Below are 72,089 nucleotides of genomic sequence, written 5' to 3'. Positions count from 1 at the left end.
GCCTGTGGACCTTTGTCAAAAATCAGTTGATCATGTTTGTGTAAGTTTGCTTTTGGACTCTTAGTTCAATTGATCCATTTCTCCCTTTTTAGAAATACTGTAATATCCTGATTATTTTAACTTTACAATAAGCCTTGAAATCAGATAATGTGAGTTCTCTAATTTTGTTCTTTTTCAATATTGTTGTGGCTATTCAAAATCCTCTACCCCTTCATTTAATTTTAGAAGTAGCTTGTCAGTATGTATAGAAAATCATTCTGGGATGTTGATTGAATCCATTGAATCCATAAATCAATCTGGTGAGAAACAACATTTTACCAATATCGAATCTTTCTATCTATGAGCATTAACTTAGGTCGTTTTTTAAATTTCCTTCATCAGTATTTTGTGGTTTTCAGCAAACAGATCCTAAACTTATTTGTGTACAATTATACGGAAGTAATTTCTGGTTCTATTGAAAATGAATATATGAAGCCTGATGTTTCAATTTTAATTTCTAGTAGTTCACTGCTATATATAGAATCAGTTGATTTTCTATAGTTACCTTATATCCTGTGAATTGTTATACTCATTCCCTGATTTTTGTCATCTTCAGCATGGTTAAATCCAGAAGATAAAAAAATGAAAAAATAAAACCCAGAAACTTCACAGTCCATGTACTGGGTATTATTCAAGTTTTTACTTCAGTCCCCAAGTTTTTACTTCAGGTACTACCTTTTTGTATCTTATCCAAAGTTTTTAGTGTAATCACTAGGAGAGAGAAGCTTCCGTAGCTTATTCCATCTTTGCTAGGTTCAAAAATCCACAAATTTCATTTTTACTGAAGTTTAAAGCTTAATACTCTTTACATTCAAGAAGTGCCTCATCCCCGATTTCGATTGTAAAATGTGTCATCTGTAGTATAAGCCCATTTTCTGTAGTCATGGAGACAAAGACAATGCCAATCATCCTATTAAATCAGAAAAATAGCTTTCGTTGCTGCTGTTGGAGACTAAGGGATGGCTTAATCTAAGCCCCAGTCCCACCAAATGCTTGCAGGGGGCCACCAAATTCTTCAGATTTTTGAGCATTTCATGTGTTGCTTGAAGCTTATTTGGATATTAGAGATGCTTTAATGGGTCAGAATTCAGTCAATGGTGCTGTGAAACTGGACATGCACATGCAAAAGAATGAAATTGGATCCCTGCCTCACACCATACACAAAAATTACCTGAAAATGGATAAAAGAGCTATAGAACCTATAAAACTCTTAGAAGAAAATATAGGAGTAAATCTTTATGACCTTGGGTTAGGCAAAGCCTTCTTAGATACTATGTGAAAAACACAAACAACATGAAAAAAATAGGTAAATTGGACTTCATCAAAATTAAAACTTTTGTGCTTTAAAGGATAACTTCAAGAAAGTGAAGACAACCCACAGAATGGGAGAAAGTATTTGCAAACCATATATCTGATAAAGCATTTGGTCTAGAATATATAGGGATTGTTGTGATTCAACAGTAAAAAGACAAATAATTCAAAAAATGGGCAAAGGATCTGAATAGATATTTCTCCAAAGAAGGTATACAAATGCTAATAAACTCATGAAAGATGTTCAACATGATTAGCCAGCAGGGAAATGTAAATAAAAACCACAGTAACACACCACTTCATACCCACTAGGATGGTTATAATAAAAAAGATAGGTCATATAATGTAATGTAGAGAAATTGGAAATTTCATATACTGTTGGTAGGAATATAAAATAGTATAGTTGCTTTGGAAAACAGTCTGACAGTTCTTCAAAATGTTAAACATATAACTAGCTATTTCTTTCTAGGTATATACCTAAGAAGAATAAAAACATATGTCCACATAAAAACTTGTACATGAATTTTCATATTAGCATTATTCATGTTAGTTAAAAAATAACAACCCAAAATCTATTGACTGATGAATGGGTAAAGGAATTGTGATATAACCATACAATGAAATATTATGGCAATAGTAAATAAATGAATAAAACAAAATTTATTTGGCAATAAAAAGGAATGAAGTACGATATATGCTACAACATAGATGAGCCTTGAAAAAATTATGCTAAATGAAGGAAGCCGATCACAAAACCACATATTGAATTATTCCACTTCTATGAAATGTCCAGAATAGGCAAATATATAGAGATAGAAAGAATATTAGAGGTTGCCTAGGGCTGAGAGTTTGTGGAGAAATAGTGTGTTACTAGTAGGTGTGGTTTTCTGTTTTATTTTGTTTTTTTAAGTGATGACAGTGTTCTAAAATTGATTATGGTGATAGTTGTGCAATTCTATGAATACCCTTAGAACTGAATTGTATACTTTATGGATGACCTGTATGGCATGTGATTTATATCTCAGTAAAGCTGTTGTATTTAAAGAAAAAAGAAAAATTAAAAATGAGGGGAAGCAGACGAAAAAAATTTATATTCATTTTCTAAGGCTCCTGTGACAAATTACCACAAACTAGGGGCTTAAAACAACGAGATCTATTATTTCCCAGGTTTGGAGGCCGGAAGTCCAAACGCAGTTTCACTGGGCTGAAATTAAGGTGTTGGCAGGGCTGCCCTCCCTCCAGAGGCTCTGGCAGAAAATTCATTTCTTGTTTTTTCCAGCTGTTGGTGGCTGCTGGCATTCTTTGGCTTGTGGCTGTATCATTCCAATCTCTGCCTCCATGGTCAGGTTGCTTCCTTCTCTTCTGTGTGTCTGTATGTGTCTGTTCACTCTTATCATGATACGTGTGACTGCATTTAGAGCTCACCAGAATATCCAGGATAGTCTCTCCATCTCAAGATCCTTACTCACCTCTATAAAGACCCCTTTTCCTTATAAGGTGGTATTTACAGGTTCCAGAGATTAGAGCCTAATATCTTTGGGGAGGCATTATTTGATCTACCACAAAATTCAAAAGGCCTTTTTTTTTTTAAAACTTTTACTGATGTCTTTAGGGACCACACCTACCATAAATTGTTTACATATGACAGTAAATTTGAGGGGAAAGAAAATGAAGTTATCACCTCATGGGTCTCCTAGCTGGAAACAACCTTGGAAGTCCATGCTGTATTCAATAACCAAGCCAGGAATTTGGGATATCATTAGTTAATGGACTTTTTACATTTGGGGCCATTTAAGACGTCGTCTTGGCTTTGTGGTCAACTTAGTCTGTGTTTGTGACCAGCTGAGATGCCCTAGTTTGGCTTGGTTCATACCAAGTGCTGATATTTCTCAGAAACCTCATAAAGTCAGGAAACATATTTTTTTGGTTCATTTTACAAGTTCCTGCGTAAACTGTGAATTGCTATAAACACAAGAGATTGTTTTATTGAACACACTCTGCTCTTGTTGTTTTCACTGCAGAACCTAATCACAAGTCCCCTGGTACAGCTTTAGATTTCTAGGGGCAAGAAAAATAATGCCCCATAAATCGAAAGTAGTGTGAGGATGTGTACTTTAAAATATGTCCTTGATGAGTTCAAGGAGAGTGAAATTTGTGGAAACTGTTTATTTTAAACTCCTACTTAACTCTTCAGGGAGGAAAATCTGAGACTCGTGTTGGGGGGCAGGGCAATGAGATGATTTTTGAAGTCGTAATTAGAATATTTACATTAAAATGGCAGCTTTCCCTCAGAGTGTTTCCTTAGAAGGATGGTACACTTATTCAGATGATATGACCACTGTGTAAAAATGTTTGTAACTCCTTCTTTTGGGGGTAAGTATCTTGAAATCCAGCTTCTGAATAATTGAGCGTTTGGCCACAACTAGTATTACCCAACTTGCTTATCCACGTCACTTGCCATCCCTTACTCAGTGATTTGGGGTTATTCAAGACAATGAAATTCACATTCAGAGGATGAATTTCTGCTGCAACTTCGACTCCTCAAAAGAATTTGACCTGATATCTGTAATAAAACAGAGCTCTGACAGTCTTAAGTAATGGCACTTAATGAGACTATTGGTATATCTACCAAAATTGAAGACCTTAAACAGGACAATACACATTTGGATGTGTAGGTTTTAGGGTGAGTGTCTCTTAAAAATAACATAAGTCACATGTCATATACTCGTAGTCATACTTTGTATACTGCAACCAAAAGCACAAAATCGTTTCCGTTGGTACACTTATCTGCAGCCAAGAACAAATACTTTTTGATTATTCATTATTTAATGGGACTGGTATAGGTTCTGGGGAACAAAACAGACACAGTCCCTGATTTCATGGAACTTAAATAGGTAGAGAAAGACCAATATATATATTTATCTTAGGCAAATATTGTGTATATCTATGTCTATATCTATCTATCTATCTATCTATCTATCTATCTATCTATCTATCTATCTATGCACACACACACACACACACACACACACACACACACACAGAGGGTGCCAAAAAACGTATACACATTTTAAGAAAGGAAAAAAAAATGTATTAAAATTGTAATACATTGAATGACGCTAGCATTCATTTGATTAATGCCATGTTTTGAGTGAACATCATACTACATTTTGCTACCGCAATTAATTCAACTCAACTTTGAAAAGTAATACATAGATAACATCTCTTAGAGAGAGAAATTAAGGTCAGAGAGAGTGATGGGATGGAGCTACTATTTGGATATAAGATGCCCAGTAAAGACATATCTGATAAGGTGATGTTTGAGCAGATACTTAAAGAAGTGAGGGAGCTGGGTTTGTGGATATTTTGGGGAGTACCAGGGGTGGGGTGTTGAGGAGAGCACTCCCCAGAAGGGACAGCGATCACAAAGGGACATCCTTGCTTGACATAGTAAACTGTGAGAGCAATCATCGTGTTTCAAGAGATAAAATTTAAAAGTTTAAGAACTACGTGCATATATACAGAGGAGGGAAAAACTGTTTTTTACTGAGGTAAAGTCTCTCTTGAGCAAAGCTCAGGATAAAAACTACTCCTTTTATCTTTGTATCTTCTGTCCTCCATCCTACCCTACAGAATTTGGACTTGCTTTCCTTTTTAATTTTCTGGTCTCAAATTATTTGAATAGAATATCCAATCATATTTTTCTAGATACATGTCCATGCCATTAAGATGTGTCATTCTGGTTCAGTCATTGTGTTATTCAGCTTCTGTTAGTGCATTAGAGTCAAAGCACATTGTGAAGGGGAGGCAGACTTCCATAGAATAGGGAAAGATATTTTATAAGCAGCACCTTTCGGCTGAGATACTTTTGCTGTATTGTCTGTATGTCTGCCGCTATCCTCTAGGCATCAAATAGGGTGTCATCTTCCCAAATAGAAGCTAAACAGAAGTTACTGAGCAAAACTGCTTATTTCCCAACAATAAGAAAATTTTGTTCCATACAGTGGCCTAACTCACCTCATTGCTTTTCTTCAGTCACTAAGATGACCTGCCCTGGCCATAAAGGAGATTGCGTAAGATGACTTCTAGCTCTGAGAACGTGAAGCAGGTGAAGCTAAGAGCACTGGCAACTCTGGACTCAGGCAGAGAGAGCCCAGGAAACACAGGGCTTGCCGTGGAATGGCCCTCCCCACAGGGTCCTTGGCGGGAATCTGACCCAACCCTTGTATTTATCAGGAAAGGAAACTGGAAAGCTATCCCCACAGTGTGGAGGATTAGTGTGGTGTCAACTAAACAGCAGAGGAGGCAGCCACTTTCTGTCAGACTGTCATGCTTTTAGGTGGGGGAACTGTGTCTGTTTGAATGGAATAATGAGTGATTTGATAAAGGAAATACTAATTCTAATGTTCTTTACTGGGACAGGAGGATTTTCTGGTCAACAGAATTCTTTGTCACTACTTGTTGGTCTGGTTTTGCTCGAGATCCTGGAGAAGTTAGTTAGGACCACTAAATATACTCATGACACACTTTACTATAGGGTACCCTTTACCGTATTATATATCAACACTTCGTTGGATTTTAAAAATTATTAAGTAATACATGCTTGTAGTAACCTGTTACTACAAATTGTTGCACAACAACAAAAAAATGACAATGTTTCGCAATTCCTTTTGTAACTGATACTCCTTGATGTCAAAACAATATTAAAACAGTTAAAGAAAATAAAAACAATCTGCCTCTTGTCACAGCCTGGTCAGGGTGGACCAGCATTTGATCCTATGTTGGCTTGACTGAGAAGGTCAATTTTTTTTTTTAATATACTTTTTATTTTGGAATAACTTTAGACTTAAAAAAAGTTACAAAGGTAGTACAGTGAATTCTCATATACTCTTCACCCAGTTTCTCTCATCTTAACATCATAAACAAGCTCTTTTAAAATAAATAAATAAAATTGTCTCTAACTCAGATGTTAGATAAACAGATGGTCCACAAAGGATAATTCTTCTCTAAGAGAAAACATCTGAATAGTTTGTAGCATAAACTTGGGACCACACAGGCTAGTGAAACATAATTGCTTAGAAGAGGATTTAATGATGATGGGCAAAAATGATGAATGGGAGGAAAGAATAAGATAAGAAATTCAAGTAATAATCTAGATGTTTCTATCAAGTTTCTGGGGCTTTTAGTTTTCTCCATTCTTCAAGCATAATTACATATTTGGAGTTTCAGTTCTATAGCTGGTTAGGATTGTATCTGTATCTTTTTGATAAGAGGAAAGAACCCTGATGTTTCCCAGCATATTGCAGCTTGTATTTAGCTTTGGTTTAGGATAAGTCAATAATGTACTTAATTGACATACTCCATAGAGGAGATTTGTTTGTTTGTTTGTTTGTTTGTTTTTGCTTTACCCACATGGTACAGGGGTTCATTTCCCTGTGGGATCTCTTAAAATGTGTTTGGAATTTTAAAGTATATGTATATGCTATACACATACCTTGCATTTCATAACCATGTTGTAATTTCTGAATGTGTGGAGCCAGGATTCTAAATGAAAGAATAAAGAGAACCATGGCCTGGATGGTTTGAAAATATGCTTTATTACAATTTTGAGAGCAGAGGCTGAAAATAACTACAAAAGTGATACATGAATGTAATCACTCTGTCTTTTGTAGCCCTTGTTTTCTCTTCTTTTTTTCTTGACCTCAAGCCAGTTTGCTTTCTGTCGTATACAACTCTTCTTTTCAGTAGACTGCCTTTGCATTGCTTGTAGTCTGGACTTGGCCCCTGAAGAGATACTAAAGCTGGGAGCTGAGGTGGCTGAGGCAGTACAGGACACAATTGTTCAGGCTAGTTGCTTGGGCAAAAGTGTCTGGATGGTGTAAATTGAACTGAATAGATTTGGTGGTGGCTGAAGGCAGAGGTTAAAGTATGTATATTTTAAAGAGGGTCGGAGTGAAGGGGCTGCTGTCTGTCCTGAGTTCAGCTGTAGTTCTGTTGCTCATAATTTCCATCTTCCCAACTAACGTGAGATCCTTTTGTAGTTTGGGGCCTTAAAGAGCTTTGACAAAGGTAAGAAGATCATTAGCAAACTGCCCTGGAGAATTAAGTGGCTCTGAGCACAAGGCTAGTGGCTGAGAATATAATCCAGAGCTGAGCTCTTTATCCTTAGATATTTTAGTGACATGCCTCATCTCAGGCCTTTGCCTCTTTCCTCAGACTGGCAAGAGCTCCGCTTGCAATAAATACGTTTATAATGTCCAAGGAGGACTTTTGACTATAAAACTGTGTGACTTTGTTTTTCTTCATCATAAATATTTATATTTTAAGACACATTCCAAATCTCATAATAAAAGATTTTAAAATAGCCAGGCCCTAAAGGAAATCTATGTGAAGATAATGGAAAACAGGCCATAAGCCTCAAAAAGGAATTTCATGTGCTCTGTCTAGCTCATCTTTTCTTGTAGCCTTGGTTTTGGTGGAAGTTTATTACGGTGTAGGTGTGGTTGGGAGAAGAGAGGGAAGACTCAGTAGCTGTAAAGAGAATCTTCTATCTAATGATATGCTGCTACTACAGGAGGCACTGAGGCTTGGGAATCTCTTTGTTCATTTAATAAAAATATTAGATACTCTGTAAAGGTCAGTTATATTGGTCAGAAGAAAAGTACATTAGAGGCCATGACTGCAACCTTAATTAAGGGCCAAATAAATTAAATAGTCCTCTTTTTGATCCCCAAAGAAGCATAGATCCTGGGGAGAAGTATTTGGATAAATTAGTGAAAATTCATCTTCTCTACAAGGGAAAAATAACTTGAAAAACATGCATGTACACATGTCATGGGTACCCTAGCATTATGTTAAGTTATAGGGAACTTGTTAGGAGGCTGAAATTTTAGAATTGGTAATAAAATTCAGGACTAATTTTTCAGCAGAATTTCTGTATTTGAATGATTTCTATTTTGAATGATTTCTATTTTGAATGATATCAGAAGGTAATTTTCAAAGATGTGCTAATAAAGATATTCTAGGGGTTGTATCATGTTGCACTGTGCTACAAGACCTAATATGAATTCCAAAATATTTGTATCTGAAGAGCTTTGTTTTTTTTTTAATAAGGGATTTTAAAGATTTTATTTTTTTAATTGGGGAAAGGAAACAGGACTTTGGGGAACAATGTGTATTTCCAGGACTTTATTGGGGAACAGTGTGATTTTCCCAGGACCCATCAACTCCAAGTCAAGTTGTTGTCCTTTCAGTCTTAGTCGTGGAGGGCGCAGCTCAGCTCCAAGTCCAGTTGTCATTGTTCAATCTTAGTTGCAGGGGGCACAGCTCACCATCCCTTGCGGGAGTCGAACCAGCAACCTTGTTGTTGACAGCATGTGCTCCAACCAACTGAGACATCCGGCCGCCGGGAGCTTGGTGGCAGCTCAGTGGCAGCTCGTTGTCTTCATTCTAGTTGTGGAGGGCACAGCTCACTAGCCCATGTGGGAGTCGAACTGGCAACCCTGTTGCCCAGAGCTCACACTTTACCAACTGAGCCACCCATCCGCCCCTGAAGAGTTTTAAATTTGTTTAAAAGGAAAGGGCACTGGGCCTGATTACATCAGATAAGTTTGTTCCGTCATTCATGATACAAGATTTACAATAGGCACTTTTCAGTGACTTTACCTATTGTATGTGCCTATTGTGTCTCAGGAGAAGGTGGGAATTTTGACCTTTAGGGGAGAAGTTTTCCTGGAAGAGAGCCATATGAAGTGAAGGTAAGGTAAAGCAGTCATGTAGAGAGATACAGGCTCACCTAGCGGCCTTCACAAATGTTCTGTGGCCCCTTGGGGATGTTTCCACAATGTGCTTTTTGTAGTTTTGGGAGGAGCCAAACACAGATCTCTATTAGGGCCTGGCTATTTTAAAATCTTTTGTTGTAGGCTTTAGAGTGTGTCCTAAAATATAAATATTTACGGTGAAATATAGCATTTTCCTTGCTGTATTTGCTAGGAAAGGTCTTCAATTTTTGTGTGAAATGCAGACCTTTATAGCTCAGAAAAAGGGAATTATGCAGTTTTCTCTAGCAAAAATGTCCTCTGTAATGCCCCCCCACACACACACTTTTAGTTGCTCAGTATCTACATCTACATTTTTTAATGGTTTGCTCTCCCATGTGTCTGTTATTTATGCATCTTGCATCTGATTTATCTCTTTTCCCTGTGTATTCAATGTTTGGGCAAATTTGACTATGACTTTAAACCCACATGGAAACTATTTGAATTTTTAAATATCCAAGGTCTTTGCTGTGGTTTCTAATATGTCTTTCCCAAGTTTCTAATAATAACTTTCTCTGATCTTTCCGGTGGCAGCCAGGAGCTGCGTGGGTGATTGAGCTGCTCTTTGTACATGTAATTTATTGAGTTTTTCTTTATTGGAAGACCTGGCTATGCTTGGACAGTAAAAGAATTAGAATATAATTTATTTGATTTTATATTTTAAACCTCTGAATTAGTCATTGTCAGTGCATAAAATTTTTAGGGTTTAGGGTCGGATGTTGGTATAAATAGCAGTTACTTGTTTTCTCTGATCCACTTGCTCTCAGAATTTTATCCGATTTGTGGAGTATCAGTAACAGCTTGGGATCGCAGTGTGTCTTTTTCTAAGTATGTTGATGCCTTTATCTTAGTGGTAGATATACATTAAAGGGGGCTTTTTTTATGGCCAGCTTCTTTGGGCTTTAGCCTTCATTCCTCTTGGTCCATAGTTCCTCTAACTAAAAAATGGTTTGTGATTTGTTTACTAAATGTTTGTTGTTGTTTTTTTTGAAAAAAACAACCAAGCTTAGAGTTGGAAGGAATCTTACAAATTCTTTATCTACCTTCCACTTGGTGAAGGAATACGTTCAAACTCTGCTTGAACAGTTCTATTGAAAGTGAACAATTCCACCTCATGGGAATCATCCCGTTTGTAAAAGTTCTAGTTATTCACTGAACAGAAATATGCTTCCTGTAGTTTCTGTTCCTTTGTTCTACACAGACCTCTGTAACCAAACGGAATGTCTTTGTACATTTAAAGTGAGTTGCTATAGCCTCCAAAGCCTTCTTTCTTGTAGAGCAAATATCTGTGGTCAATACATACTGCATGGTTTGGGGGCTCTCACTGTTCGTTTAGTCTCTCAATCCACAGGAGGTTTTGAGGATCTGTTCTACCCCTTTCAGTGGCAAAGGCAGGTACGAATTAGACACTAAATACAAGTTTAGTGTGTAATGGGAAAGATATTTAGTGTGATTAGCACTAAATAAAAGTATACGCTACATGTATAGAATACATAGTGGATGCATCAAAGACATTTTGTTTTCTTAAAGGATCACCTAAATTTGGACTCAAAGGAAAAGAGATATTTGGACTGTGCAGTAGCAAAAGCATAGAAATATGAAAGTGTGACGCATTCAGGTGAAATGTGGCAAGAGTGAAAACAGCGTATGGTGTAGTGATGGGATAGAAGACTAGGGAAGGATCTAGAGATTACAGGCAGGGCCCTGACCATAAAGTCTTGTGTGCTTAATGGAGTCTGAACTTTGTACTGAATACTGTGGGTCGTCATTGAAGTATTATAAGCTGGAAAGCAACTTGATCTAATTGCTTTCTTTTTTTAAAAAAAAAACTTTAGTTATTTAAATGTGTTTTTCTAGGACCATCAGCTCCAAGTCAAGTGGTTGTTTCAATCTAGTTGTGGAGGGCGCAGCTCACAGTGGCCCATGTGGGGATAGAACCAGGAATCTTGTTGTTAAGAGCACTGTTCTCTACACGGAACATTCTCAAGGATAGACCATATATTGGGGCATAAAATCAGTCTCAACAAATTTAAGAAGATTGAAATCATACCAAGCGTATTCTCTGATCACAAGGCTTTGAAAACTCATAGACACAGACAATAGTTTAGTGGTTACCAGAGGGTAAGGGGGGTAGGGGGTGGGGGGTGGGAGATGAGGGTAAGGGGGATCGAATATATGGTGATGGAAGGAGAACTGAGTCTGGGTGGTGAACACACAATGGGATTTATAGATGATGTAATACAGAATTGTACACCTGAAAGCTATGTAATTTTACTAACAATTGTCACCCCAATAAATTTAATAAAATTAAAAAAAAAAAAAAAGAAATGTGGCTTTAGAAAAAACAGGTAGAAAAAAAAAAAAGAGCACTGTTCTCCAACCAACTGAGCCATCCGGGAGCTCAGCGGCAGCTCAGCTCAAGGTGCCATGTTCAATCTTAGTTGCAGGGGGCGCTGCCCACCATCCCTTGCAGGACTTGAGGAATTGAACTGACAACCTTGTAGTTGAGAGCCCAACTGGCCCATGTGGGAATCGAACCGGGAGTTAGGAGCATGGAGCTCTAACCACCTGAGCCACTGTGCCGGCCCCACATTTGCTTTTTAATCAGATCACCCTGGTAGCAGGTAAGGGAGAGCGGGTTAAAGTAAACCAAACCTGGAATCGAGGAGCCTATTGAGGTTACTAAGGTAATTCACATAACTTTTGGGAGTCCTAAAAAAGAAAGCAGGGAGCAGGAGAGAGAAGAAAAGAAGAAAGGAAAGACAGGGAACAGGAAGAGAGAGAGACAGAGAGAGAGAGAGAAACAAACAAACAAAAAACCAGGAAGATGTCCTGGTTTTCAAACTTTTAAACCTACACGCCTCTTTTAAAAGAACTATGTTGAACAGGTGTCTTCTCTTCCCCACATTTGTAGTTCATTTTCGTAAAGACTTACTTTTTTAGAGCCATTTTAGGTTTACAGTAGAATTGTAAGGGAGGTACAGAGAGATTTCCCATGTCACTCCTGCCTCTCTCCCTTCGTAGCCTCCGCCATTACCAACGTCACTCAGCAGAATGGCACAGTTTTTGCCAAGGATGAACCTATACTGACACATCATAATCACCCAAAGTTCATGTTTTACATTAGGGTTCACTCTTTATGTTGTTCATTCTATGGGTTTGGACACCTATATAATGGCGTATCTCCATCATTATATCATCAGAGTATTTTCACTGCCCTAAAAATTCTTTGCGCTCTGCCTATTCATCTTTACCTCCCAATCCCTCCCTAGCAATCTGATCTTTTTACTGTCTCCATAGTTTTGCCTTTTCCAGCAGGTCATAAAGTTGGAATCATACAGTATGTAGCTTTTTCAGTTTGGCTTCTTTCACCTAGAAATATGCATTTAAGTCACTCCATGTGTTTTTATGGCTGGATAGCTCATTTCTTTTTAGCAGTGAATAATAATTTATCATCTGGATTACCACAGTTTATGTATCCATCACCTACCGAAGGACGTCTTGGTTGCTTCCAAGTTTTGGCAATTCTGAACAAAGCTGCTATAAACATCCCTATGTAGGTTTTGGGTGGACATACAAGTATGTATTTGTCTTCTCACCTTTTCATTGTTAGTGCATAAATCAGTGGCATCGTTTAAACTAGTACTACACCATGCACAGGAAGTATATGAGTGAACTATGTTGGTGCCATCTTGAAGGTGCCGTCACTAAATGATGCAGTACTGGCACTTAAATATCGAATACTGTCATAAGTTGTGTGAATAAGAATTCTTTCACCATTTCAAGCACCAGAATCATGCATAAGAAATAGTTTTCCATATCTTGTCACTTTGTACTCCTCTGGAATTTCAATTCCATGCAATGAAGTTGGGTTTGGAGGTCAATGTCTGTTTTGAATTCTATGTATTTGCCTCTTTAATGAGGTTCTTTTTGGTAATATTATGTAGCAGAACCTCTTCCTCATGAGTATCCCGAGAGGTGTTCAAAGTATGTACAATGATGTTGCATTTGGTTCTTCTTCTGTTTGTCATTTTAACCTATTTAGGGTTTTCCTTACTTCTCCTTCAACACCAACATTGTGCTGATGTTTTCCTGTCCCATTTTGAATGACTGTAATATTATCCGAATCCTGACTAGTCATACATCGGGTATTGCAGATTCTCCTCTTCACAGCGCTGGTAACTTTTACTCCTATCTCTGTTAAAGGAATGGAAATGGTAACAAAACCATTATAATGTAGCATTGACTCTGTGTGTGTGTGTGTGTGTGAGCATACTATTGCTGCCATCTTCCACTGAGAGTTTTCAAGATACAGAAGGGATTTTTCTTCTTTTGTAACTATTTCACCAATGGTTGCTGGTTTACTGGTAAGGGAAACCTTACTAATGTTTTCTGGACTTGCCACCCAGTTTGGCTGGCCCGGATCAGTCAGTAGGTAGACACCAGCCAACAGCAGGGTTGTCCACACCGACCGGCAGGTAAGTGTGGGAGTCACACCCACTAGAACCTCTCCAAATAGTAGCAGATGCTTGTGTGATCTATGGTGATTGTGCCTGTAAAGAACATCAATTCAGGGGAAACATTGCCCATTAATCCTGGGTGACGGAATAGTTGTAGGGGGGTTAATTACCGTGTTTTCCTGAAAATAAGACCTAGCTGGACAATCAGCTCTAATGCATCTTTTAGAGCAAAAATTAATATAAGATACAGTCTTATTTTACTATAAGACCGGGTCTTATACAATAATATAATATAAGGTAATATAATATAATATAACATAACACTGGGTCTTATATTAATTTTTGCTCCAAAAGACACATTAGAGCTAATTGTCTGGCTAGGTCTTATTTTCAGGGAAGCAGGTTAGATGCCCAGTACCCCTCTTATAGCAGCTATTATGCCCAAATGCTATGTGGTAGGAGAGCTACACTATTTGTCACTCCTCCTGAACAAGCTGGATGCTCCGTACAGTGTTTATGGAAACATGTTTTCTGTCCATTTTACATAGCAACTTGACCAAACACCTCCATTTCAATCTCTGTCCTTACTGAATGACCCAGCCACAACCAGTCAAATGCCAAGTGATATGTTAATGCACGATACATAGAGTGATCTCATCCTTGAGTTGTCCCTTTGTGCATTTCTCTAACTGTAGGACTCTTTCTCAGTATGCTTAGTTAATACATGAAAATCCTCTCTCTGCAAGATGTAAACCCTGATCCATCGATCTAGCCTCATGTACCATTATCAGCTAGGTTACCAAGGCAAGAAAGGTTGTTATTGGCAATGCAATTACAACATAATTATTGGACCAATAAAACATATTTTTAATGTACCAATCCTGTAAACCAAAAGAATAAGTAAACATTATTGGCTTATTGAACCCAGGGACATTTTCTAAGTGTGAACATTTTTGACAGGACCAAATATCAAGGACCATTTGGCATGGACCAAATATGCTTGCGGAGATTCTTGATAGGATCAAATTTCAAGGACATTTTGGTGTGAACCAAGTGTCTCCATGGATGTTTTGGACAGGACCAAATTTCAAGGGCTCTTTGGCATGTACCAAATGTCTCAATGGACGTTTTGGGTAGGACCAAGTATCAAACACCTTTTGACATGGACCAAATGTGCAATGTATGTTTTGGACAGAACAAAATGTATGTTGTGCATACACGAGTGCAGGTGTTTATTTGTTGGGGAACTTTTGTAGAATTTCTGTTCTATTCCAGGAGAATGGCTTCTCCCTGGATGTGAGACTAGAGAGAGGACCTCAGAAGCTATGACACTGAACAAATTTTTCCTCCATTCCTCCTGCCAGTGGCTTTGATGGTGGTGTTACCAGAGAACGGACTCTTCTCAGCACCGTGTCCACGTTCTTGGTATCTCAAACAAAGAATTGAATGGGACACCAAAAGGCAGTGGTGAAAGAGCAGTTTATTAGAAGTGAAAGTATATTCCAAAGAGATAGGAGTAGGCCCGAGCAACAGAGCGGCTAGTTTTTCTTTTCTTTAGAATGGGCTACTCCTCTCTAGGTGTGGGGCCCCTTGATTGGCACCTGTGATTGACAGGAGGCTATTACTTCATCTTTTCAGACTGCACATGTTCCTTCCCAGAATTCGGTCTATTATAATGATATTAATAAACTTCTGGGCATATACATGATATTAAAATGATGGTATAATGAGGCTAAGGTGAGATGAAGGTTGCTGCAGCCTTTATTGCTCAGGTGTGGTGACCGGTCTAATCTAGTTAGGTAGTTTGTGTCTTCTAGTGTCTTCATAGTAGTTAATGGTTATGGTAGATAAAGGAAAAATTTGGGTGTAGAGGGAAAGTTTTGGGGAGGTCTCTGGGCGGTCGCTCTCTGTGGGCCGTGTGGAACACGTAGGAATGTCTGGAGTCCCCATTCCTATCTCTAGCTGCCTGCCTCATTTCCCCTGAGAGGCGTGATCTCCATAAATCTCTATGGGAAGTTGAGGGGCAGGAGGTCTCTTCTTCTGTATCTACGTCCTGTTGAATGTGGTTGTTGTCCCTGCCTATTGGGGATCCATGGAACTCTCGCTCTATCTGATCTTAGATGAGAGGAAGGGGTCTTGAGATCTGTCTGGAAGACCGTGTTGGCCTACTTGGTTGGGATGTACTGGAAGCTTTGCTGAGGCATCATTTGTATCCCAAAGACCCCTAGATGAGGAGAGATAGATTTTGGTTAACAGATTAACAGCGTTGGCCCAAGGAGCAGGACTCAAAGTCCATTTAGTTTCATGGGGCCTCCTGTGGCTTTTTCCTCTGGTTTTTAACTAGTTATCCAGGTGCCATTGTTTACCCAGGAGTTGGTTGCAGACTGGCCTGGAGAGAATGCTGGGCCACAATAATTACAATCAACAAGCTTAAATCATAGGCTTCTGGGTAGTTATCTGAAGCAGATAACTATGATTATGTTATCTAATTATCTATGATTTCAGACTAGGAGCAATCTTTTGTTTAAGATTAAGAAACTGATTGTAAAAGTGATTAAAACCAGGGACTAGGGAGGTAAGAAACTAGGGAAAGGAGACTTAAAATTCCAATAGGGAGGGGGCTCTCCTGTATTGGTGGCAGCAATACTAGGGTGATTAGAAGAAAAAAGGAAAGGATTGCACCTACTCCAGGACAGATAACCTTCCCAAGTGTTAGAAGAGGGCAATTCTTCAATACTTGTATGACAGAGCCAAGACTTTGGTGGTTTTGGAAACTGGTTCTAGGAATTTTTAAGTAGAAAACAAAATGTGTCTAGTTACTAATTTTGGAAGTTGTTTCTGACTTCTTTTCTGTGGGATCTTTATAGAAATAGGTTCTCAGAAAGTTGATTAGTGTGGATAATTTTCCCACATGTGTAAAAGGGAAGAATACTTTTGTAATATGGTAATTTATTTGGTGTGGGGAGAGGTGACGGATAAAAGAGTGTCATGCTTTGAAGCCTTCGGACCTCTTTTTCATTAGTGGTGAGGCTGTGGAAGGAGCTAAGTTCTAGGAATCAAAAAAACCGTGCTCTGACCCTAGTTCTGCTGGTGATTAGCTAACTGACTTTAGGGAAAAAATGTTTGTCTTCTCTGTGCCTCTGTTTGTGAAGATATGACTTAAAAAAGAAAGATTGTGTCTTTCACTGCCTATATCAAATGATCACGATATCTGCTTTTTTAGAAGTGTTTATATTAAGTAACATCTTGCCATTCTAGCAGCTAGATGGCACCACCACCTCTAAGATTTGTTTTAATAATTTGAATTTCACTGTAGCTGGTGCTAAATGTGCTGTACTTCTCTTCTTCCATGATAGCTTTTGCCAAAAGGCATAACTTTTAGATTAAAAGGAATGTAGCTATATTGCTTTGAGACACTATGGATCTCTTCAGAGAAGATTCATCGTAGATAAACCTGGAGTCTTTCAGAAAACCAAAAGCCATCCTTTTTGTAGGGGGTAGAATCACTGTATGGTAATCATCCCTTGGGTCTTTGTTGCCTTAGTTTCATCAGAGTTCTCTCTTTGCATCCAAGATGACATGCTGACAGTCCTTGCCCAAGGGAGTGAAACTATGTGAGAAGGATTGTGTTTATTTAGGAGCGTTCTGTCATTACCACATCTCCAGATCTAGGAAAAGAGACCTGCGGAGTAACAAGCCTGTGCTTTGTTGATTGTTGAATCACAGATTTTAGCAACCCTCTTTAGCAAGCTAATTTATGCATTTTACAGCTAAGAATAATATATGAGACCGAGAGGTAAAGCAATTTGTTCAAGTTTACCCTCAAAATAGTAATCTCCAGACTCCAATCCCTTGTTTTTCCTCTGGACTGTTGCCTTATTTATTTATTTATTTATTTATTAAATAAACTTAGATGGTCTGCCTTGAGTATCACAACTAAACGGGATTTTGCAGGATAGCTTCACATTTACTAAATACATACATAGATACATACATACATGCATAAATAAATAGAATCCCATAAGCAAGATGGGACATTTAAACTAGTTTTATCTCCCTCATCTCCAGTGAGCTTTAGAACAAGGATGCTTTAGGCAAGTGGGGAATACTCTGTGATCAAACTGTCTGTGATTAAAGTTTTTCATTTCTTGAAAATAGATTTAAGTAATATTTTGCCTGTCTTAAAATATTGCAATGAAAAAATTATGTGAGAATTAATGAGATAGAGTAAAAATTTGGAGTTTTCTAAAACAATGTTCTACAAATCCAACTTATTATCCTCATTTTTTTCTGTCAGAGGAGTTAATTTTTCTTCTTTTAAATTTATGTCTTAGTTATTTATATATTTTTTTCAGTTTGCAAGATGCTAGAAGCATATACTTAATGAGGAGCCATCTTCCTCATCAGCTTTACCTTTGTTGATTTAAACATGAAAGAGTTGTGCGTTCAGTCTTATGCACTTTCCTGATACACCTGCACAAAAATTATGGAAGAAGTGACGTGCCAGCAAAATGCTAATTTCTTTGGTTTTTCTTTCTTCAAGCGTTTAGTTACTGAATTGTGAGTTCCAAGGAGTCACTAAGATTTTAGAAATTAGCTTGAAAGACTGTCACAGTTTTACTGACTAGCACATTATCTAATAGTCATAATTTTCCCTCACCTTTCTTCAAACCTGTCCCTTTAAAAATAGAAATTAAACATTCAGCACTTTATATTTTTTCTTTTGTGGTTTTATTGACAAACCATGTTTTCTTGTATTTTATGTTGTGACTACCCAGCGCTCTGAGACAGGATGGTGAATAGTTTAGAAATGATGCAGTCTATTGTTGCTTTCATTTTATCAGTTTGAGTGAAGTATAGAAACCTTACCTCCCTTTCTATCTCATTCCCCTCTCTCATTTACAATATAATTGTATTAAATATTTCTTCTACATGCATGTAGAATCACATCAGATAGTATTATACTTTTTACATTCGGTCAGCTCTGGGGACAACTTATTTGGACTTGGCCAGTGGCTAGAACTCAGCTTTTTTTCCCCCCTAGAGTTTTTTTCTTTCCTCTTATTGCAAACACAGGCTGAAATCAACAGGCTACAGTTCACTTTGGACACATAATCAGCCTGGGAGAAAAAGATTTTTCCCAAGCTAAGCACTTACTGGGCTTAAAAAATTCAAATATGACATGAAGCTGCCTGAAATACCTATTATGCAAACATTTTGGCTGCTCACATAGTGTTGTAAGCAATGCAAAAATGAAGACTATGGAGTTTTGAAAAATAAATGATCTTCGTGGTGTTTAGAACCCAATAAATGGATTAGCAACATTAATTTAGTAAACTAGCACTAGCGGGGGCATTGTGGGTATTTCTTGCTAAGTTTGAGGCTGTACCATCCAGTACTGTACCAGCTGGATTGCTCAGGTGAGAGGTTCCTATCAGGCAGTCACTTCTGGAACATGAGCTATGAGTAGAGGTGTAACTATGCCTGTGAGACAGTGTGTGACGAATCAGCCATCGTCAGGAGAGATGTGAACCGGCTTAATCACATGACTGCATTCTAATACTCAGTGTATTCAGTCCTGGCTTTTATAATGCCAGCCTTTCAAGTTTCACCATCTAGCATCTCTGAGCTCTTAACAGAGCAGTAAGGTACAGCCTAGTAAATAATGTGACTAAAACATGACATTGCTGAAAGATACCTTCAAAAGCTACCTTATTGTTTAATATATATTTCATTCCTTTAATTGAAGTATTTTGAGTTGGCAATAGACAAGTCAACCTCATGGAAGATAACCAAAGGTTGTATGTGAGGCTGCTCTTATACATGCGTGGAATAGCAAAGTGATCTGAAGAATTTCAAGAAAGGAGTAACCCCTAAAGAATATCCTTTTTGGCTCATTTCTTGTATCTGAAATTTTACCACTAATGTAATAGGTCTTTCTCCCCTCCCCTTTTTCTTTATTTCTAACATTGTTTTCTGTAGGCTTTCTCTTTTAAAATGCACATACTCTTGGAATGTTGCTATATGAGGTTTTTTCATGACTGCTATTTTGAATTTTTTATCATTTAGGTCACACTGTTCCATGACTTGGAGTTTGTTTTTGGAAAATTGTCATTTTCTTTCTGTGCTACCATGTTACCTTGGTTGTTCATAGTGCTTGATGGGTCGTCCTTCTGCTGGTACATTTGAAGCAGTGAGCACCTTTCTTATTTAGCTACTGTTTTCATTATAACAATTCAATTCAACAGGTTGACAGTCAGAAGATCTCAGGTGTGCTAGTCTGTTGAGCAGAAGAAACTTTGTTGGGTTACACATGTCCAACTAGTTATAGATTTAAAGGGAGATAAAAAGGACTCTTTTCACTACCATGATGCTGACATTCAGTACTGTTATTTTGAACCAACCTATTATATATGTGTGCGTATGTGTTTGTGTAACATATAGTAGGATAACACTACTAAACAAGTATGTTAATGTCATTACTAATTAATATTTTCCATCTAAGAGAAAGAGATAAAAATCTAAATTCAAAGAGTAAAAGCTCTGTAGTCATATATTTAAATTGGAAATACTCATATGCATTCAAATTTATGATTAGTTTTCTCATAAAAATTATCAGTTGCAGCATGATTCCTTAGTTTATTGGTGAATAGAAGCAACAAATTAGATGGTAAAAAGGAAGATCTGCTCTTTACAGCTATTGTCAAATGAAGGGAAAAAGTACTCTCAGGGTAATGAGTGCAGGAACAAATCATACTTCATTACTGAGGATATTACAGTACAATGAATGATTCTAATAACCGTGATTTGAATCAAGAACAGCTCCAATTATGACCATATCCTCTGTTGGAGAACAGTCAAATATTTCAATATCTTATAAAAACAAACAAAACATGTTTTAGAATTTAAATATAAATTTCAGGTGTGTCAAATTTTATTTATACGGCTTTCCTTATTTCCAGATGATACTGAAAAATGAGGAGTGGTTATATTTGGAATCACTTCTGAATGTGAGCTAATGTCCCCTATTGATTTGCACCATGTGATACCTTAAAGCATCTTGGTAGGGATAACAAGTGTCTGGTCTGAGTCTATAATTATGAAAGGAATTGGCTGATAAATAGTTATGTGAATCCATATGTCTCTCAGAATGTAAGTACTGTCTGAATAGGTCATTGTAAGATGATCAGGGCTGTCTAAATGTATAGTTAATCTCCAAATGAATTTGGAGTATCTTCTTTCCCCACAGTGCCTTGCACACTAGCAATCACTATGCTGATTTAATTAAATGCTTTTCTCAATCTAAAGCCCTCTCCTTATTTATCTCTTTATATCTTAAAAAAATAGGAGCATTATAACTTGCTTCACATTTTAAAATTTTGATTGATTGAGTCACTAGGGTTAGCTATCACTGACACTTGTAGGATAGTGTTAGATGAATCATCCTTAGATGAGATACTCAGGTATTGATACCTTTCTTTTTTGGTAGAACAGTTCATTTTTAATATTACACCTTTGTAATTATTATGTTTTCTGGGACTAAAAGTAGAGAAATATATGGGAATGATCACATTGTAAGGGTAACAAGTGATCTTATTTTTCAAAGAAAGGCAAAAATGTACTACATTGTATAAAATGTATTTATTCTTTTCTAAATATCTATATACCAGGCACTATGATAGATACTGTCATATACAGAGCTGACTTATATAAGGAGACTGCCCCTCATCACGCTCTTGCCTATTCCTGCCATTCCCCCATATTGTTTAAAATTCATTACATAATCATGTGAACTTTCTCAATTGCTATTCATGTGTTTTAACAAGTTTTTAAAAATGCATATAAACTTAGAAATGTTAGAAGACTTTCATCTTAGTGGTAGTAGAATCCTATTGCTTCCCTTCTGACACTTAGCTGAAATGAATCTCACTGAGAGAATAAACATTTTTTAATGGGAATTATAGAAGGTATCGTTGATTAATTTGGCATATTAGGCATAAATAGTGCGGACATTTGGACAGCTAGAGGACAGATAAGGGCAGTGGGTACCTAAGGATTCTAGAGTAATGGGGAGAAAAGTGTAAGTACAGGAAGATCCTTTTCTAAGGACAGACTGCTTTTGCAATGGCACCATAGACTGACATTGCATTCTCTCTCTGAGCCATTTCTCTTGGTGTCTCATCCTTTGCTCCAGCCTCTCACCCATGTTGCCCCTTGACCTCTTTTGTTGAGGTTGTTCTTTATTTAGGACATAACGATCAGAATATCCTCAGTTTCCATATCAACAAATCTGCCAGAATGATCATTTAAAAACAAAAACCAAATAATATAACTCCTTTGCTTAAAACCTTCCAATGACTTCTAAATACACTTAGAATAAAAGTCGAACACTATACCAGAGACTACAAAGGTCTACTTGACCTGGCTCAGGACTTTTTTGATGACCTCACTTCTCACTATTCTCAACATGTGCTTCTGCCACCTTGCCTCTCTCTCCATGATTTGGACAGTATATTCAGTATATTCCTGGTTCGTGGCTTTTAAACTTGTTATTGGGTCTCTATTCCTATCAATTCTTTCCCTAGACCTTTGTATGTCACCCACCCCCATGTCAATGTCTAAAGGGAAATACCTTATTTTTGTTTACTTGTTGATTGTTTCTCTTCTGTCGCTAGCACATAAGCTCCACTATTCACATTCTCCACTGTTCATTAAAGATGTGTTCAATGAATACATTGAGCAAATTTTATTTTGTTTTAGTTAACTTTTTATTTTAGGGGAATACCCTCTACAAACAGTGTCACATTTTCACTTAATTCTTTCTTCATAAAAATCCCAAAGCTTCCAAATAATATACAAATACATGCATAAACTGAAAACAAACCTTTGCCTTATATTTAAGTCTCTTTAGTTTTGGGGAAGTTGAGATAGTAAGAGAGTACATAGCTAGCTCTTTTTTTTTTTTTTTTTTTTTAAGATTTTATTGGGGAAGGGGAACAGGACTTTATTGGGGAACAGTGTGTACTTCCAGGACTTTTTTCCAAGTCAAGTTGTTGTCCTCTCAGTCTTAGTTGTGGAGGGTGCAGCTCAGCTCCAGGTCCAGTTGCCATTGCTAGTTGCAGGGGGAGCAGCCCACCATCCCTTGTGGGAGTCGAACCGGCAACCTTGTGGTTGAGAGGACGGGCTCCAACCAACTGAGCCATCTGGGAGGCAGCTCAGCTCAAGGTGCCGTGTTCAACTTTTAGTTGCAGGGGGCACTGCCCACCATCCCTTGTGGGAGTCGAGGAATCGAACTGGCAACCTTGTGGTTGAGAGCCCACTGGCCCATGTGGGAATCGAACTGGCAGCCTTCAGAGTTAGGACCATGGAGGTCTAACCTGAGCCACCGAGCCGGCCCGCTAGCTCTCTTTTTCTTACAGTTCATATTTGTACTGAAAGGCAGAAAAATATTATTAAGTTCATGGGGTACGTTCTCCTTTGGGTTGGTTAGCGGTAGCTAAATAATGTTCTCTCTTATTGAATAACAAAATGGGCAGGATGAATGTCAGACCAGCAGTACTGCTTTCTGTCTTTTTTTTTTTTTTTCTGCTTTCTGTCTTACGTGATTTTATTCTTACTGCACCAACACCCCTCTCACTTCCACATCCCCCTGCTAGTTTGGAAGCTCTTTAAGGCTGGAAATTGAGTTGTACATTTTTATTTCCCAGTAATATCTAGCATAGTGCTAGAGACATAGTAAATAATCAGTAGTTGTTTTTGATTAAAATAATTATAGTGAAAATAACTTTCATTTTACATAGATCTTTATAATCTAGTAAGAAGTAACACATTTCTTCTTACAAAAAACCCAAGGTAAAGTAGCAAGGTAAATATTTATTTCTTTACAGATTGAAAGACTGAGATTGCAGAGTTTACCAGAACTGTGTAACTTCTCTCAGCTAGTACTAGCTCAGCTAGGACTAGACTCCTTGCAGAGTTCTGATTCCTCTAAGGGCTCATATCTCCAAATTACACCTTGTTAGTGATGATGCTACTGCTTAAAAGTTAAAATGAGTAACTAACTTTAGGTAAGATTTGGTAAAATATCGTTCACCCTTTGATAATAGAGTGAAAATATGAATTAAGTATTTGAAAGAGAGCTAGCATACCGTGTGTCAGACACCACTGAGAAGTATACGATGGCATCTGGATTGGAAGCACAAATGGTTCTAATGGGCCTCCTGAGCCTTTAGGCTTATTGTCCTTTCTAAATTTGCTTATCACCTTCTCCACAGCCACAGAATTGCTCCACCATTGGCAAATGCAGTAGTATCAAACAATTTTGCTTTTTTGCTTCTAAGAGAATTTTGAAAAACTATAAATTACCTTGCACATTTTAAAATTGACATCCAAAATTTTATAAGTGAAATAGTTACAAATGATGTAATTACCATTGTATTGTAAATATTGACATAAAAATAAAGCTACTCTATCACTTTTAAAAATGTGGCATATAAGTGCCAATGGCATATAAGTACAATTATCTATTAAAATGTAGTAATCTATTTTAAAAAATACATGAATAAGCTCTTGTTAACAGTTGGAAATCTTATATCTCATTTTACTCCTAGAGCTACAAGGAGTAGTTCTAGGAGTACTACTCCATTTCCTTTGTCTCTGAGAAATAATAACGTAATTAGTTTTATGCTTAATATCCTTTATGGCCCACTTATACTTCTTAAAAAAGATATAGATTCATTATTATAAAATTTTAAAAATTTTTCTGTGATCGTAACGCTCCAAGTATTTAAAAACGTTCTTCTGGGTTGCATTATTAATACAATTATTGTTAATGAGTGAGTAATCAAAACAAACATATGTTACATAGTTTGATAATTATTAACATAAAAAAGAAAAATTTTATTAGGAATATCCTTATTAATGAGGTAGATGAACAGGTCTTTTCCCAATTAATTCATGTATCTATGGATACTATTGATTGCTAGGATAAAACAGGATTTAGCATAAATTTTATTTCTATTTTTTTAAATACATAAATACCGAAAAATCTTGTTTGTACAAATAAATAAATGATAATGGAAGAAATTTATTACAGCAGTATTATTCAGTGTGAAAAAAATCACTTCTTTGATTTTTTTTCTCTAGTAAATGTCAAAATTTACATACTGAGCTTCTATCAAGATAAATTTTGATGATCTATCATCTGACAGGTTGATTTTGGTCTTCCAATTTTGCTGAAAGCAAGGAATTTAAAACCATGTGATTTGCAAAAGATTTTATTATACTATCATTAGAATAATCCATTTTCTTAGTACTGATGCAGATATTTGAAAATGTTTCTTCCTTTGGAGTTTTAGAAGTTTTGACATTTGTGAATCATGAACCAGGGTAAGATGCTGGATGGGTGAAAGTTTTGCCTGTCTTTTTTAAAAGAAGGACAAGGAGATTGAGAAAGAGTACCAAAGGCATATTCTTTGGCAGATCAACTTTAGTAAAAGGAATGTATGGAAACTGAAGACTTGGAAATATAATTTTCTGTAAAGCCAGCCTGGATTAACGGACCAACCGTGGGCGTTGAATGAAACACCCTGATGAACAGGAGCAGCAAGAGAATGATCACAAGCTGCCACCATCCCCATTTCCTTAATTATTGCTAATTGTTCCAGTTCAGAGGCAACCCCTGAAGATGGCCAAATACAATGGCTTTTCATTGATGTCTCTGAAAATTGCTGAGTCAGTAGGAAAAAGTAAGACATGTCTTCAGCTTTTGTCATTCGGAGATGGTTTGCTTATTTTTTGAAGCTAGAAATTTAGTGTTTTCTGAAGGCAAATGGATTTGTATTTTATGCATTTTTGATAAATAATATGAGGAGGTAAAATTATGAAATAGGCAAGGTTGAGTTTTGGTGATTTTTCACATCCACCCTCAGCATATGTCCTTTTCTTATATTCTTCAATTCCTCAACTGTTAAGCTTTTACAATGATGCATCTACCTCCAGCCCCCACCCCTGTCTGCAGGCACCTAGATTTTAAGGGAAATTTCTGAAGAGCCAAAAACCTTCGAGACACAAAAGAATGCAAAATCGAATAGAACAGTGACAGGCAGTGAGGAATGCGTGTTGTTTTGGAGTAAAATGTCAACACCTCAAATATACTTCATAGGCAGTGCTGCTTATTTCTTTCTTCCATGGCCGCAGCTCTGTGGGGTTGGGGAGGATAAGGAAAGGGCAATGCGGGTTCCTGTGTGCTGGGCCAGTGTATATTCTGCAGGCCAAGTAGTATTTGTGTAAGCCAAGTGACCTCTTCAGACTGATTTCCAAGACTGGGTTATTTAGATCAAATTCATGTGATACAAATATTGCATATCATATGAAACCGAAGACCATGACCAGATACTGACCTCCTGGAAAGTGGCGCCAAAAGATTAATGAATGGATGAAGTTTAGGTTTCAGAGGTCAATTTGGCTTTAAAAGAGGAGTTGTGAGCAGTGGTAGTGACAGGCAGGCAAAGAAAGGACTGTTGTATCTAAGTCTAAATAAACAAAATGATAGGAGCAGACTGAGTATAAATAGATGAAGGTTTTCTTTAGGGCCGAGATAAAAGCACATAGCAAAGCAGAATCTTTATTTATAATGATTATAGCATTTGGCTTGGATTCATTGCCCTTGAGAAGAATGAGTAAATCTGTGTAATTTCCATCCGTCTTCCATGCTAAATTTTATTTTTAATGAAAGCCTATGCATCAGTTTAAAGAGAAACAGCATTCTGATGTCTGTATGACCCCCTTATTTTTTAAAACTGAAATGTGGTTAACAGGACACTATCCTATAATTTTTTTTAATGGAGCCAGTTTTTTCTTCAAGAATCAAAACCGTTCTTAACAACTCTACGAGAAAATGGTAAACTGTTGTATTCCACATTCCAAGGATAGTTCTTCTCGCACAGGAAGCTACAGCTATCATGATAAATGTTTGAACCAATCGCCAGAGTATTTCTATATTGCCTGTGAAGTCTTAGCATATTTTATATTCAGCATAGTGCATGGAGTAAAATTAAGCCTTGCAACAGGTATGCTCCTCTACGGGCATAAATACATAGATTATAGTACTTTTGCAATCAAAGGACCTGAGGAGATAGATCCTCAGTTCATGTTTTAAAAATGATCTAGACGTCTAGAGGTTTCTCAAAGACTACATCATGAGCTCATCCCAGAACTGTGACTGAATTTTCATCGTTTGACTCACAATTTAGTGTTTTCCCACTAATTCAGTCAGCCTCCTGAGACAGCTCATTAGCCATGTGCGTCCACACACAAGGAGGTACATGGAAAAGCAGGAAATGGTTAAAGCGCTTTCATTTGTCTTTCCAGAGCCTGTCAGAGACTATTTGGCTTCAACCATTCAATGAAAGTAAAGTCTTTAGCAACATCAGAGTATTTATGCTTCACTCTGATGACCAGATTTAGACCTGTATGAGATTTGGGGTGTTTGATGAACTAGAACATCAGTGATATTTCCCCTTAAATTTTTAGAGAAGTGTGCCGAAGAAATGCTGGATGAAGCAGAGATCCACTGTCGAGGATCTGAATACAGAAACACAAAGCAACTCTGGGTGAGCTGAATTTGTTTACAGTAGATGTTTGCAAGTTTGAAAACCCTGTTTATGCCAAGAGATGCTCTGTTTGAGCAGGAGAGAGTTCTGGAGCGCGGTTTGTCTTCCCTTTGCTCTGAGCAGCTGCCCCTTAAGAGATCCCTGGGCTTCTGCTAAAACACCTGTTGGAAATCAGTGGGCTAGTAAGTTGGCTTGCAAAGGAATACTCTGTTTGAAAGTAGAGAAATATCACTTTATTCCTTTAATTCAAGAAATATTTATATAGAGTGTTATTTTATGCAAATATATGATATGCTATTTTTCACTTTAAGGTAATGTTAAGTGAGTTGGTTCCTCAGTAATAATTATTTTTACATACCAGATATGGCTAGCAGACCACACTTTAACAAGTGTTTTCATAGACATGATTTACTTGTGCTTCATAACAATCCTGTAAAATAGATATTTTAAATATTCATTTAGCAGGTGAGGCCACTGAATCTTAGAAAAATTAAGTGACTTACCCAAAGCCACATAGCAAGAATCCAGAAACCAGAGTCTGAACCTAAGATTCTGACGACAAATGTAGGCTTATTTTTTGTTGTGGGGAATTAACCTATGTGAGTTTGCCCACTGTCTTGGGTACAATTTGTGAAATTGCTAGTATAGTCTGCAGTCATGGAATTAATCAAATCCAGATTTGGTTTATAAAGTACGGAATCCATGACCTGGGTCGCAATGGAACTCACTAACTAAACTAATTGGCCACAGAGAATTAAAATCCCCATGACTATTATCTCTGAAGCTTAAGCAAGCTTACTTTTAAGCTGGAGTCCTAGATCATCTTCATGAAGATCTGCTTCAAGATTCATTCCTTAGTGAAGCATCGTGTTTATGAGTCCTATAATCAGAACTATCTCTAGGTATCAAGAGAATTTTTCCTAAACTTTCTTCTTTAGTCTCTGTGTTGGTGGAAAGGAAATGACTCGGGGTGGGGGGTGATACAGAGAAGGATGTCATCTTGCCAGCAGATGCACACAAAAAACCCCTCAGGTATGTGAACATAACTAACCCACAATTTCCCCATTTCATGCTATAAAGATAGAATTTTCTCTCATTTCACTCTCAAGCTGCTCTTTTTACATCATTTTTAAATTCATCCTTGTGCCATGATGTTCATGTTGATCAAACTTCATCAAAATAACAGACTGGAAATAGAAAAGTGAGTGCACACTGGTTTTCTTGCCAAGCCCTGTTCCTCTCAGGAAAGATGCTGCTGACAGGTCTCTCCATCCTCTCAGAGGGCACAGCTGTGCCCTGTACCTGTGCACCAGGCACAGAGAGGAACACGACACGAAACCAGCCACCAGGTGGGCAAAGACAAAGCCGGGCTAGGGAAAGTGACGGTGAGATTGTGGCTGTTCCTTTTTAGGACCATGTCTTGCCTGCCCAAAATATGAGACTGGAGAGTTTTTGGCTCCAGTTTACCAGTCTGGCCAGACATAGGGAATCCTGTCCATTTGGGGGATCATTTTGATTCCCTGATAGGCAGCCACATACTTGTCTTACTTGCCTGAGAGTTCAGTCATCCCCCCTCTTTAACTCTTTCAACCTGACTTTCTCACTATATGGTTAGAAACTTGAAAATATTTGATACGGTGAGACTTCCAGGATCTCTCCAATATGAGTTTGTAATTAACACCCAAGTGCTCAGCCCTGGGGAGCGGTTGATATCAGCCAGGGTCTCCTGAGGCCACTTCAACCACAGCACCCAGATAGTATTTCAGCTACGTATTTAGACTGCCTTTTCCTTTCTGAGTTCTCCTTGAAGTTTGATGACTGTCAGATGTCACCACCACAGCAGTTTCCTCAGGTCCACCTCTCCAGGTGTTGGGAACAAGTGCGTTCAGTGCTATATTTGAATATGACCCAAATGCATTTTTCCCCCAGGCAAGTCTTTTCGCAGTCCTTTCTGCACATACTTTTCAGGAGATCCTGATGAGAGAGTACACATTGCGGTTTTTGCTTTGAATTTATTGCCTTTCTCATTAAACAGTAGCAGGAATGAAGTCTCATAGTTTTCATCTGTGCAGTTTCTGATGTAGTTTTTGATGTTTTCTGGCTTATAGCCTTATAGCCCCAGGATTTCTTGCATTCAGCAGCCATTTGATCTTTTTTCCCACCACCTCCCATTTTTTAAGCACAGTAAGGTTGGATTCATGGAGTAGCAGAAGAAAGCAGACTGGCATTTTTGATCCCATCAGACACTGAATTGTTAAATTCTTGATTGCGGGTCATGAACTGTAAATGTTAGAGGAGCTCAGAGTTGGAGAATACGTCTGTTACCCATTTAGTCATTCAGCGCGCACTTATTAAGCCTCTCTTTGGAGACACAATGCTGGACAGGGCGATGAACTAGATTGTATCAGTTTATTTCAAATATTTTATCTTAAAAAAAGGCAAACTGTTTCCAAGAAAATAAAACAAGAAGGTACTTGTGTTTATTTGTGACTGTTGGTTGTTTTGGGTAAATGTCTGTACTGATTCATATGTGGACTGAGTAAATATATTTGAGGGCTCTCATTATGGGCCCCGTTATTAAATAGCAAATATTTAGTGAGAAAATGATTCTCATCACATCTCCTCAAGTCTTTTTCTGAGAGGGTGGTTCGTATTTGCAAATGGAAAAAGCAATATTAACTGCCATGCCTCATTTCTAAGGAAATGGTGGATGATTTGGAATCCAACCTTGAATCTTTGATTCATTGCTTGGCTCTCCATCTTCTGCCTCCTTAGGATATGATATAAGAGAATGGATATTTTTTAAAAAATAGGATAAATTCAGGAAATTGCTGATTCTTCATGTAATGTCAGAGTTCAGTGGCTCAGATAATTAAAAAATTCCAAATCATTATTTATTTTTGCAATTAATTATATACATTTTAATAAAATTTGATACATCTTCACTAACTTGCTTTATTTAGGCTAATTTTTAAATGTTCCCCCAAAACACATTAAATGATGACTGGGAGGTTACATAAATGTCTAAATTATAAACATATTATGAGCCGCACAATACGTATAGTAAAGCATACATTCCTTATTAATTTTTCTTCTTATTTGGTGATTTAAATTACTCTCTTCATTTCTACTTTCTATTTTCTATTTTCATGAAAATAACAATGGGTTTAGCATGCTGCTGACAAGGTGTCAAAGGTATGCTCTATAGCTTCTATTCACCTCTCCAGATGTGCCTCCTCTGAGCCATTCCTATCTTCTCCCTGCTCTCTCACCCCTGGAGGCTTGACAGGTATGGACTAGTCAGATTCTGATCTTCGACCTTCTGGATGCTTTTGGCCAGTGGGAGCTTAGGCTGTAATTCAGGGAGTTATCCCTAAAATTTTACTTTGGATGACTGTTGGGTCCCTCTTTCCAAGGTGACCATCTGATATGCTACACTGCCTTCCTGAGTTCTGAAGGTCACCTCCCCCCTTTTCTTTTGTGCCTAGAAGTAGTAATGGATCCTCTGGTGTTAATAGCTGTGAGTTATCTATTTTCTACATCTCCCCTTCTAGGCAGCCCACACTCTTCCACATCTTCAGGCATAGTCTCTTTGTAAACAAATAATCCTCACATTACCCTGGCTTGAGTGTGCCATATATTTCATGTAAAGGTCCCAAATTATTATTTTTTTTTTAAAGGTATAGAGCTCAGGATACAAGGTGACTGTATATTACTTTCATTGTAAATAATAAGGGAACTGATAGAGGAGGAGGAAGAATAAAAAATTGCTACTTATTACAGATTTCTTAGAAAAAGTACTTAAAACTCCTAGGATGAACACATTTATTATTTTCTTTCTGTCCCAGATAAAATTTATTTATATTTATTAATTTTGTGTTTGCTCAGTTTTGTATACAGCTCAAAATTTTAGTGAAGGCAAATTTACTCATGTACAAACATGGGTGAAGAATGGCGATAGTTTAGCTTCTCCCCGTAGATAAGACAGAATTCTTTGTTCATAAGGTTATATATGAGTTTCTCTCAAATGGCCCTGGGATGATCCCTTATTATCCATAGTAACCCTGCTGATAGAATTCCCAAGGAGAGCTAATAATTGTGTCAGTACAGATTACAGTTAGTCTTTCCTTTGGAAAGTGAGAAAAGGTATTGTTTTTTGTCTGTAATTCACATGGTACCCTCTCCTCTAGTCAACAGCTACATGGACTATAGCTCCCTGGGTGTATAAACTCTAAATCCTAGTATCCTAGCAGAGCATTTGGAAGGATGAATGACAAAGGACATGATCTCTGCTCACTCAGAACTTTCATGTATAGGGTACAGGCCAGGGTTCGTGAAAAACATAATTTTGTATTTTTCAGATATTTATTTTGAAATGATTTAGATTCACATGGAAGTTAAAAAATAGTACAGAAAGTTCCACGCAACCTTTCCCCAGCTTCCCCCAATGACAACAAATTACATAACCAAAATTTTAGATTTTATTTTAAATATATTTTTCATAGAATTGGTTTCTTGATTTACTCCTGTCCTCTGTGTTTCAGTTTGTTCATGAGCTATTATTTACAAAACTCTATTTTTCCATAGTTATTTTGGGGAAAAATATTAAGATACATTTTAAGAAGGAAGGAACAGTATAAGCAACATCACTTTGCTAGAAAGTGGTAGCTGGGCAGAGTGAAAATGCTCCTTTGCTGATAGAATTTTTAACAGTGACAACTAAATAATGATTTTTGTTCCAAAGCAGAACAATTGTGTATGATTTGTTACATATCAGAGATGCTTTCCTAACAGTGCCATGCTATATTTGGGGGAAGGCTGTGTAGTTTATAGTCAGTCTTTTTTAAAAATAAAAAAGTGGGAAGAACTACTTTTTCCAATATTTTGACTTATTACAGCTAGCACATTTTTCCTATTTATGAAACCATCTCCAATGCCTATCTACAAAAATAAAATCTGATAGAGTATATTGGGATATTTCACTTTAGGAACATATATTGCTTATTTGAATATTTGTCAACAATTTCCATTTCATGGTACATTTCTACTCTTCTTTTTTTTTTTTTTTTTTTTTTTTTTAATTTCTACTTTTATGCTTTTAGGATACCCAGGCCTATGGCCCCAAAAGACCCCCTTAACATTGAAAGACCCTTTAAAAATAGTAATTTCAGTAATCATAGTAGTAATTTTAATGCCAACCTTGACTTTCTCACTATCCTATGTTGGTTATTATCTTTTTCTGATGGCTAAGAATTTTTTAATTCTTCTGTAAAATAATTTATATTACTTTATGACTATGGTGTGATTATATTTTTGTTCCAATAATCCTGCAAAACCTGAAATCTGGCCCCAGCCAACCAAATGCTGTTTGCTTAGATGTGACGGGCCAGCCGCCACGAGTCGATCAGTACCTGAATGGGGGAGTGGGAATGAAATAAAAGACACACACAAATGCTAATGCGGCCGGTCTTCAGTCATGCTGAAGCCCTGAGTTTATTATCTCTAACCAATATATACAGTTTGAGTACGCGCAGTTAAACGAAGAAGATATGCATTATCTCAGTGAAAGTAAATCTTTCTAGCCTCAACCTTACTTTGACATAGAAGATACAAGGTCACTGAAACTCACAAAAGTAAATATTTCAAGGAGACAGAACCTACCAATTGTTCAGAAAGCCCTTAGTTTTCTGTGTCTGGGAACTGGCCGTTTCCACCACATTCCTCAGCAGCCGTTAGGCGCTTCTCAGATAAGGCAGAGACAATGTTATGGGGGCAGAAACCGAGCCAGTCTGCAAGGTTCAGGGCTGCAAGAAACCATGGCTCCCCACATCTCCCCCTTTTTTATTTTATAAAAGCAAAGTCCATCCAGCCAGGATGGCGAGGTGACGGTGCCTCACTTAGGCATCCCAGGACGCCTGCCTCAACTTACCCGTCATTGGTACTCATATTTTATTAATACAAGCCCTGTCTTAGGTGTTGAAGCGGCTCCCAAGTATTTGCCCGTCGTTGACTAACCCGCCCCTCTAAATGCATGGGGGAGAAAGACTTAAGGCTTCGCCTTAAGCTCAAGCTGATGGATGTCAGCTCGTAAGTCTAACATCCTGCTGATGAAACATCTGATGAGGATGGGGAGTAGGCACAGAACCAAGCAGACACAGATGCCCAATGTAAGAAATATTATAACAGAATGGGTAATATAAGGCATAGAGGGCAAAACACTCCTAAGAACATCAACAAACTCAGAGGCAGCCTGAGCTGCATCAAATTTTAAAGGTTCAGCTTCTCTCATACTTTGAATTTCATCATGAAGCCAGCTTTCTTTTATACACACAGAAACAAGAAGGTTACATAAAGCGGCTGAGGCAGCAAGTACAGATTAGTTACGTTTTCTCAAAGTTTGACCCTGACTGTCTTTATCTCTTTGGTAATTTCTCATCCCCAGAACAGCAGGTGTCTGTTTTTTATGCTTATCGGAGTTTCCCTCAGCCATCCTCCCAAACTCTGCTTGAAGTTACATTTTCTTAACCCTTAATGCTCCAATTCCCTACATATCCCCCTTTTTTATTTTTATTTATTTATTTTTTTGAGATCGTGTCTGGCTTAGGTAGTCAGTACAGACATTCTCACTTACCCGTCATTGGATATCGATCATCAAAGCGATCGACTCCTGTCTTAGGTTGTAAAAACGCTTACTGATCATTACCCGTCATTGGCTACCGATCTCCTGTGAGGAAAGCCAGAGACAGCAGTGGCTTTTCCCAGGCAGGGGGAAGGGGAGGCAAGGCTCCTTTTTGGATCTTTTAAGGCAGCTCATTGGGGGTCCCCACTCGGTTTTGCCTGGCTTAGGTTGTATCTCCCGTGAGATATCTTACCTGTCTTTGGCTGCAAACCATCTTTTGGGGACCAGACAGAGAGACATAAGGTGTAAAATATAGAGATAAGCAAAGTTCCTAAAAAGGCACAGTCTTACAGGCTCTTCTTTCCTTAAGGAAAGACATGGGGGGACAGTCGGCTAGGCTGTTGTGTGACTACATCTCCCCCTTTTTTGTTTTTGAAGTATGAGAAACACAGAACGTGTAGTTGTTTCATTTACAGCCTGTCGGAGGGCTATTTGTCCACATCTGAGGACTATGTAAAATAAACAGAACAATAAACAGAATAGCAATATCTCCAGCAAACCCTCTACCCAAAGTCTTTATCCATTTAACAGGGTCTGAAGCGGAAAGTCCTTCTGCAGCTGTAGAAAGTGAGAGCTTTTTCACACCCTAGGGGCGTGGATTGGTATCTATAGATGTCTTTTCTTCTGTGGGCTGTTGTTCATGGTATGGTTTAACACCGACCAGGAATTCACAAAGGTTTTTCTTCCGGACCTGGAGAAATACAAGCAAAGCCTCTTCCCCGTGTTATCTCGCGGGGAGAAGTAGGATCAGCTTCCCCACGTAATATTTTAAACAAAGGTTGTAATTCACCGGTTGTCAACCGCAACTGAGGTCTAATCCAGTTAATGTCTCCCAGTAGCTTTTGGAAATCATTTAATGTTTTTAAACAATCTCGCCGGATTTGTATTTTTTGAGGCACAATGGCCTGAGGCATTAAACAATATCCCAGATAAGAGTAAGGAAGCACTTGCTGAATTTTTTGGGGGGGCTATAACTAGCCCATAATTGTGGAGCTTTTTTGTAAATGAGCAAAAGCAGCAAGCAACTTTGGTTCACAAGAGTGGGCAAGAAGTATGTCATCCATGTAGTGGATGATGTAAATATCTGAAAATGTCCTTTAGGTAGGTTTTATAGCAGCTGATACAAATTTTTGACATAATGTAGGGCTACTAGCCATTTTTTGAGGTAGCACTAGCCAATGATATCTCTTAAAAGGTTTTTGTAAATTAACAGAAGGAACACTGAAAGCAAACCTAGGGCAGTCATCAGGATTTAAAGGTATAGTATAAAAACAATCTTTTAAGTCCAAAACAATTTTATATGTGTTTTTTTGGTATGGCTGCAGGACAGGGCAAGCCTGGCTGTAAGGCTCCCATTAATTTCATGGTTTTATTAACTTTTTTTTAAATCTTGTAATAATCTCTATCTACCAGATTTTTTCTTAATAACAAAAATGGGAGAATTCCAGGGAGAATTGGAGGAAGCAATGTGTCCCTTTTAAAGTTGGTCCTGTACTAGCAGCTTGTAAACTCTTTTGTAGGGGGGACCTTTGATCTTTTACGCCTGGTAATTGTCTCATTGTCACAGGGGCTACAACAGGGGCCTCAGGCTGTGGATCCAGCCCTGTAACTACACTTGGAGGAGAGCTTAATTGTAACCTAGGCTTCTATTTTGATTGAGATTTTAATAAAGGCCCAGTCTGTTGAGCCTGGACTAATTGCATTTGAACAGAGAGGGAAGTGAGTGCAGCTTGTAATCTTTGCACCTCTGCTTCCAAGGGGGATCTTTACCCCGAGGATTCCATTGATTTCTAAAAGGAATCTGGGGACTCCGAGGACAATTTCCTCCATCCACAGCAACTTTAAGTTTAATCAACTGTCCCTGAATCTTTTTTAGCTGATCTGCAAAAGAAAGTGTAGTGCCTGCAGGTTGTCTGCCTTCTTGAGCCATAGCCACCAAAGGAGGGTATTTGTTCCTATTATGTTTGGCTGTTTCATCCTCTAAGTCTTCCTGATCCTGAGGGTCTAAATCTTCCCAGTCCTCGATCGGAGGTTCATAATAAATAGGCTCTGTATCTTTAAAAAGTTCTTCTGTGGGTTTGGCTTCCTCCCCCTTTTCTCTCTCTGCCAGAGAAGCGGCAGATGAAAGAATTTCTTCATTGCCAGCTTGTTTTACTTTCTCTAGCTTACAGCTCTTACGCCTGAGATCTAAACAATCTCTAATCAAGGTCCACAACCCGAATGTTTCTACAGGGATCTGCTGAGGTCCGTGGGCAGCATAATAATCTTGTAACTGCTCTCCCATTTTCTCCCAAGTTTCCAGACTGACAGTGCCTTCTTCTGGAAACCATGGACAAACTTCTTTTACAAATTCTAAAAACTTATCTAACTGTTCTCTGCTCACCCGACTGCCACGGGAGGCAAGCAATTTCTTAAGTCCTCTAACATACAGGTCCTTGCTGCTAGCGTGACCCATTCTTCACCCTAACTCGGCCCTTCTTTCAAACAAAGAAAAACACTCTGATGCCCGTCTGGCCGTGCCCCTCGCGGAGCCAAATCTGTCTTGGCTAAGGCGCTCCGGTATAACGCCCCGGACAGGTGGACTGTAAAGCCCAGTCGCCGTTATGCCGTATGACAGAACCGGAACCGCAGATTAGGGCCCAATCAAGCTCCGTGACAAGAAGTCGTGGAACTATCACTCACTCACACATTCATTCGACCGAGGGGTATTGTGTCTTACTCACCACGCATCCACTGATAAGCTCTCTACGAGCTGGGCCCTCGCCACGTGGTGTTCCTCACTGTTACCCCCGTATTCAGGTCCCTGTTCGGGCGCCAAGTGTGACGGGCCAGCCGCCACGAGTCGATCAGTACCTGAATGGGGGAGTGGGAATGAAATAAAAGACACACACAAATGCTAATGCGGCCGGTCTTCAGTCATGCTGAAGCCCTGAGTTTATTATCTCTAACCAATATATACAGTTTGAGTACGTGCAGTTAAACAAAGAAGATATGCATTATCTCAGTGAAAGTAAATCTTTCTAGCCTCAACCTTACTTTGACATAGAAGATACAAGGTCACTGAAACTCACAAAAGTAAATATTTCAAGGAGACAGAACCTACCAATTGTCCAGAAAGCCCTTAGTGTTCTGTGTCTGGGAACTGGCCGTTTTCACCACATTCCTCAGCAGCCGTTAGGTGCTTCTCAGATAAGGCAGAGACAATGTTATGGGGGCAGAAACCGAGCCAGTCTACAAGGTTCAGGGCTGCAAAAAACCATGGCTCCCCACACTTAGACACTTATAGTCTGCATTCATTCAGCAGATGAAAGCAAGTGGAAACAAGCTGTTCTCCCTACTAGCATTCCTTCAGCTATAAAGAGGTAGGCCATTGGTCTTTTAACAAATGATTAGGTATTGGCTGCTTTTCACTAAAGAAAATTCAATTGATTGAGAATGTAGATACATCAGATAAAAACTGATAGTTTTGTAATGACCCAGCTGCCAGTTTCCAAGCATTATTTGAAATACTTGGATTTAAAGTTGGAGAGGAAAAAGTACTTTTAACTATCTAGAAAAATGGATTATTAATTGCAGTAAATTCTAAGGACCTATTTACATAACATATAATAAATTTATACAAGATTAAACATCCATTTATTGTGCTACTTCCAAGCATTGCGGGATAATAGCCCTGGGGAAGACTAACTACAACCTGTTTTACTATCTTAAGTAGCAAATCAGGGAATAAGTGGCATGTCTATTCACCTCCAATTTGAAAGTCTTTTCTACAAGTATCTTTTTTGGAAGAGGAAACTTTAAAGATGAAGCTAGGGTAAGGAACAAGTGAATTATAGGGTCTACAAAGAGCCCCACAAGGAGCTGTGATAACTTGAGGAAGGGGACTTGCTTCCTTCTCATCAGCTTCCTCTTTATCCCTCCACTTACAGATTTTGGCTTGCTCAGATTCGTACTGCTTATGCTGCAAATGAAGAGATGTTTTTAATCAGTAAGGCAAATCTCTTAGGTACTTTTTTTTTTTTAATGAGTTCATAATGACCCTCACACTTTTGTATTCTCTTGGGCTGTAGTGAGATTAGCACACCTTGCTAATGACGTGAAGAGAGCCAAGAGTCAATCCAGTGAAGGATGGTGGTTCATTGTCTTGTATGGTCACAAATTTTATTCCTAACTGGCTGTGTATTACTGGTATTAAAGAAATAGTTCCAACCAAAAATAAGTCCATCACTACTACAGGGAAAATCCCACTACTGGGATTCAAAGTGCATTAGATACAGTTCCTATCCTCTCAGAGTTCATAGCCCATTAAGTGAGAAGAAGAAGTAAATACAGGATTACAGTGTAGTGTGATAAGTGATATAATTAGGGTGTGTACCAGGCATGGGAGCACATTAAAGCAGATCTTTTTCTGAGGGTGGGGTTAGGGTCAGGGAAAAGCTACTGGGTGGAGGTAACCTATGATGTGAGTTAGTTGGCAAAGGGAAGGGTAGGAAGATGGAGGAATTGGATGGGAATGTGAGGAGTGCCGTAGTTGAGTCAGAATGGGAAGGTCGACAGGTGGGATACCGTTATGAACAACAGTGTGTAGGAACTTTGCAGTCCTACGCATCCTCATTTCAACCCACTCTGTAGGGAAGGCAAATCGTATCTCTATTTATACATATAAATTGTTCAGCCAAAATTTAAATCCAGGTCAGGTGATTCCAAATTCTGTCCTTTATGTCATTTTCACCATGGCCCTACTGAAGAGTGAATAGAACCATCTTAACTAATATAATTTACAATTTTTCTTTCTGAGAATTATTCACTTTTTGAGATGTACTATGTGTTATTTAACTTTGTACTCTCAACAGTTCTTAGCAAAATGCGAGATTTATAGTATAAGGCCAATCATGGTTTTGAAGTGAATTGAATGTATGTGTAGGTATTCTAAACTTCTCTTGAATGACAGTCTTAGCTAGGACTTTCTGCTTTTTGCCCTCCTCATTTTAGTTCTTTCCCTCTCTGTTTTTCCTTCACAGGTGTCATTGTGTCTTAGGTCTGCAGATCTTACACTTAGGACTTCAGCTCTCCTACTCTCTTCTCATTCTCCTTTGCACATATTAAGAGGGTTTCTTTCCAAATACATTTATGTAGAACTTATCCCACGTGTGTGTTGTTTTTCTTCTCTCCACATTCTCCACTCCAAACAAAATCTCTTTTTCACTTGACATTTATTTATTTTTTTTTATTGTGATGAGAAACATGTTATTACATTTATCACCTTAACCATTTTGAAGTGTACACGCAGTTCAGTAGTGTTAAGTATATTCACATGGTTGTGCAACACATCTCTAGAACTTTTTCTTCTTGCAAAACTTTAAACATTATCTTTAAAAAACTTTAAACATTGTCTTTAAAGCTTCCCTGAAAATACAAGGACAAGGACATGAAAATGCTTTATGCTCCATAACCAAGCCCCTCCTCCATATGCTATTATTATCATGTAGTTTTTGCTATATTATTGCCTTCTGGTGGGCAGCCTTCAATACAGCCCCCAGTGGTCACGCCTTCTGGTATTTTCACCCTTGTGAAAACCTCACCCTTGAGTGATCCAGTGGCTTGCTTCTAAGCAATAGAATATGGCAAATGTGTGGGATATTGCTTCTGAGATTAGGCTACAAAAAAAACTGAGTCTTTCTTGCCCTCTCTTCCTCTGTTTCTAAGAACTGTCACTCTGGGGAAGCACTGCAGCGTGTTGTGAATACCCTTCTGGAGAGGTCTGAGTGACAAGGAACTGAGTAATGCCTCTGGCCAACAGCCATTGAGGGTTTGAATCCTGTTCACAGCCATGTGAGCGAGTTTGAGTGGATCTTCTGGGGCCTGCCTGCACCACTAAACACATGAGTCTGTGAGCAGATCTGGCCCCAGGGAAGCCCTGGGGTGGTTTGTAGCCCAGAACAACACTGTGATCAGCCTTAAGAGAGGCCCTGTATCAGGGACATCCAACTAAGCCACCCCAAATTCCTGTCCAGAGGAAAACTGTGAGATAATAATGATTGTTGTTTTAAGCTGCTAAAGTTTAGGGTAATTTGTTATGCAACCAAAGAAAATGAATACATTCCTAATTAAACTTAGACATTATTATCATTCTTATTTAAATTTATCAGTTCTTTGCTTGTCCTTCCATCTTGTATCTCAGAATTTCTGGGATTTCTTCCTGAAGTATCTCTTAGAAAGTTCCTTTACTGAGAGTCTTTTGGTAGCAAAGTCTAGATTTTGTTTATCCAAAAAGTCTTTAATGACTCTTATTTTTGAGTGACAGTTACCTATGTATATAGCATTCTGAGTTGATTGTTATTTTCTCTTTACTTTGAGTATATTGCTGTTGCTGCTTAAAAATCTACTATCAGTCTAAATATAATTTCTTATTAGGTAATTTTTCTTGCTACATATGCCATTATTTTTTTTCTTGGTTGATTTGTGGTTTTATTCTAATTGGTCTGGTTGTGGAATTCTTTTTATCAATCCTGCATGGAAATTGTTGGGTTTACTGAATCTGAAGATTCATGTCTTTCATTAAGTCTAGAAAATTCCAGCATTTTTCCTTCAGAAAGCCTTTTCCCTATTTTCTCTGTTTTATAGCTGTAGGCCATAATTTTCATCTCTTTATTTCTCTGTGATACATTTTTGAATAATATTTCCAGAACTTTCATCCAGTTAATTCGTTCTCTCTAAGCTATTTTTAAATCTGTGTTTTTAACCTTATTATTTTTTATTTCAACAATTAAATATTTCATTGTAAGGGCTTCTATTTGATTCTTTTTCAAACCTTTCTCATTTTTTTTACATTATATTTTTCATTGCTCATGTTTTAGAGTTCCTCTTTTCTTGACGCATTCTTAGTTTATATTCTGTATCTTATATTTTCTAAATCTCATATATTTAGGCGTATAAGTCTGCTGTTTGTTCTTTTCTTTTCTCCTGACTTTCCCTCATGGTGGTTTATTGCCTTGTGTTGCTAAATTTTAAATTATGATCTCAATCTTTAGAAATCCTGAAACCTGAATGGAGGGTGTGTGTCCCTCCAGAGATGATTTACATTTCCTTCTGCCGATATGCCATAGGTGCTCTCAATCAAGACCCACTTTAATTTAATTTCTAGACTTAGGATTTCCTGGATAATGAAGGTAATACACATTTGGGTCCCAAACCTGTGTGATACCAAGTCTGGAGCTACTAATTCTCAGGAAAGACTTATCTCCAGAGGCCAGATAGTTTAGATAAATTTCCTTGTGTTCCACTTTTACTGAATAGCGTATTTTTTTTCTTTATCCATTTCTTTTTATTGTGCATATAACTCTTTAAAGGTCCTAGCTTCAAGGAAGGATCAATTTCCCATGTTGCACAGCACAGGACTGTTGCCAGACTTCCACATAGGCATTGATGCCCAAGTTCTGGTTCCTGGAGACAGACACATTTTCTGAGGGCAGACAGCTTCAGCAATGGCTTTCCTCTTGCCCATGTGTTTTATTTTTTTTGGCTCCTGGTGACCTCCCATCCTTTCCTGCAAACTCAGCTGTGCCTTTAAAAAAATTTGTGTCAATTCTATCTATTATTTTCAGATATTTTATAACAAGACAGTTTTTCATGATGTACAGACCAGAAGATTATCCACTCCATACAGTTCCCCTAGAAGCATAGGTCATTTTTATGGGCTGTCTTGGTCTCTCCTTCACCAGTGTCCTGTTCATGGATGCTTTTGTGTATATCAGAGATTCAAATGCACAAGGATACTGTAGCAAGGCATTTACTCTCTCTAAAGCCCTTTTCCTGCAAATACCTGTAACTCTGCCTGAGAGCGTTCTCTAGATAAGGGAGTGAGTTTGTCCCATACACAGTCGAACTAGAAGTGCTGAGGAGTTAACATCCCAAGGAACAACCATGACAGATAGGAATTGATAGATCAATACCCCAGCTTCTTCTCCCTTCAGGTATGATCACTCTAAGTCAGGGGTGTCTAAACTTTTTTCAATGTTTTTTACCAAGGGCCATATGCGGTAAAATACACAAACAGCTGGGCCACTCACTTAAGGTGAAGTACGTATTGCCTCACCTGGTTTATTTAAGTAAACTAAATATATTTTTGGAATTTGCTGCGGGCCAATTAACAATGGATTGTGGGCCGCCGTTGGCCCGTGGGCCGCAGTTTGGATACCCCTGCTCTAAGTCATGTTTCACATGGTCTCCGAGTGGTCCCCAAAAGGATTGAGCCCTCGTTGCCCACAGTGGTTATCTGGACTGGCTTTCTTTTCTTTTCTGTTTCACTTCTTCACTAGCTTCTTGTGCTTCCTAGGATCATTTCTCAAATAAATTTACATTCAATTCCTTGTGTCAGGGAACTGTAGACTTAATATTTAAGCCAATTCCTCTAGCTCATTGTGAGTATTGACTATGTATATGGTACTAAATATTATGGATTCAAAGATAAATTCTAAGAAATAGTCTCATCTCAAGAGTAATTTATACTCTAGCCTTCTGCTTTCTTGCTATCTTTTAGAAATACACAATGTAGTGATGTTTGGGGTAGGAAGAAGCATTTCAAAAGATTTAGGACAAAAGTGGCACAAATCTAACAATTCCAGGTATTTAGATGATGATGGAAATAGCACGAACTGGACATACTTAAGTACATGATTGTTGGGCCGGTAAGAATATTCCAAATTGAGTAGTAAGTGGTTACCTGACTATTTTATATTTGACATTCTTGGGGATTCATGTGGTGACATCATTTTGATACAGAGAATAATGATGGTAAAACTGAACTGTGAGATGGTTTCTTAGAGAGGCTTGGAGACAAGGAAGAGAAGAGCTTGGGTGGGCAATGCGATAAACCTCTCACCTCTCTACAGCAGAGGCTGCGCACTGCTAGCCCATGGGCTGCGTCTAGCTTTTAGATGTATTTTGTTTGTCTGCAAATCTTTTTCTTGAGGTATAGTTGACACATAACACTATATTAGTTTCAGGTATACAACCTCATTATTTGTATAATCTGCAAAATCATCACCATGATAATTCTGGTTACTATCTGTCACCATACAAAGTTACAAAAAAAACCCTTTTTTTTTCTTGTGATGAGAACTTTTAAGGTTTACTTTCTTGGCATGTTTCAAATATGCACTATAATTTTATTGGCTATAGTCACCATACTGTCCATTACATCCCCGTGACTTAATTTATAACTGGATGTTTGTAACTCTTGACCCCCTTCACCCATTTCTCACACCTCCAAAGCCCTCTCTCCTCTGGCAACCACCATTCTGTTCTCTGTATCTCTGTATTGTTTTGTTGTTCATTTGTTTCATTTTTTGAGATCCCACATATAAGTGAAATCATACGGTATTCATCTTTCTCTCTCTGACTTATTTAACTTAGTGAAATATCCTCAAGGTCCATTCATGTTGTCACAAATGGCAAGATTGCATTCTTTTTATGGCTTAGTAGTATTCTAGTGTGTGTGTGTGTGTGTGTGTGTGTGTGTGTGTGTATGTGTGTGTGTGTGTGACTTCTTTTTAATCCATTCATCTACTGATAGACACCTAGGTTGCTTTCATATCTTGGCTATTATAAATAATGCTGCAGTGAACATAGGGGTACATATATCTTTTCAAATTAGTGCTTTCATTTTGTTCATGTAAATACCCAGAAGTGGGATTGCTGGATCACTTCTATTTTTAATTTTTTGAAGAACCTCCGCGCTGTTTTCCATTGTGGCTACACCAATTTACATTCACCAAAAGTTCAGTAGGTCTCTTTCTTCTCTACATCCTTGCCAGTGCTTGTTATTTCTTGACCTTTTGATAATGGCTATTCTAACAGGTCAAGTGATATTATTACTGTGGTTTTGATATACATTTCCCTGATGATTAATTAAGCATCTTTCTATGGGCCTGTTGGACATCTGTATGTCTTCTTTGGAAAAATGTCTATTCAGATACTCTGCCCAATTTTTAATCAGTTTTTTACCTATTGATTTTATTGAGTTCTTTTATACTTTGGATATTAACCCTTAAACAGATATTATTTGCAAATGTTTTCTCCCATTCAGCAGTTTGCCTTTTCATTTTGTTGATGGTTTCCATTGCTGTGCAGAAGCTTTTTAGTTTGGTGTAGTCGTACTTGTTTTTTATTTTGTTGCCTTTGCTTTTGGATTTAGATCCAAAAACATCATCGCCAAGTTAGATGTCAAGGAGCTTACCACCTGTGTTTTCTTGCAGGAATTTTATAGTTTCAAGTCTTAAATTCAAGTCTTTAATCCATTTTGAGTTAAATTTTGTGTGTGGTGTAAGATAATGTTTTAGTTTCATTCTTTTGCATGTGGCTGTCCAGTTTTCCAACACCATTTATTGAAGAGAATATCCTTTTCCCATTGTATGTATGTTCTTGCCTCCTTTGTCACATATGAATTGACTACATATGTGTAGGTTTATGTATGGACTTTCAATTCTGTTCCTATGATCTGTGTGTCTGTTTTTGTGCAATGCCAAACTTTTTTGGTACTAACTATTGTGGATTCAAAGATAAATTGTTTGAATTAATGTAGCTTTATAGTATAGTTGATTAATGTAGCTTTGTAGTATAGTTTGAAATCAGGGAGCAAGATGCTTCCAGCTTTGTTCTTCTTTCTCAGGATTGCTTTGGCTAGTTGAGGTCTTTCGTGGTTCCATAGAAATGTTAGAATTCTTTTTTCTATTTCTGCGAAAAATGCCACTGGAATTTTGATAGGTATTGCACTTAATCTGTAGATCACTTTGGGTAATAATGGATATTTTTAACAATACTAATTCTTCCAATCAATGAGCACAGCATGTCTTTCCATTTATTTATGTCTTCTTCAGTTTTTTATATCTAATGTCACATAGTTTTCAATGTACAGGTCTTTCACCTCCTTGGTTAAATTTAGTCCTAGTTATTTTATTCTTTTTGATAATATTGTAAATGAAATTGTTTTCTTAATTTCTCTTTCTGATAATTTGTTATTGTATGGAAATGCAACAAATTTTTGTATATTAATTTCATATCCTGCAACTTTAAGGGTTTTCTACATATACTATTATGTCATCTATAAGTAGTAATAGTTTTACTTTTTTCTGTCCAATTTGAATGTCTTTTATTTCTTTTTCTTGACTGATTGCTGTGGCAAGGGCTTCAGATATTATGTGGAGGAAAAGTGGTGAGAGTGGGCATAGTTACCTTATCTTATAGGAAAAGCTTTCAGCTTTTCCCAGTTGGGTATGGTGTTAGCTGTGGGTTTGTTATATATAGCCTTTGTTATGTTCCCTCTATATCCCCTTTATTGAGAGATTTTATCATAAATCGATGTTGAATTTTGTCAAATGCTTTTTTGCATCCATTGAGATTATCATAAGATTTTTATTCTTCATTTTGTTAATATGATGTATCATGTTGGTTGATTTGCTATGTTGAATTATCCTTGCATCCCTGGAATAAATCCCACTTGAGCATGATAAATGATCCTTTTAATGTATTGTTGAATTTGGTTTGCTAAAATTTGTTAAGGATTTTTGCATCTATTGGCCTGTAATTTCCTTTTGTGGTGTCCTGTCTGGGTTTGGTATCAGGGTAATCCTGGCCTCATAAAATGAGTTTGGAAGCATTTCCCCCTCTTGAATTTTTTGGAAGAGTTTGAGAAGGATAGGTATTAAATCTTTGAATGTTTGGTAGAAGCTGTCTGCTCCCAGGAGGTTTTTGGTTACTGAATTCAATCTCATTACTAATAAATGGTCTATTCAGATTTTCTATTTCTTCATAATTCAGTCTTAGAAGGATGTATGTGTCAAGGAATTTATCCATTTCTTCTAGGTTGTCTAATTTGTTGGTGTATAATTGTTCATTGTAGGCTCTTATGCTCTTTTGTATTTCTGTGGCATTAGTTGTAATTTTTCCTCCTTTATTTCTGATTTTATTTATTTGAGCCCTCTCTTTTTTTCTTGATGAGTCTAGCTAAAGTTTAGTCAATTTTGTTTTCCTTTTAAAGAAAACAGCTCTTAGTTTCACTGATCTTTTCTATTATCTTTTAAATCTCTATTTCATTTATTTATGGGCTGCTCTTTGTTGCTTACTTACTTCTAACATTAGGCTTCCTTTATTCCCCCTAGTTTCTTTATGTATAAAGTAGATGGTTTATTTGAGATTTTTCTTGTTTTTTGAGGTAGGCCTGTGTTGCTATGGCTTCCTTCTTGGAACTGCTCTTACTCTATCCCATAGATTTTGATATGTTGTATTTCCATTTTCATTTGTCTCAGGATATTTTTTTTAATTTCTCTTGATTTCTTCATTAAATCATTGGTTGTACAGTAACATGTTGCTTACTCTCCACTAAGTTTGAATGCATTCTAAAACTCTACATTTTAACCCCCACCCCGTGTTTTGTTTTTAATGTAATATTTTGTCTTTTAGTTTGTGTATTCTTTAATTATTATAGTTATAGTTATTTTTACTAGTTTTGTCTTTTACCTTCATACTAGCTTTATAAGTGATTAATCCACTACCTTTACTATATATTTATCTTTACCAGTAAGATTTATACTTCATATTTTTTTCTTGTTATATTACTGATTAGTTCCCTTTCTTTTCAGCTTAAAGAAGTCCCTTTAATATTTCTTGTAAGGCCCTTCTCTGTGGTAGGTCCCAAAGTTTGGGGTGCCTCATTTGGGGCATGAACCCCTCGCTCCCCAGGAAGAACCTTTGGATTTGTGACATTCCTTCTCATTGTGAGTCACCATACTGGGATGGGATTTTTGGCGAGACTACGTCTCTGCTTCTCCTATCTATCTTGATGTGGCCTTTTTATTGTTTGTTGTGAGCGAACCATTCAGCTAGTTTTCAGAGGGAATTGTACATACATAACTGTAGATTAGATGTGTCTGTGGGAGGAGGTGAGTTCAGGACCTTCCTATGCCACCATCTTGGACTGTTCCCACCTAAACAAAATCTTGACAAAGAAAAGCATTCCTTTGTCTTGGCAAGGGTTGTTGTTATCTGGTTTCATTTCTTGAAGTGCCAATATAAGGAATAGACACTCAGGGCTTCCCGTGAAGACTTCAGAGTGATTATATCCTATTTCTCACTCTTGCTCTTGGCTAGGGAGATGATGACATTTTTACTTTCTGTTGTCTTTACTTTTTACCTCTACTTGAAGTTGGTAAAAAAGGAAACTATGTGTTTGGTCTGGAAAGGGAATATAGATCATTTGATACTGACCTGATGTTAACTGAGGACAGGGCTGTATTTAAGCAACACAACTGGCTTATCCTGATTACTCCCCACTTTCCAGCCTTTGAATTGTGTTGACATTCACAGGAGCTATGTGGGGCCAATTTTTTGTCAGGAAAAATCTTATTTTACAAAAAAAAATGTACAAAATACATCTATGGAAATAATGATATGACTCTAATGTCTCATTTTACCCATTGTAATGTGGGAGCACAGTCCTAAAGGACAAGCTGCATCAATCATCGCTGGAAAAGTCTGTTAGACCCTGCCTTGCGTTAGAGTGGCCCCTGCTGTGTGCTCTGCCTGTATCAAGTGTTTCTAGTGAGGAATCCACCATTTCTCTTGGAAGTCCTTCCAATTTTCTGTCTATCACACTTTTCCAGATGGGAAGATTTGTTTTTTTGCAGCTGTATTTGGCCAGATGGTCCCATAGGGTCACTCTCCCAGGCTCATCCCCATAATGCCCAATTATGTGCAGTCCGCAATCATCTGGTTTGGACTGGGGGAAAGGAAATGGAGAATGTTGTCCGTCAGCTTAAAGATTCATGTTTTAGTGTTGCATTTCTGCTCTTAGTTAAGCCTCCAGGATCCCTGTCCCTTGTTTCTTACAAATGACAGGTACCAATCATAATGACATCTAGCTCTACTTTCTATCAATACTTAGTTCCACAGTGACAAACCAGTACCTCCAAGACTGAGTCCTAAGTCCTCACCCGTGTAGTTACATCACCCTGTGGATCTAGTGTCATGGTGACATGAGACATTCACTTGACCAGTACACCAAATGTTCTTGGCCTCATTTTCAAGCAGTGCTCTATTGGAAAATCATCCATAATTTTCTGGCTGCTGTCATTTCTAGGTCTCTGCTTTCCATGGCCTCTCATTCCTATTGAACAGCTGTACTTCTGATTAGTTTTCTCTGGAGGTATTAACTTTTCAACACTCTGCACAAGGAAACTTTTGAAGTAATGGGAACAATGGACTCATCTTTATTTTGTTAACGCCAGTTAGTCTGCTATGGTTCAGAGAAATTCTGGAAGACAGACCTGAAACTAAACAAAAATGAGAATTCATTTAAATGTTTCTTAAAACAAATCAGCCTTGGCATCATGAAAATTGTAATTATCCGTTAGAGTGTGGAATCATCTCGTGTTTACTTGTATACATTACTTTTGTCTATTTCTTCATATATTTTGAAACAAATATTTAGTTATCAGTAATACATGCCAGTTCACTGAAGATTTGAGCAAAAAATGAATTATCTTCGTTGCTGATGGTAACTATACATAACCACTTTTTCCTGGACCATACAGTTTAGGTTAGATTCCATTGTTATATACTCTCATTGAATGGCATTTCTTGCATAATACTTACTGTTCATTTTATTAAAATAAAAACCTGCCATATAAATTTCTTCTTAATAAGAGTACATCATGACTGTTAATAAATAAAACTTTTAATTTCACAAATATTCTTTTTCTCCAGGAAACTCGATGAGAGAATATATTTATGTGCTGACATATGGAATGCAGGAATAAACCACTATTTAAAGGAATGTTGAAATGAAACTGTAGAAAGTTTTGCTAAAAAAATTTTCCTTCCTATGGGTTTACACCAGGATTAGATGTTTAGTCCTTACTTTTACAACCAACAAAATATCGAGTTCTTTGACAAAGAAATGGTGACCCCACGTTGACTTATTACACTAAGTATATGTAGATCAAAAGAAGGAGCAGTGTACTTCCTAATTATCAGGAAATGTCTTGGGGGGAGATGGGACTTGAGGTAGATTTTGAGAGTTGGATAGGATTTAGGATTTAGTATATATAAAAAAGGTAACCCAATACTAGCAGAAGTTTAGAAGAGGAAGAGAGTAATATGGCTTTAGAGGAGAACAAGATTTCTGACTTAATGAAGGGTTTGTGTAAGGGTTTGGTGTCTAGTACATAGTAGAGGCTCATTGTCTATTTGTTAAATGACTAAATGATCCCCAAATCACAAGTCCCCCTCTTCCAAAATTAAATTTCATTTTCCGCTCCCTGCTATAAGTGTTTTTTAAGAAAATAAATTTCTCAACCTTGGTTACACATGGCTGTAATCTGTTCATTAGAGTATCTTGTTAGGTCAGGAAATTTTTATAATCTAGTTAGTCCTTGTTTTTGCGTTACAAACTAATGTTAAGACATTATCATTCTCCATACCGCTGGCCCAGAAACAGTAAAGTTTGCCTTTATTTTTGAAGTCTGTTGTTTAGTAAATTTAAATTAGATTTCTTGAATCCTTCATTTTCAAAATGCAAACATGAATTCTGTTAACCGAGGCTACCTGAAAACACCCAGTAACCAAGTGTCAGTTTGAACTAATTTTCACACCATCAGCCCTCGTTTCCTTCCTGCATTTCCTATAGATTTTCTTTTTTTTTTAATTTATTTCTCAGTTACAGTTAATATACAATATTATATTAGGTTCATGTATGTAGTGTGATTCTTTAGAAGAAACTTCAGGCATAGAGTAGCTACTCAAGACGTTTTAGCTACTATTATCCAGATGCTTTCTAGACATCTCAATAAGCATTTGTCCAATAAGCATTTTGAACTCACCATGTTTAAAATTGAACTCATCATCATTTCTCCAAATATAAGAAAAATACGCCTTGTCTCAGTGCAGGAGACCACCATAGTCCAAGGTAGAACCCAGCAGTCACTCCCCGCCTGTTTCCAGTTGGTCTTTATGCCCTGTACATTTGACCTCTTTAACATCTTTCTAGTTAATTCTTTATTTCCGTGTTCCCCGCTACAGGCTCTTTAGATTCACAACATCCCTTTGCTCTGGGCCCAGGATTACTGCAGTCACCACTTCCCTTTGACTTCAGCTCCCAACTTCTCCAATAACTAAACCATTCTCCACGATGTGATTTTTCTTAAAACAGTTATCTGGTGATGCCAGCTCCCTTCTTGACTGCCTGGGCTCAGACCATGGTTCCTTATTAATGTTCAGAATGAAGTTTAGTTTTTATGTTCACGTCCATGGCCCTCATGGTCTATCCCTTTCCTACTCTGCAGCTTCTTTCACTACTTCCTCACCTGAATCCTTCCTTCGCTCTAGCCATACGAATAGACTTTTCTGAATATGTTATGCTGTTCCTTGCCTCCATGGTGTTACACATGCAGTTAATCTGCTTTCAGTGTTATTCCCTTTACATACATCATCTAGCTTCTTCTAGCTCTTTCTTATGTGTCCTCTAAAAATCTGCTTTAACATCACCTCTTCCTGAAAGTCTTCCTTTGACTACCAATCTGATTTACTTACTACTGTGCTTAATATATGTAATAAATATTTAGCATAGTGTAATAAATAATAAAACTTACTATTTCTTTCTTTCTTGGCTGAGGTCAAGTAGAATTTATCACTTAGGAAACTTCGATTGTGACCCAGTGCTTTCCACATTTATTCTAGAGCTACCTGAATTTATAAAAGTAGTTGATCTTTGGAATGCTGGTTACATTTAGAGGGAAGAATATGAGAGGGGGGCGTAAGGGCTTACAGGAGTGATGATCATATTCTGTATCTTGATCTCAGTGGTGTTTTCATGACTATATGCATATGCAAAAGATAACCATTCTGTATGTTTAAATGTGTGCACTTGACTATAACTTATGCTTCAGCTAAAAAAATGAATATAACCAGCTGACCTTTTATTTTAACTATAACATTATTTTAAGACCATTTTTGTCCATTTTCCTTTTTGCCTATTGAATGAAATCATGGACACCTTGCCTCCAGAGGACAATTTTAATTACATTATAACAAGAAACATTTAGCTTCCTGAGAAAGTGGGCTTTTCAAATTTTAACTTCTCACTAGATAATGAAATAATAAATGGGATTAATTGAAGAACTTGTTTAGTACTTTCTTTACTTATGTTTCTACTGTTTCCTGACTTCCCCACATATTTATTTTATTGTGCTAGGTTTTAATCTCCATCCTAGTGTGATGTTCTTTTTAGCTTTTCAAGGTTACCAAAACTAAATATTGTATGAATTGTGTCATCGAGGTTTATTTTAAAAATACTGTAAGGGGGGTGGGGGGTGGGAGGTGAGGGTAAGGGGGATCAAATATATGGTGATGGAAGGAGAACTGACTCTGGGTGGTGAACACACAATGGGATTTATAGATGATGTAATACAGAATTGTACACCTGAAATCTATGTAATTTTACTAACAATTGTCACCCCAATAAATTTTTAAAAAAATACTGATAAGAGAAATAAACCAGTGTTTCTTGATTTTCAACTCGTGGTCTTAAATTTTTGTACTAATCATTATATCACATGATCTTTAAACTTGCAATCATGACAGTCTATTCCACTGGGAGTGGTTTTCCTTGAAGAGAGATTATTGGTAAGAGTTACATCCACTCTTGGCTATATCTTCCGAGAGGTACTTATCTTTAAAAGTAAATTTATAAACTTCATCATAAACTGTTTAGTTTGCTGTTGTAGCTCCAGCACCTTATACAGTCCCTGGTACATATAGTTGATGTTCAATTATAATAACAATAATATTGATGAACGAGTAAATTAAATGACTAAAACACTGCAAAATATACTACTCACTCATCTGCTCCCAGATCCGCTATAATTCACAAATTAATCTCGACTGTTTAATTTTGGCCATTAGTTTTCTGAACAATTTAACATTTAGAAAATCAAGTTGAAACTTGTATATGAGGCCCTAATAACAGTTTCTAACTTTAGTTTACTATTTTAATAAATAGGTGTCATTTTTAATTTGCTTAGAAATTAAATAAGAATTAGTAATGTATTTCATGGACAAATTTTAATTATATTTATATTGGGAGATTTTGTGAATGCCTAAATTTGAATTTTAATAATATGGTTTAAGAAGAAGTAAGTGAAACAGGCAATTTACTCCTCATCCTCAACTATTCAAGATTGATGCATCAATACAACCCATTCCTCTAGATTAAGTTCTGGACATCAATTAAATGGTTGTCTAGAGTTGGAAATGTCAGCTGATACCTAGAGAGCAGATAATGGAACCTTCTGTAAAGAGTTTTCCTTTCATTGACTTTTGCCTTTTTTCTAAAGTTTCACTCAATTTCTGTAATGATGGTATCATATTTCACCATTTTTTGAAGTCTCCTCTTAGAATTATATAAAGCTGTAGTTTGGGAATATTCAAAGATATTGTCTGGTTGAATCAATAAAAAGTATAGCATCTACGAAAATCAGGTTAACTAAAGAGAAGAGCATAAACTAAGTTTAGATTCAAAGAATTCAAGTATTAATTCTGAAATAGTTTTACTGGAGATATTTCAGTGCTTTTTCTGAGAGTTATATTGTGTTCTTGCTAGACATGAACATTAAATGAACTTGAGAAATAATTTTTAAAATTTTGTTGAGAGAAGGCTTTATGTACTGTACCTGACCATTTTTACTTAAAACTGGCCCCTTATTAAAGTGGGTCGGTGTAGAGAGGAGGGATTGGAAATGCTTATGGAGAAAGAGATTAAACTTGCTTTTTAAAAATCCCACCACGACATAAACCCCAAAAAATCCCTGAGACAAAGTAAGGGGAAAAGTTCTCACAATAACCTGTTAATCCTTTTTCCTCAAGAGAGATCTAGAGCCATCTATTAACAATGATGACCTCTTTGTTGTGTTATATGCTTAGAAATAAATTTAGGCTTTAAAAATACTTATCTGGGAATCAGGAATAAGACACCCTTTGGTGCTTCTTGTCAGAGCTACTCATCAACCAGCAAGTCTGGAATCAGCCTGTTAATGGTGTTGTGACAATACTCGGTATTCAAAGTTTGGATGATTTTTAAGGAAATACTGTTTTCATCTGTTGTAACTCATGTGCAGGTCTTTGATATTATTATAAAACAAGGGGGCAGAGTTTCGCTAGGCACACACTGAATGGTAGCCTCTTTAATTTGATAGTTACATCAGGTATCGGTAAGGCAATCCAATTCTGCACCTTAACTAGATTTACATCAAGTATAAAAGTCATTGAGCATATCCTAGCTATATGCCTGTGAGATGGAAGCATCGGTTTTGTTGTTATTATGCCATTAGAACATGTTTTTGCCTTGACTGGGGAATCTAGGTAAATCTAGGACTGGAGGTCAGGTTTTTACAACTTACCTTGACACTTTGAGATTTTATTTCATCTCTTTATGCTCTAGTCAAGTAGGTACAATAAAATGGGAATACTGCTATCTTCCCTATTTTATAGGGTAGTATTGAAAATAAGAGTGAAGTAAAACCTGTAGTCTTTGAAAAAATTAAAATATTATACGAATCTAAGATGCTGTTCCTATTGAATTATTTTTTTTGGCTAATGCTGAGAATAATTTGCAATAACCAGAACATTTATATTGTTAGGATTATAGAGGCAGATGTAATAATGTTGACAAATTATAGGTATTTCTCGGAATTATGTTTCTCAAAGGCAACTGTTTCTGCAAAAACTGTAGAAAGTGATTCATCCATTCTGTGGAAAATACATTTTTCCTTAATTTTTTTCCTAAAATAAGAATGTATTTGTTGGGCATATAACCAATATAATCTGATTAAAATCAGTTTAGCACTTTCTTTTTCAACAGTCTTTTTCAGCTACTGTTTCCTTGCCATTCATTTATTGCTTGGTTACTGTATTTACAGATCTGAATTGGATTTTGTAGGGAGATATAAAAACTAGCAAATGTGCTGCTTACTGAAAGGATTTACAATTTTGTAGAATAAAATAAGCCACACATTTGGCATTTTTATTGAACAGTGTTTTTGGATATTATGTAATTAAATAATTATAGCTATTTAACTATAATAGATTTCATACCTACCCAAAAACAATCTTACAAGGGTAAGAATCTAGCCTATTAAAATTCCTTTGATTTGGTTTCCCAGTTAGGAAATTCACCAGCACAAATGATGCCCCTTTTAGTTTTCCGACTTTTTATTGGGCAATAGTTTTTATTGATGTTTACTTTATTTTGCATTTAAAATAGTTGTTTCTAATAGTATGGGACATTGTAAAATGTTGAAGTGCTTTCTATATCATCAGAGTGTGATTAAATTTTGCTGACTTTAATTTTAAGGTTAAATAGTTTAAACTTCTTACCTTCATGATTGTAACCTCCTATAGGGGAGAACCTACGTATTTTACTTTCTTATATCCTCCAAGCATCATCTCATGTGCATAAAATGATACCATTTTTCTCCTCAAAAGCTAATGGCCTTATTAGAAATGATTATATACTTATATAAATTTATAATAGTTACATGAACTACAACGACATCACTCACTTACATTGTTTATACAAGGCAAAAAATGAAATTTAAATCTTAAGAGTACTATGTCCATATGAAGTGAGAATTTCATATTATTACCTAACAAAATGAAATTGGAGTTATTTTCAGAAATTTAAAATATTAAATTTCTCTTTCACTCTAATAGCTGAAATGCTTTTTATTATAAAAGAGGTTGAAAGAATGAATAAGTATATACTACACTTGATTTTAGCCAAAAGGCCGAGAAGCGATGAGAATAAGTATATAAGAATGTGGACTTGCTTTTTTTTTTTAGTGTTTAAAATGAGTTATTCTTTTTAATACTGGCCAATAATTTCTATTAACTTAAATGTTTGCTATCTCACAGGGTCTGGTACTCAGCGAGTACTCAGTAAATGTTTTTATTAGTTGAACTGAAAATTTAAATTAATAAGGTGACAGATGAGAAAACACACACACACACACACACACACACAAACAACTACACACACAACACCTGGCACAAAGCCCAATGCAGAAAAAAATACAATAAAGGTGAGTCTCTTGCTCAACTCTCCCTCCTCCCCAAATGTTTCCTGTGCTTCATAATTTTATTGCAAGAATCCCCTGTTGAGTTCCTTTATTTTAAACCTCAGGTTTTTTAGTAAACATGACAATAGAGGGCTTGGTTCTTTGATTAAACTGCAACTGATTATAATCGAATGTTCACGAATAGCCTTTCACATAAGGACCAATGAGAGGTATAGTGGAGTGTCACACCTTACACTTGATCATTTTCCACATCGTGCTTTGAGATCTGCTAAAACCTTTGTTTCAATGAACTTTCACTCGAGTGTTGAGAAAGGAAATGAAACATAGTATGTTGATTCAGAGTTTGTTTCAGCATTATGTTTTCTTTCTCAAAATACACTATTTTTTTTCAGGGCTAGCCTAATCCTAGCATGAACTTAGTCATAATTATATGGACTCCATTTACCTTGTGCAATTAAGTGGGTAATTGCATGAATGTGAACATTGCTTTGGCCAGCCTTTCCCCCATATAATTCTGCAGGGGACATCCTCTTCAGCTGCAATATATTCTTCTGGGACCTAATTATGATGTCTCTTGGAATCTGGCCTGAGTACAAGAATTCAAGCTGGTTTTCCAGGGCGGAGACCATGCAGAAATCCCAATTGGTTTCAGTGGAATCCAGTTGTAAACATCATGCTATTCAACTGCATTATAATGGAGTAATCCATTGCGATTTTAATTTACACACTAAAATTGAATGCTAAAATATGTCTTGACGGTCTAGCCTCTCCTTCAGCTAATCTGAGTGTTGACATACTTACTGAGTGTTGACTGATTTGTTTATAAGGTTGATAGGCCCTATTGTGCCATTAATGAGACAAGGTAATTGCTCTTGGTACAGAGTTACAGCAAATTGGAGAACAGACTCTAGCCTGGAAGAAGGGCCAACATAGTTCATTTAGAAATTGTAGTTATTTCTTCCCAAGGTGAAAGAAGCTCATAGTGATTGTCTGAACTTCTGAAGCACTGGCTTCAGAAAAGTTGAAGATGTGTAACCCATTGCTCTATATTTTAACAGAGGATGTAAATGAAAGTGCACATTATTTTTTCTGTTGCAAATATCCTTTTTTTTTTTATTAGAGTTTATTGGGGTGATAATGGTTAGTAAAGTTACATGGCTTTGATAAAGAAGATGTGCTATATATACACAATGGAATACTATTCTGCCATAAGAAAAGATGAAATAGTGCCATTTGCAACAACATGGATGGATTTTGAGATTATTATGCTAAGCGAAATAAGTCAGACAGAAAAGGTCAAGAACCATATGATTTCACTGGTATGTGGAATATAAAACTGAAAATAACAAAGGAAGAAGACAAAGAAACAAAAACTCATAGACACAGACAATAGTTTAGTGGTTACCAGAGGGTAAGGGGGTAGGAGGGTGGTAGATGAGGGTAAAGGGGATCAAATATATGGTCATGGAAGGAGAACTGATTCGGGTGGTGAACATACAATGTGATATATAAATGATGTATTACAGAATTGTACACCTGAAACCTATGTAACTTTACTAAGCACAATATTTTTTATATTTACTCAGATTGTCTTATTAAGGCTTCAGAAAGGAACCACTGATGTTGATAGCCACAGCATTCTCCTGGGGGAATTATACTTTCATGAATTAGAGTTTTTCAGTTCATTGAGGACAAAGTACTATCATTTAATAAAACATTCACTATCCAAACTCATCTTCTTCTTTAAATGATGAACTATTCACCAGAGAGAAAGGGATGTGGAAGAGTGATGTGTGGAGTGAACAAATCTGGCAACATAGATTGCTTCTTGTAGTTGAGAATAGGTATTAATGAATCAGTCTAGTTATTTAGCTGTATTTCTATACTTGATCCTCCATTAGGGCGGTGGCAGCTTCTTGCTTTTGTTCACCCCTGGGTTACCTTACAGCTCCCTGGTTTGCTTCACAGTCTTTCTTCCAAACTGTGTAACAAAGTTTCTTCTATTATATTCCCACATTCCTGTTTTCTTGGTTGGACCCTGACGGATGGGAATGGGTTTGTTTTATAGATGGAGAGAAAGAATAAGAAACAGTTGGAGAGGCATAGAGATGTAGTTTATGGATTGATAACGTGCTTGTTTTAGGACTGGCTTCTGAGCTGCCACTTTCCTCCTTCTGTTGTATCCCTAACTTGGAGTGTTTCGAGGACCTGAGGTGAACAACTGAATTTATCAAGTCTTCAGTGGTGCTTCTCATTAGAAACTCTTATTCCTGCTCAGTCACTTGACTCTCATTCAGCTCAGTTTTCCTCCAAGAGGATATAGAGTTTGTCCACTGGAGGGCTCCTCTATTTTTCTATTAATGTAATATGTAAGGAAGAAAGAATGAATTCTTAACAGTTCAATGTAGGAAATTAAATATTCAGTCCAAATGAATTTTCTCGTTCCCCCATAGAGCAGGATTTATGAAATTCAGACTTCATTTACCATGTGTTTTTGCTTCTCCAACCAAATCATAATATCAATAATTTTTCTGCATACACTTTGGCTGAAATTTTCTCCATAAATAAAGCTCCTACTAAAATGACTTCCTCAATATGATGTTATGTGTGATTAGTTCACTGCAAAACCACAGAAAAATAATATTTATATGATCAACACTGTAAAGGTTATAGCCCAGATACTGTCCAGTCATGTGAGTGCTCTATGGAAAGCAATGCGAATGCTCTTTACATCTCTGCCTTTAAAGACACCAAAAGAAATCATGATGATTTCACCTTCTTTATCATAAAGGTTGATGGTTTGGGAAATTTTGTTAAAGAATATTTACTGAGTTGGATTGTAAAGAAATTATAAAAGAAGTATGATATTCAACAATTTGTCCTTTGTATGCTGATAAAAACCCAGCATAATTGTATGTGTTTTTAAAATCCACTTTTTCTTTTATTTTAAAGCATATGCTGTATTAAACCATTCAGTCATTTGAAAGATAATCCAGTGTGAAACATTTTATAGGAGTTGGAGAACTGAAGACCAAGGTAGAAACCAAGATGGGTGTTGTACCTATCTCAGGGAGCTAGCCCATTTTTCCAAGATAATCCTGAATGATTAGTTGCTTCCAATTTATGTTTCATATAAAAATTATCAGATCAAATGGAACACAGATGACCTAGGACTGGCTTTATGAGCACCTTTGCATGAATTAAAATTAGAATGTGCAAAGCCAAGCGGAGGCAACCAAGTGAACACAGAAGCTTTCTTTGGCTCACAGAACTTGGAAAGCCAGATGCATTCATGCTCTGTGGGCATACGTGCATGAAAAGCCTTATGCATGTATCAGGTGCCAGTGATGATGGCGTATTAAAATATGGTCTGATAGGTGGTAACACAAATCTAGGCTCCTTGTAAAATAAGCTTACATGTGTGTTTGGTAGGAACCAACAGTAGGCTGGACAGTTAACGAGCTCCAGAGCTGTTTATGGGTTGGTTACTCCTGCGGAGCCTGATGGAGTAGTTCAGTCACGCTGAGATGCTGCTGCTTGGGTGGTTCTGGAAACCTACCCAGCTTCGGTGCCCATTTTCTCCCACAGTGCTGTGGATATTTCCACTGAGCCAGATGTCTGCAATTTTTTAGGGGATCCATTGCATGGAAATTGGTGGAGTTTGTTTGTGCCTTCATTTCCTTATCACATTTTGTTCGCTGGGGAGGGGGTGGGATGTATTGGGTCAGCTGGATGGCATTGGGTCAGAGGCAGGTGGGAAAAGATGGTCTTTGTTAAGGAGTTTCAGCCAACTTGCAAAAGGCTGTGCTGAGAGGATGAAAGATAAGCACACTTAGCAAAGGCAGGGAGAGGAAGCAGCACTTCCTCCAGGCAATTCTCAGAACTGTTTCTAAGATGTTTACTTCCTATTTTGATACCTAGAGCAACAAGAAACAAGGTCTCTGGACCAGTCTTTGACTGGCCTTGTCCTGAGCTTGTTTGTCCACTCTTTCTGCCAGGAAGCAGTTGTGATAAGGCCTCTGGCACTACTCTGGAAGACTTTTTCCATTTTGTGTGTGGCTCTTGATTGATGGTGTTCTGTGAACACTGTGCTCTATTCTTAGATTGATTTATGAACGAGGTTCAAAGAACCTCCACCACTTAGAGGGTCCTTCTTTTGCTTAAGGAGAAAGGCATTATTTACGCCTCTAAATAAGGGCATTTTCCAGGCTTTCAGTTCAAAAACTGATGAAGAGGGAGTGGCTCTGTGCCTAGGGATCAATGTACTCCCATCAGGCTCTGTTATCGACGTGCACACTTGCCACTGAATTAATTGTCCTAGAGTAGATTTGTTTCTTCTGCCAAGAAAGTGGAAGGTGAGAGGCTCCTTAAAGAAAATGCTGGTTTGGACAACTCTTTTTGAGGCTCTAGGGCCTAGTCAAAGGGTTTCTATTATTTTATTATACTTTAGGGGGATCCTTTCTTTTCTTCACCCTAAAACCATTTCCCCTCCTACAAGCCCTTCCTTTGCAGTGGCCCAGAGCTGTACCATATTTATGTTGGTTGTTGGTTTGGTATTGGATTGGGTCTATATGTGGACTAGCCCTGCTTTGGACCAGGAATTTGATTTGCTTGGCTCCACTTCAAATATTGTCAGCACCCTGTGCATTTAGGGCTCTATAAAAATATGAAATAATAACCACATTTATGAGCTGAAAACAGCTTTTCTCACCACACTTACTTCTCAGTGGACAACAGCAATTTCCACATTTGAAAAGCAACCAATGTGAAACATCTTTCATTATCTCTAGGCTACTTCCAATAAAACTGCCATAATGAGAAACTGGAAACATCTCATTTCTCTGTGTTTAGTGAAGATATCGATCCAATGCATGTTTTTCAAAGTCAAAAGAACACACATTCTGCCCTATAGTGCGAATGCTTAGTTAGAAAAGTTCATGCTATCCAGCAGCTAGTATCACTTGTGATGTTTATTTTTCTTTCCATGCTTTGACCAATAACAGAGGAATAAGGAGAACAGAACACGGATGAGATTAGTTTCTTTAAAAAAAAAAAAAAGAAAGAAAGAAAGAAAAGAAAAAGAAAAGGTGTGCTCTTCCTGCAACTCAGAGCAGCTGTGGTTTCCGTGTAATTCCAGCTCAGATTCTGAGGAGTCACGGGACAAGGCCACCATGGCACACTTGATTAAACAAGCAAATTGGGCATGAGGGCTGTTAGGCCAAGTTCTGGTCACTGCCAACGAGATCCTTCTGTGAAGTCCTTTATTCGGCATAGCTACACGTCATGTCGGATCCTCAAATGTTAGTCCAAGGACTGCTGCTGTTCTTAAATTCCTACTGTCTGTTGTGAAGTGGGACACAATAGTGAGTTTCTCAGAAGACTAATTTTTTAAAAATTATGGGATTACTTTCTATTAATGGGGGTTAAATGCCTTGTCTTTTATGAATTGGTTGTGAGAGTAAGTAGTTTTATGTCTTTACTTGAAAAAAATAGAAAATTATGACATCCCAGTGTTAGTCACCAAAATTTCTATTGAAATGTAAAATTCTATTGTCTTAAGCTTTTTTTTTTTTTCAATTGTGTGAGTCAACAGATATTTACTTGCAAGGAGATAACAGTAGTTCTGAGCAGGCACCTTGACGTCTCCAGTAGAATCTGGAAAGAACACGTTGATTCACATATATGAACTAATGCACGGATGAACAACAACAAAAGTGATATGATATCAGCTGAGTAAAACTTTATAGTCAGTGGAGGACATCACAGATGAAGATAACAGAGCATTTGCTGGGTCCCCAGTGAAGAGGAAAGTTGTCCATGATTGGGCATAAGCTAATGAGTAGGGTTTTTAGAGACGATATTTTTAGTTACACGACCTCCTTCTTCCCTCTGGTGTCCATGCCTGTAGCAGACCATTGAGTGCAAAACACAGGGCGGCTGCCCTGACTAGGTCGGTGTTTCTAGTCAGTCTTTTCACCACCTGTATCAGGCTCAAAATGCTTGCACACATACAGATTCCTGGGCCCACCTGGCCTCTTTGAATCAGAATTTTTTGATGTGGCCGTGCACTCTGCATTTGTAACAATCCCCACCTCTAGGTGATTCTTACATGAGCAGAGTTTTGAGAAATACACTATTCGAATAAATATCTCTCTAAAGTTCCTTCCTTCTTAAATCTTCTAATCTTCAGGTTGGTGCTTCAAAAGTAAAAACTCTCCCACCACCATGGGAATGGCTGAAGTCTGTTCAAGGGTATTTTGTCCAACTGAATTCTTTTGTAGAGAAAACGTTTTGGAACTGAGTTATCTCTAGTACTTTAGGTTAAGAAGATTGCCTACATCACAGAGATAAATTAAAACAATGCCCTTGGGGGGAAAACTTCACAAGGTTTTGAAAACACAGATGTCCTTGTGCTACATTCCCCTCCAGTCACTTTCAAAAGAATCCCTTGAAGGTCCTAACTTCCTCTTTGTGGACGATGGGTCAGACTCCACAGCCAGGTGATTTAGCTCTTTAGGCTTTGGTTCAACGCTGGTGAGGATTCAGTTCTTCCTTGACTCCCACAGACTAAACATTTGAGTTACAAGCTACATAAAACCATTTGGTAGGCACTGTAGCTAGGGAAAGTCAGTTCACAGTCTGACACCTCATAAAGCCTTATTTTAGAGTTTGTGGGGTTTGGTGTATATAATTTATTTTTTCGGTCTTAAGCAAGCACCTGGGTGTGGGTTTTTCTCTTTCTGGCTGACAAAACAAAACAGGGTTCAATTAATTTCTCCCCTTTAAACACTTTATGATCTTTGCCTCATTTTACTTGGACTTGATGGGGCTAGCTAGAATCGTTGCAAATACAAAGCAGCTGGAAGAGCTTAGGTGCAACTAGATGACTTTGAGCTCTGGGTTTCCCTTCTCCAGCGTATACGGTGGTGGTTTTCAAGCAGGGACAATTTACCTTCTAGGGAACGTTTGGCAATATATGGAGATCTGTTTGCTTGTCACAACTAAGACAATGCTACTGGCATCTCCTGAGTGGAGGTCATTGTAGCTAGTAAACAGCTGCAATGTACAGGTCAGCCCCCGCTCTCCTAACAAAGAATGCTCTAGCTCAAAATGCCATAGTCCCAAGGTTGAACAATGCTAATATTCAGTAACTAGAGTAATAATAAGGAGTGGAGGATGGAGGGGTTAAGGGAGTGTGTAACTATGCAAAAACGTCACTTCTTTAAAATGACTTTTCTTCTCTTTCTCCTTGATTCAAACCAGCCTTGTCTAATCTGATAGCACCGTGATTCACTTGCTTCTTTTCTTTCCTTTTCCATCCACCTGTGCACATACTGCACAACCATTAATCATTAGCACTCAGGTAAGCATCAGTCTCAGTTATGTTTCAGCTCCAGACCCATGAAGGTGGAACAACCCTACGGACATCCCCTGAGACCAGACAGAAAGACGCCATGACTGACATCAGGACTTCATGCAATGATCACTGCCTCCTACCCTGGCCCCAACCGGTCAGTAGGGCCCACGACCCCAACTCCCTTAGCTACCAGGACTAATGATCTTTCCCCTCGAGGCCACCAGGGAGCCAGGGTTTTGATCGCTAGCTCACCTGTGTCTCCGGGCTTGGCGCCATTTCCTTAAATAAACCTTTACTTTCTTTGCTGCAATCTCCTGAACAGGGGACATGGTTTGATGTGTGCAGGCAAACGAACCCCTGTGGGGGCAGAGCCCCAGAAAGTAGTTTCCAGGCTCTCGGCCTCACATAGACAGGTGCTGGCTCAGGTAGTAAATGACCATCAACTGTGATTGGATGGCCATCAGCTGTGGCTAGTTGGCCGTCAGCTGTAACCAGTGAGCCATTGGCCACTAATATAACTGCTGTGGCTATGCTAGGAGAGAAGGGAGAGGAGAGAGAAAGAATGGGGGCTAGCAAGAAGATGGCGGCTGGGCTGGCAAGCGTGGATGGCGGTTTGCGGACAGTGTGGATCCAGCCTCCAGTGAGAGTATAGTGCTGCCAGAGAGAATATAGTGGTATGACTCCCCCATCTATGGCTCCATGGGGGTTCCTTTTTGGCCTCACCATATCCTGCGTTCTTGTATGGGGAGCAGGAGCAGAGACCCCGCAGGCCGCCCCGCACGACAAATGGCGCAGCGAGCAGGGTCTCCTGCATGACAACCCCCTTTTATTTTGGTAACAAGGAAGACTTTGACGTGGACTGTTTGACACAACTTAAAATGAAAATAAAGTCTAACTAATTTCTAGAACACGTTCAGTCTCAGTGAGGTGCTTATAACCTATTTTGAAAGGCAGCCAGGAGGGAGCTGTAGGCTGGGTTGAGTATAAAGAGGCTGGCCCATTAATTTTAGGCCAGGTAAGGACACAAGACAAATTTCGTTTATTGACAGAGACATATTAAACATCTTAGCAGAGTGTGTCTTTCTGATGCGAGTCATTTTAACAAAAATTATATTCACTTCTTTTTAAAGTTACATTTTGAAAATTCTAAAATATCTCAGATCTAACATATCTCACTTCAAGTTCTGTTAAGCTGCTAAAAGCATCAAGTAGTTAACCACTAGCTACAAAGGGAGCTTGACTGACGGTACTTGTTCCTACTGATGTCCCTCTACTCTCTACCTCCACTGGCTATTTTCTCTGTTCCAACCACAGTCCATTCTCTTCTCTTCCCTGTGTTCCAGGAAACTCCCTTGCTCCCTGTTTCTGGGTAGATTTAACTAATGAGAGACACCAGCAAGAAACGGGAGGGCAGGAGGAAAAAAAGGTCCAAGGTATTTACCCCAGTCCTGCATCTTCCCGGCCTCTCAGCATTCTGGCTGTGGCTGTTCTTCTGCGACCCCAGTTTGTCTGGGGCAGCCATTCTTCCTCCAATGTTGGCAGGCTCTGGAGACCCTGTTTCCACCCCTTGTTCCTTCAGACATAGGAGTAGCGAAGGTAGCAACTACTACACATGGTAAAGGATACTCGGTAGCACATGATTTCAGAATTTCCTGTCATATAAACATGAGGCTGCTAGAATTCCATCCACTGCCCCCATATCCTCTTCCTCTCACACAGGTCTTACATCACTGGCATTGGGAATCAAAGCCTGGGAACTCTACACCCACATGGTCTCGGACCTTCCAGCGGCTGGCATTGCATATCAGTACATTACATATCACTCTGCGATCATATTGGTGACTCCCTGAAGGAGACAGTAGCTGGGTGAGAAGGGATTAGTGATGATGATGATGATTTTTAAGTTTCTGTTTAGAGACCTCCTGCTGAGCTAGGCACAAATGAGAGCTCTGGTACATCACTGCAGACACCTTTCAGTCGTCAGAATACAAAATGTGCTCCTGAATTCAATTAGATATGGGATCAAAGTAAAGGATTTCCTTCCGCAAATTGACTGTGGGAGTTTTGTATATTTATTTGAGGGAACTGTATCAGCTGATAGAGCCAGCCAGCCTAGAGGCTCAAACTGTGATTTATACTCTGGTGGGGAAAAGCAGCAGCTTTGGAAACTCAGATTCTTCTCAATACTCTATGACCCTTGTTCTAGCTGGCCCGCCCCTTCTAAGGCAACACCGCGCATCTGTAGTGACTTATGCAGACGGAGTCTGCAGCCTGGACGTCGGCATGACTTCCTTCTCCCAGCCCCGTGCACACCTTGAGGGCTAGATGACAGAGCCCGCCCGCCACAGTGGCCCGCCAAAGAAGACTTTGTTACCTATTGATTTAAGTGATGAGGAGGAGGTGCTATTTGTCCTGAAATCGCTGCTTTAGAGCAGAAGAAACAGCTGCAGAGAGAAGCATTTTCAGGAAGGTCATCCGAGGCCCAATGGCACTGGGGATGTAGCATGAAGAGGGAAAGCTTGAACAGATCAGGAGAGGCCTGGATTTAATCCCAGCTTCTCACATAAGAACACATGATTGGACCGGTCATTTAGCCCAGTGTCTCATCCTAAGAATCCAACCTGAAGAAAATAAGGATGGTAAAAGTTTAAGCAGCACTTATCACTAATCAGGCACTAAATGTTGCACATTTATTGTAACTTAGTTAATCCTCCCAAGGGGTCCTGGAAGCTTGCTGTCTTAGACAGTATTCTAAAAAGCCTCCCAACATTCCGACCCCCTATGTATATACCCTACATGGTAGCCCCCCCCCCCCCCACACACACACAAACACACACAGTTGTGTGAACAGGACTTATACATATGAAGGCTATCACTTTGTGATAATTTTACTTTATAAGGTGAAAGAATTTCGTAGATGTTATTAAGGTCCCTAATCAATTGGCTTTGAGTTAATCAAAAGAGAGATTGTCCTAGGTGGGCCTGGACTAATCAGGTGAGTCCTTAAAAGGACTGGGCCTGAAAGCATTCAATGTGTAAGAGGGATTCTCTGCCAGCCTTGAGGTAGCAGACATCCATGTTGTTGAGAGGGCCATGTGGCAGGGAACTGCAGGAAGCCTCTGGAAGATAACGGCCCCCAATTTACAGTCAATACAAAGTGGAAACACTAGTCATAGAATCACAAGGAAATGGTCCCAAGGAGCTTAGAAGCAGATCTTTCCCTAGTCAAGACCCAAGATAATTATGTACCCAGCCGATGCCTTGATTTCAGCCTGTGAGACCCTGAATATAGTATACATAGGCACTAAAATGTGCCTGACTCTGACCCACAGAAACCATGAGATAATACATTTGTGTAATTTTAAGCCACTAAATGTGTGTCCACAGAAACTGTCAAGTTTATGCAGCAATAGAAAATTAATACCCCTGTGTATCATATTACCTACATTTTGCAATAGGGAAACAGGTTCAAAAGAAGTAGATTAACTTGCTTAAGACTACAGAGTCAGTAAGTATTAGTACTTGGATTTGAACCTCAGTTTCTGGCTCTGGAGTGTGTATACCTAACCATTGCATTGTGCTAAACTCCTGCTACCTCCGCTTTCTCTTTGTTTCCTTCTCCCTGCAAGTTGCCATGGCTAGTATACCTAGGATCCTACCTCTGGTACAGTTGGTCAGAAAGCCCTTTGGAAAGCAGTATCTCTAGGCACCTGGCCTTTAGCCAGTCCCCCCGCCCCCACTCTGTGACAACCCCCTTTTTTCATAGATGGGAAATCCTAGACTTTGTTCCCAGAGTTGTTTTTTTGTTTGTTTGTTTTTTGTTTATTTTATTTAACACTTTTCTTTAAAAAAAAAAATCTGCAGGTTTTGAATTATAGCCCTGTGGTTAAGGGAAAATGACATTTACTGGGGAAGCAACTTGTTATGGTCTTAGGTACTCTGCCAACTATAGTGAAAAGGGGACTTTTAAATGGCATTTATACATTAAGAAAGATTTAAGAATAAGAAAGATTATACATTAAGAAAGACTAAGAAAGACTGCAGACTATGCCTGGCATTGCCAAAATCTGTAGGCCTCATATCCACAAGTATCTTGGGCTAAAATATTTGCTCTTTTATGAGTGAATAGAGTGTATTCTGCCCCAAGTCTGAACCAAAACATTTAAAAATTGTACTTTATTTAAAGGGATTCATGAAGACATGCCAGATCTTCAAGGAGATAGAGTATAGATCTGAAGGGTAGATGGAAGCCTTCCTTACCTAGAGAGTCTTTTGGGGGGAAGTAAATAGTAAAAAGAAAAAATGAGGCAATATTCTTTTAAGGAAGAGGACTTAAACTGGATGAGTGTTCTCAAGTTTCTGAAACCCCAGATAGTACCTCCTCTAATTTAAATAAAAGACAACTGAGATCTAGTTAATATAATGGTCTAGATGTCAAAAACCAACCAGGTGAGTAATCCAAATTACTCAGCAATGGTGTTGAGTTAAACTGAGTCTTGACTGTGGCTAGTTTGATCTGATCCCTGTAGAATAAAGGGGGTTGGAAGGAGATTATAAAATCTTGATAGTACTGGCAGTGGTAATGCATTTTAGCCTCTGCCAATTGATTTCATCTATGGTCTTGAATACATTAGCATTATATATGTCTGTAATTTCATTTTTGCCATTCCCTTATTTTTTTATTGTAAAATGCAGTTGAGAATCTCTTTCCCATTAACTTTCAAATATCTTAGACTCTGCTCATTTGTAGCCTTTGTGCTTGCTTTGTAAAAAGTGGCAGAATACTGATACATCTCTCACTTTATGAGGTTAATGGAGAACACTGACATATGTAAGTGAAAAGAGACTTTATATGTAAAAGCATTTCAATATCAGAGGGCTGTGCATATTGAGTTTCTTTCATTACATGTGATGAATTTGGGCCAAATCATCTAATGATGTCTTTTAGTCTTCTTTGTGGCCAAGAGCATGCAGCATTTTACGGGATTTCCCTGGGAGTAAAAGTCTACTCTGGAATGGATTTGCTTGCCATATACTGATACTAGAGGCTTTTAGAAATAGCGTAGAAAATGGTGCAAAGGGGAAGCCATGATTATTTGGTTAAGAAACTTGCAAAGAAATTTTTAAATGATCCTGATGATTTTATATTTTATATTTTTAAAAATCTAATTGGAGTTAGTTATAAATAGAACAGGGCCTGATCTTAATAATACTGTTCCCATGCACATAGCGTGCTGTCTTGAAGGTAATATCACCTACCCAGTGTTGTTGTGATGAATTTAGGAGATAACACGTGAGACTACCTAACACAGTGCCTGGCATCTGGGAGGTCAATTGATAATGATATCTAAAAAACAGAATGTTTTATTGAATGCCCATTGAATGAATGCAGATATAAAGCATTTTAGATACCTATTAATGAGCAAGCGTGGGATTTTTGGTAAAGTGATTGTATTACTTTCTAAAATAGAAAAAATATGGTTTAAGAGAGTTTTTGCTATCATCATTAGGACCTTGAGACAGCCAAATCCTTTTAGATCGAGAGGAACTTACAGAGAGGAATGTGGGGTAATAGAAGAACCTCATGCTGGATAAATTTGGCTATACCAAAATTAAGTAATCTTTAATCAAAATACATAATGACAGCTGTTTCACAAAGATCTTGCTTGGGTTAAAATGCCTGATCCAGTAGTTGGTCAGAAAGATATCTAGATTGCTAATACACAGTGTTTTATTATGAATTATCAGTGAAAATCTGACTCAAGCAGAAGAAAAGGCAAAGGAAAAAGCCCTCTTTCTCTGAGAAATCCACCTGTGGCCTATGGCTAAGTTTTCTGCTTGATACTCCAGTCTACTTAGTAAAAACAAATTACTTGCAAAACAAAAAAAAAACCAAATTAGTTGTAAGAATATTGACCAAATCCCTCTTCTATTCCAGGAGCCATGACCCTGTCCTAACTGACAAACAGGCCACAGAAGGCCATTTATATTATTATGTCTGAGTTGCTATAAGGTTGAACAGTTTTAGTTACTTACTTATTTTCACTGAATGCCCTAGATAGTCTTATTTTTTAAATATTCTCTTTAATGAAGGATTGCACTTGTCACCCCTTTGTAGCCTGCCAAGTAGTATAACTGGCAAAGAGCATTTCAGGTGTTAGGGCCCTTTAGCCAGAACTCACTGTCATCCTCATTGTTCTGAGGAAGAAGAAAACAAACATTCGGAAATGACAGTGGATAAGCCAGAGCCTTGGTTTAAGCAGTGGAAGGAAATGTAGTCAGTTAGGTTAATCATAGAGGAAATCTTTCTTGAAGAAACTGGATTGATTCCTTTAACAAATACCGGTACAAGTGAAAATGCTGTGTGGGGAAGGTGACACACTTGGTGATAGTTCTCTTTGCTTTCAGTAGAGTCTCACATTCTAGCTAGCTGGATGAGATCAGTCAGAAGAGGGCTCTACCAGGGCAATGAACAACCCCACAAAGGGCCTGCCCTGAAGAAATAAATAAGAAAGTTTGTCTTCAACAACTGTACCTGCCTCCCACCTCCTCCTTCTGCATTCTCTTCCTCAATCCTAGAGTTTCTGTCTCCACTTTCTTTCCAAAAGCTTAAGGTATTTTAATTACTTTTTTAAAAAAATTATTAAAAGCATTTCATATACTTTCCTTCTGTAGTTTAAAGTTCTCTAATCAAAGGAGGAAAGTATTAGGTAAACTGAATTCATACTAAGGTAATGGTCTCAGGGATTTTTTTTTCTTTTTTTTTTACTCTTCCGAGGGATCTTTGTACTAATAGTTGGAAAGGATGGTGCTTAATTTAAGGGATTTTCAGATACCTGAGGACCAGAGTGGAAGAGATGACCAGGTACTTAAGTAAAAGATTAACTGAAAAAATGACATTATGCAGTAGATGCCAGTAGGACTCAAAGTGTTAGATTCCAAATCTGATTCTGCAGTCTTGAAAAAAGATCACTTCGAAATGTCATCAAAATTGTGGCGTGAGGTGAGCCTCTGTAAAGCTCCCCTGGAATTTACAATGAATCGAACAACAAAAACTCCACAAAGGAATCCCTGCACAGCCAACAGGCAAGACAAAGAGGCCCACTACTGAATTCACCTAAGGGTGGGCAAATCGCGCAAGCGGGGGAGGAGAGAAGGGAGAAGTGCGGAGATGGAGCCGTGGGGGCGCAGGACGCAGACCTAGCTCGGTGTTCCGAGCTCGCTGCATTCCGAACTACCACAGCTGTGGAAAAGGGAAGAACTCGTACTGCTAGGGCTCGACTTATGGCCCACAGGGCTGAGGGGGCAGCATATAACACGGTTGAACTCAACGCTCACGGCAGAGACCTCGGAGAAAAGACTGAGGGAAGAAGGCTGAAAACAGTGGTTTAAGCCCTCACTGCTGAGCAGAGAACGGAAGCCGTAGGCACTGAGACTAGCCACCACCTCCCTGGAAATTACACAGATGGAAGAAGAAAAAGACTTGAGACTTAAAGGAAATGAAAGAACTCTACAAGAACTTTCTGACTCCATCAGAAAGAGCAATATAAGAATAATGGGCATACCAGAAGGAGAAGAAAGAGAGAAGGGAACAGAGAATATATTCAAACAAATTGTCGATGAGAACTTCCCAAACTTGTGGACAGAACTGGACCCTCGAATCCAAGAAGCAAATAGAACACCTAGTTACCTCAATCCCAACAGGCCTTCTCCAAGGCACATTGTATTGAAGCTGTCTAAAATCAACGACAAAGAAAGAATCCTCAAGGCAGCCAGGGAAAAGAAGACGGTAACTTACAAAGGAAAGCCCATTAGATTATCATCAGATTTTTCAGCAGAAACTCTACAAGCCAGGAGGGAGTGGAACCAAATATTCAAACTATTGAAAGAGAGAAACCATGAGCCGAGAATAATATATCCAGCAAAGATATCCTTTAGATATGAAGGAGGAATAAAGACCTTTCCAGACATACAGAAGCTGAGGGAATTTTCTAATACACGACCTGCACTACAAGAAATACTAAAGGAGGCTATTCGACCACCATCAACAGGGACAATTTGTGGCAACCAAAACTCAAAAAGGGGGAGAGTAAAGGCCTGAACCGGAATACGGGAATGGAGAAAGTAAGCGTGCTGAAGAAAATGGAATACTCTAAATATCAAACTTTCTTTTACATAAACTTAAGGGTAACCACTAAAAAAAAATCCAGAACTGAAATATATACTGTAATAAAAGAAGAAACAGAGGGAAACATCATAGAATACCACCACACAGAAATAATAGACAACAACAAAAAGGCAAAGAAACAATGGAGACACAGCCTTACCAGAAAACTAAAGACAGAATGACAGGAAATCCTCACATATCAATAATCACCCTAAATGTAAATGGACTGAACTCACCAATAAAAAGGCACAGAGTAGAAGATTGGATCAAAAAACTAAACCCAACCATATGCTGTCTCCAAGAGACACATCTCAGTTACAAGGACAAGCATAGACTCAAAGTGAAAGGGTAGAAATTGATACTCCAAGCAAATGGTATCCAGAGAAAATCAGGTGTAGCCATACTGATATCAGATGAAACAGACTTCAGGGTGAAAAAGGTAACAAGAGACAAAGATGGACATTTCATAATGGTAAAGGGGACTATACAACAAGAAGACATAGCAGTCATCAATATTTATGCCCCCCATCAGGGAGCACCGAAATATACCAAGCGACTACTAACAGAACTAAAGGGAGAAATTGACCAAAACACAATTATACTAGGGGACTTAAATACATCATTGACAGCTATGGATAGATCATCCAAACAGAAAATAACTAACTAAATAGCAGCCCTAAATGACACATTAGATGAAATGGACATAATTGATATATATAGAGCACTTCATCCTAAAACATCAAACTATACATTTTTTTTTAGTGTACATGGAACATTCTCAAGGGTAGATCATATATTGGGACATAAAATCAGCCTCAGCAAATTTAAGAAGATTGAAATCATACCAAGCATATTCTCTGATCACAAGGCTTTGAAATTGGATATCAACTGGAAAAAGAAAGCAGGAAAAAACACAAATACATGGAGATTAATCAATATACTTTTAAAGAACGACCGGGTCAAAGAAGAAATTAGAGGAGAGATCAAAAGAAACATAGAAACAAATGACAATGAAAATACATCCTACCAAAATTTTTGAGATGCAGCAAAAGCAGTTTTAAGAGGGAAATTTATATAATTACAGGCCTATCTCAAGAAACAAGAAAAATCCCAAATAAATAACTTCATGTTACACCTTAGAGAACTAGAAAAAGAAGAACAAGTGAACCCAAGGTCAGCAGAAGATAGGAAATAATAACAAAAATCAGAGCAGAACTCAATGAAATAGAGAACAAAAAGACAATAGAAAAAATTAATGTGACAAAGAGCTGGTTCTTTGAAAAGATTAACAAAATTGACAAACCTTTGGTTACACTCACTAAGATAAAAAGAGAGAAGACACTAATTAACAAAATCAGAAATGAAAAAGGGGAAGTTATCATGGACACCACAGAAATACAAAATATCATCCAAGAATATTATGAAGGACTATATGCCACCAAATTCAATAACCTAGAAGAAATGGAGAAGTGCTTAGAAACATATAGCCTTCCTAGGCTGAACCATGAAGAACTGGAAAAT

The sequence above is a fragment of the Rhinolophus sinicus genome, chromosome 3, assembly GCF_057876585.1.
Source record: "Rhinolophus sinicus isolate RSI-liver-muscle chromosome 3, RSI-T2T, whole genome shotgun sequence".
Taxonomy (NCBI): Eukaryota; Metazoa; Chordata; class Mammalia; order Chiroptera; family Rhinolophidae; genus Rhinolophus; species Rhinolophus sinicus.
This window is presented reverse-complemented; position numbering follows the sequence as displayed.